The 72,089-nt window shown below is 43.7% G+C and overlaps 2 protein-coding genes across 5 annotated transcripts; one reads left to right on the top strand and one right to left on the bottom strand.

Moving 5' to 3' along the window:
* The first annotated feature begins 3,875 nt into the window (after positions 1-3,875).
* LOC147446848 (E3 ubiquitin-protein ligase At3g02290-like) lies at positions 3,876-45,122 on the top strand. 4 transcript variants are annotated; one of them, XM_086522802.1, is made up of 6 exons: positions 3,876-4,009; positions 4,111-4,220; positions 4,334-4,468; positions 44,005-44,392; positions 44,511-44,620; positions 44,694-45,122. In XM_086522802.1, the coding sequence occupies exons 3-6, from the start codon at positions 4,367-4,369 to the stop codon at positions 44,718-44,720; spliced, it is 627 nt and encodes a 208-aa protein (XP_086378928.1). In that variant the 5' UTR covers positions 3,876-4,009; positions 4,111-4,220; positions 4,334-4,366; the 3' UTR covers positions 44,721-45,122. The 4 variants fall into 4 exon arrangements, with proteins under 4 accessions (XP_086378928.1, XP_086378926.1, XP_086378927.1 ...); XM_086522800.1 differs by having other exon boundaries at positions 3,878-4,009; positions 4,292-4,468; XM_086522801.1 differs by lacking the exon at positions 3,876-4,009 and having other exon boundaries at positions 4,030-4,220.
* A 133-nt stretch (positions 45,123-45,255) lies between these two features.
* On the bottom strand, positions 45,256-48,975 carry LOC147446849 (germin-like protein subfamily 3 member 2). The gene is made up of 4 exons (XM_086522798.1): positions 47,882-48,975; positions 46,414-46,550; positions 46,102-46,238; positions 45,256-46,018 (listed from the first exon to the last, which is right to left on the bottom strand). The coding sequence occupies exons 1-4, from the start codon at positions 48,448-48,450 to the stop codon at positions 45,845-45,847; spliced, it is 1,017 nt and encodes a 338-aa protein (XP_086378924.1). The 5' UTR covers positions 48,451-48,975; the 3' UTR covers positions 45,256-45,844.
* Between the last annotated feature and the right edge of the window lie 23,114 nt (positions 48,976-72,089).

The following is a 72,089-nucleotide window of genomic DNA, read 5'->3' on the forward strand; positions in this document are numbered from 1 at the left end:
TACAAGTCGGTCGTTAAAGCCATCCTTTCACGTATATTCCTAGAGTTTCTAAGTTTCTACACTTCCTCCTCATGAAAGCAATCCCGAATGAATACGCAAAAAGGAGTTGTGAAGCCCGATGTCACACAGAGGAATGAGCACTTGATCAGATGACAGAGGGGACTCTTTGCTCGCCCATGCAGTCGACAAAGTGTAATGCCATATCACTTGCCTCTAGCGCCTACACGTTGCATGTGGAGATGAGGATGATGCTACAACAATTCCCGTGTAGGAGAAGATTCTATTGACGTGGACATGCAAGACTCCAGGAAAAGCTACCTATTGCCTTGCTGCGGCTTATCTAAAATGCTTGCTATGGCCTCCCAGTTTCATTACAAGAGGATCCGCCTCTCTTCCTCATTGAAGTAGCACAATTAGCTTTGCACGTAGTAGCATGGCGATACTTATAATGGACCTTTCTCTCTCTCAATCAATCGACACATTATCCATAACAAGCGAGCGTTCCCACCTAAACCAAAGTCAAAATCTTTCTCCCCACCTTGTAAGTTGAAGCTGCCAGTCAGCTCACTACCATCAACATCGCATCCCACTCTTTCTCTCTTTCTGTCTTCCCCTGTACGACTCCTTACAGTGGTGGGTAGTGAGGGTGATGCTAATGGTTTACTCCAACAATTTTAGACTTTTAGTCTTTCGTTTTATTTAATTTTATTTTGTACCCAAGCATTGTATTTTGAACCATAAGGATTGTATCAGTTTGGTCCCATATGCCTTTGGAAGACGAGTAATATAGCATTTTATGTCGCCCTCTCTCTTTCCCTTCCCAATATGACTACTTACAATGGTAGACATTGATGAAGCTCTTCCATGACTAATGCAATTCTTTTTGCGATGACGCCCAATGCCGGGCATCTACAGAACTTGACGACGACAACGACGATTTTAGTCTATTTTTGTACCCAGACATTGTATTAGATCCGCAAGGATTATCTCTCTTTGTTTTTGTACGTATTTTTTGTATTTTAAAGACGATTACTATAACATTTAATCTCATTTCTCTCTTTCTTTTCACAACCCCTCGCCATCCCCTATTGTTATGATTTGATAATTGACGTCAATCATGTTATATTTTTGACAATTACGCAATGTATAATAATCCTTAGCCTTTTTCACCTGTCAGCTGCACTAGACAATAAAATATCAATTCCATTACATCAATCCACAAAAAAATCGTGCGAGCACGTTTGCACTAGTGATCCTGTCATAAAATCTAATATCTAACCAACCCAAATGATTTTCTCATCTTAAACTGATCATTTAATGTGGGAGAATAAACGGAAACAATGGTTAAGATATAGACATGTGCTAATAGAACTATCTCAACATGGGGCCAATGGTAAAGGGGCCCAAATGAGAGATGGTCTATCAAAGAGCAAGGCTAACAAATGGAGCATAAGACCTTAGGGTTAGCTTCATTGAAGACCTCCAGTAGTTAGTGTAAAAGTCCTTTGACCTTAGGTAAGCTAGGGCTGAGCTTGAGGTGGGAACCCGCCGGCCGAAGCTTGAGCTGGGAACCCCGCCCAAACTTAAGGTGCTTGAGGTGCTTGATGACTGAGGTGCTTGAGATGCTCGATGATTGAGATGCTTGAGATGCTAGGGATGTACTTGAGGTGAGAACCCAGCCCGAGCTTGAAGTGCTTAAGGGCCAAGCTTGTGGTGGTAACTGGACCTAAGCTTGAGGGGCTTGAGGTGTTAAAAGTCAAGATTCAATCCCTACAAGGAGGGGGAGAGCCCTACAAGAGGGGGGATGAGAAGGAACACCCACACACTCACACAAGGCATACTTGGTACAAAGAAAGCATAAGGCACACTTGTCAAGTTCCTCCTCATGTTGCCCTCATGGTGTGCTTGAAGCCTATTGGTTGGCCACCCAAGGGGTCCAATGATAATTTAGGAGATCTAATTAATTGTCTTTGCATTTATCAAGTCCTCTCTCTCAAAGGGGAAAGGGGGACACTTGTCCCAAGGCTACCCTTGTTGCTTGTAATGCCTCCTGCTTGTGATTGGCTAGGCCTGGAGGGGTCCAATGAGCTTCACGCATGAGCTACAAGGGGGGGGGGAGGGGGGGGGGGGGGGGGTCGACCAAAGCAAGCTAGGGGGTTGCTTGAGGGGTATACTCTCCCACACATACACTCACACACACTCTCATTGTGCATTGTGCAAAGTGCAAGAGCTCCCTCTCCTTCTCCAAGCAAGTAGAGGTTGAGAGCCTACACCAACACTCCTGGCTATGGAGTGCAAATCCAACCAAGAGCCATGCTTCAATGATTAAGCTTGCCATCTTCTCCATCTTCATTACTATGCTATTATGTATGCTAGCAAGAAGAGTGATGATAAGTGAGGAACTAGTTCTTTCTCCTATGAAATGTTTCTTCTTCCTCTTCCCTACCCTCATTCCTTGCTAACTCTCTCCACCTTCGAAGGTGTTTGAGGTCTTGGGACTGAGGCTTGGGATAGTTAAAGCTTTCCACAAAGTTTATGTTATGCTTGTGATGCACGAAGCTTTCCATCTTCCCTACCCTCATTCCTTGCTAACTCTCTCCACCTTCGAAGGTGTTTGAGGTCTTGGGACTGAGGCTTGGGATAGTTAAAGCTTTCCACAAAGTTTATGTTATGCTTGTGATGCACGAAGCTTTCCTCTTCCCTACCCTCATTCCTTGCTAACTCTCTCCACCTTCGAAGGTGTTTGAGGTCTTGGGACTGAGGCTTGGGATAGTTAAAGCTTTCCACAAAGTTTATGTTATGCTTGTGATGCACGAAGCTTTCCATCTTCATTGCATCACCTAGGGCACAAGGAACACAAAGATTGTATTGTAACAAGTCTCTCTTAATGGGAGAAATCATAATACAAATGCCTATTTGAGGGGGGACCGACTCCACATAAATCCGGTCATCAACTGTTGTCATGCTCTCTAAATTTTGTCTCTTGCAAAAGTATTGTTCATGCCAAGCTAACTAATTGCTATGTTTATGCTGCTATCTTCAATTATGTTCACCCACTATGCTCACAAAGTAATTTCTCAAAAGTACTCTCATTAATTTTCGCTACTGTCAAGTTAATAGGCCAATTCCATTACATATCCCATGGGTCATGGGGATATTCATTTAGGGTAAAGGGGCCAATAAAAAAGATGGGCTCTTGTTTAGAGAGTGACAAACTCGTATAAAGGAGCTGTTTTTGTTATGCAAACCTGCATGAGTAGTGGTTAGCAAAACCACGATGCGCCAATCTCCTATTTGGCAAGATAGAGGTTCAAACCTTGTTGGCAACATTGGCTCTAAATTCCCCTTGGGATGGGTCACAACTCATATTTACTTTTGTTACACATAGCATGCAAAACGTGGGTCATCTTTGGTGTAGTAGCATACTTTCTCGACCAAATTTTTTGTTGTAGATAGAGCTTTGAGTCACTCCCACGCTAACCCTTGCCAAAAATTACACGAAAATGGTAAAGATTAGCATATCTAAGTTCATCGCCAAAGATTCAAACGCATCACCTCCAAGTTGGCAACCTAGTGACCTAACCAGGCAGGCGCGTGCAGCTCGTTGAGACCCAAGTGAATTCACAATGTTATAAAGCTGGTCACTGTTTACCCCTTGTTTAGTTTTCGTGTCCTCCTTTACTTTTTTTCGCATCTGACGTCTGCGCAAGTCTCTGGTTTCGTGTCTATACTTCTTCGCCGTTGATCCCACGGCCTTGGCTTCATCTAATGTCTCGTGTTAGATAGTGGTGAGGGGTGATGAGGGTGGATACAAGAGCCAAGCGACTAAGATTAGAAGACGAGACCTTCCTGCAGGTGTGCACAAACTTGAAAGAGTTGCGAGGAATGCAGAGGAGGGGACACACGTCACATACGCGATGTATTGGCAATCACTCTCCTCTCTCTAGAGTCTACGTCCAAAATTTTCGCAAACTTTCATGGAGCCGAAATGTAAGAGATTGACACAAAGGTTTGAAAGTTCGTCCCACGCTGGGCAATAGGATACACATCCCTTTACTATACTGACTATTGTCTCTGTGTCTATACACTCACACACTTACTTTCCTGCAGCTCTCTTTGTGTGTGACACATTCGCGCGCGCGTACATACACAGATCTAAGTTTGACGTGATGATGGACTGGTTACCCAGCATGCGCTTCTCTGCTTCTTTGAGAAGAAAGGTAATCTTGACCGAGTATGGTTGTGTGAGAGAGAGCGAGAGAGCGAGCCGATTTTTGATGTACTTCTGCAGGTTTCGTGACAAATGGATTGGTTTTCAATGGGACACTTCCAGCAAGTGAACACAATCTAACGTTTTCTTGAAGCTATGGGATGTGCATGTAGCTGCCGTAGACATGACACTCCTGAATTCTCTCTATCCTCTTGGAAATGGAAATGCTACAACCGCCGTTGCTGCTTCTGTGGCATGGTACGCCTGTTGTATTTTTCCATTCAATGTGTACATGTGCAAACATACCATTGCTTAGAGCGGGACCAGTCTTGTATAATAGGTTTACCTTAGTCTCGATCAAATTTAGCTGCCAAGGTTTGTGCTCACCATACGCACAGACCTCTCATATGATTGGAGACTCAGGTTTACTAGACAACCTGTGATTAGGAGATTTAAAATTGCGACATCAAGTTATAGGCCATTGCAGGGTTGTTATGTAGGTTCCTTACACACAATACCTAGGCCATGGCAGGATGATATTATTGGTTTTTTTTTAGTACTCAGAAGTCCTTTCTTTGCTGATTTGGTAAAGGTAAAGTAGGTTATCTGAGCTATAGCAGTAGTCTTTAGTCAAGTCGGAAAAGTGAGTCTGATTGTCAATTTTTACTGGGCACACAAGTGCGAAATAAATTTGTTTTGAAATATTTGTTGATCACGCAGGCTTTATCTTCTTCTTGTTTGTTTTGCACTATCATGATTTCCTGAGTAATGGCCACGGCCATACGGTGAATGTAGCAGTAAGATGAAGGTTGACTGCAGTCATATCTCCAATCAGAGGCCTGACAGCATGTTATTAACACAACAGTCATGTTTGGGTGTTTGTTGAGCATTTGTCAGTCATGCTTTCAACACAGTGAACAAATGATTACATGTTCCACGCAATAGTTGGTGTAGTGGGATGATTACATTGAGGACATCTTATGAATAATTGGCATTTTATGTCAACATCTTAACACATGCAGCCATTCCTGTATGCTAATAACTCTATTCTTTTTGGGTGGGAGGTACCTTCTTTCACGTTCCATTCCATCTTTTGTTTAATACCTGCCTTCACAAACTAGACACACTACTATCACCCTGTCTATAGTGGAATTTTTTCCCTTGTGTGCCCACTTATTTTCTTCTCATCTCATGATTGGCCTTTGTCATGAAATGTGTGTTGACTTATGACCTTAGATTCTTCTCTTAAAATGTTTATACAACAAAAACATTAAACCTTTGCAAAACCTTTAGGACCTTCTTGGAATCTTGGACCCCAAAAAGGGCAGAAAATTGACTGTAGATCCACCGTCTTTAAAGGTCTTAGCTGTCACGACCAAGTGGTGTTGGCTGTGGACGTGATCGCTGGCACCTAAGAATACAATCTACGGGGAGGTGTCACATGCTTGGCCACTCCAAGTCGGGAAATCGGGCACGACACAGGAGAGAATCCCTTAAAATACTTCACAACTTTAAAATTTGAGTCAACACGGCCTACGTAGTTCCGTGCTCAGAGATATTGGCCCTAAAACCTGGCGCCCCTTTCGGTATTTCTTTATTACATTAAATCTTGAGCAAAGTACAACTCCCAAAGGGGTCCTCTGCTCTCGAACTCTGCGTCCAGATGCTCTGAAGAGTGAGGCCCCTTGGGCTCCTTTTATTCTTTACAAGGGATGCCAAGAGCAGAGCCCCAAAAGCTTATAAACTCAAAAGCAAGCAGTTCCAAAAGCAATTGATCCCAAAAACGGTCAAAAAAATAGTCAACACACAAATTACGAAAATCCGTACAATCTACCACGTCAGCAGCACGTTTTGTGAAAGTTCGTATTGCCACTTAGCTGCATGTCAGCGCGTATTGTCCGCCACGTCATCATCTACCGTATTGACGTGTCCGTACAGTGTGTCCACGTCATCCTGCGGGCAGCAGTGCTACGTCATCATTTTGTGACATACCCCCCCTTGAAAGAATTGTAATCGCCCTCGATTATGCTTGCAAAATTAGACATAAGCCATAAAGCGGTTCAGTAGACATTGACTCTGAGTACCGAGGCACTAGACGACACAAATCCAGCACTTGTACAAAGACGACAGTCACATCACATCACATCACATTGAGATCACAATCAAATCACGTTCAGACCACATCACATAGAATCTAGGACTGGGATTCATGGCGACATATTTAGCAATCGCACCTAGATCCGCACCGGACCTCATTGATGTTGATTAACTAATTCCATACATAGCAGCTATAATACGCGTACTTTATTTAGAGTATGGGACGTCCCGTATTGAAACATACAGTATGTGTAAGGTGCAGCGGAATGAATGTTTGAACTTTGCTAAAGATGAGTGCTCCGAACTGTGCTCAAGGTTCCTTTTTGTTCTTATGGAAGGGAGAGCCTTCCGTTTTTAATGAGAGAATGCAATGGACACAAACAAAGTGAATGGACACTGTGCGTGAAAGTGTATGAGACTGAGAGATAGAGAAGAGAATAGGACACCAGAGACGACGTAAAACCCTCCTCCGAAGGCCCCACTCTCTATGGCAAGAGCGGTCTACTTATGATTGGATAAATCTCTACGATGCTTGGACTTGCCGACGATGTTGACGACGACGAGACGGGCTGAAATCTGAAAATGCTAAGGGCTGAAATCTGCAAATCTTTATCTGCTGAATTCTGACTCTATGTCGATGACGATATCGATGGCGACAATGTGACGACGACGCGCTGAAAACGTAGATGCTGAAATCTGCGTTTTCCGGGCTGAAACTGTAAACCTTGCGGAAACTGACCGTGCGGCGAGGAATTGTTGGGGGAAGGTGAGATTTGCGAGGTTCGGGACTTGATCTGTGGTGTCTAAGAGCTGAAAACTGAAAATGCTGATGGTTCTTGAGGTTCCGTCGCGGTAAATCTGCAAAACGTTGGTGCTGGTCTGCAAATAAAAAACGCTAGGGCTGAAAATCTGCTTTGCTGCATCCGGTTGTCCTGTAAATGCAAAACGCTAGGCTGATCTGATGTTCTGCTGTCGTCGGAATCTGCAAGTGTAAAAACGCTGGTTGATTTGGTCCAAAAATGCTAGGTGGTTGCTATGGAGAAAAAATGCTAGGGCTTGGGGTTCTGCTGAGAAGTTGCCTGTTGAGCGAGTGCTCTTGCTGCCTCTTCTGCCAATTAGTGCTAGTCTAGGTTTGTGTAACAGACTTGGACACGCCAAGTCAAGAATCGAACCACCACAGCACCAAGTAACCACTTCAAAACAATTCACAGATCACAATAGATTTGCATTGGTCCGGCGGAGTTCCGTGCCTAGAGATATTGGCCCCAAAGACTGGCGCCCCTTTCGGTATTTCGTTATGTATTAAATCAATGTCAAAGTACAAAGAGCGGTTAGGGTTTCAATCTCAGACTCTGCGTCCAGATGCTCTGCAGAGTGAGCCCTCACTGCCCTCACTGCTTATTTAAAGATTACGAGGGATGCCCAAAAAGTAGAGCCCCAAAAGCTTAAAAATCAAAAGCCACAAGTCTCTCTCTCTCTCTCTCCCTGTCTCTCTCTCTCTCTCTCTCTCTCTCTCTCTCTCTCTCTCTCTCTCTCTCTCTCTCGTAAATAAAGCAAATCAGCTCTCTCTCTCTCTCTCTCTCTCTCTCTCTCTCTCTCTCTCTCTCTCTCTCATTCAAATTTGCGTAGCTAAAAAGCTGAAATTGTGTCGCTTGCTGCTTTTTCCCAGCTCCGCAAATTCCGGCGTAATTCTTGGAAATACCGTACTGCTGCCACGTGGCACACCAGCCGCCAGATTAGAGTTTCCAGCCACTTTAGGGTTTCAGCCAGCAGTTAGGGTTAGGGTTTCCAGAAATTAGGGTTTCTGCAAATTAGGGTTTCTGGCAGAAATTAGGGTTTGCAGAAAATTAGGGTTTTTGGCAGAAATAAGGGTTTCTGCAAATTAGGGTTTTTGGCAGAAATTAGGGTTTTTGCTGTCAGTAGCCACGTCCTCACTTTGTGACATACTCCCCTCTTGAAAGCATTGTAATCGATCACGATTACGCCTGCAAAACCGACAGAAGCCATAAACCGTCTTAGCAGACACCGACTGTTAGTACCTACGTACTAGGAACATACATCTAGCACATGTACCAAATCGACAATCACATCACACGACATCACAGGACATCACATGACATTTAACATTCATTCGGATCTTAAACCATGATTTATCGGCAATGCAGCTAGCAATCGCATCTAGGTCCAATGAGGACCTCATCGATGTCCGATTGACTAACCCCTATTGCAACCATGTCTATTCGAGATCAATCAGACCAAAATGCTGCAATCATTTCGTCTATCAGTTCTTGCACTTAAAAGAAGTCAAGAACAAATCAATATCATAATCAGGAATTCCATTTCATTAAAGTCATACAGCAGAATACTGTCAGCTTTTAGTATCCGTGAAGCTCAAAGAGACATCAGTGACTAGTATCTAAATGAAGGCATCTGTTGACAAAGGAGCGGAGTAACTCCCCTCTTGTGCATCCCACTGCACTAGATCTCCGACCAAGTTGAATTTTGGGTTCCGTTTGGAGTAGACTATGCTAAACCAAAAGCATCGAGGTAAAGTTTCACAATCTGAGGATTATTTGCTAGGTCCTCCTCCTCCATCCACTTTGCATCCAATGCAGGATAGTTCTTGAACTTAACCAAGAACCGCCTTCGGACTTTACCTTTAGTCTTCGTATCCTTATGTGCCAAAAACTGTTCAGGAACAAGGATCTTCCCGTTTTCTTCCACTTTGGGTTGCTCATCAGGCTCCCCATCATCAGGCACATCACCCTTAAAAGGTATTAAGAGACACATGAAATGCATTGTGAATCCTCCAGGTATCTGGCAGTTTCAATTGGAAGGAGACATCATTTATCTTTTCAGTGATCTGGAAAGGTCCATAGTATCGCGTACTTAGCTTTGGAAAAAGCCTCAGCTTTCCCTTTTTCTTTCTTAGGCGTGCCTTCTCAAAACGTAAGAGCACCCAATCATCCTCCTTCAATTTCAAGTCGCGACGATGGCGATCCGCTGTCTTTCTCTGTCGTTCTTGAGACTTTTGCAAAGTCTCGCGAACCTTGGCAAAAGCCGTATCCAAATCTCGCATATATTCATCCGCTTCAAAGATCTTATCTTTCGTGCTTAGGAAGGGTGGATCCTTCGCAGCACCTTCAACAATCTCAAATGGCGCCTTCCCCGTCGAAGAGTGTATCGTGTTATTGTAGGCAAATTCCACCAAAGGTAAGTACTTTTCCCATTGAGTCTTCTGATCTGAGATATAAGACTTCAATAAATCTAGAACCACTGAATTTGCAACCTCAGATTCCCCATCAGTCTGCGGGTGGAACGACGACGAGAACTGCAACCGCGTGCCAATGTTCTCCCAAATTGCCTTCCAAAACAAACTCGTAAATCTGGGGTCTCTGTCGGAGACAATCATCTCAGGCATGCCATGTAATCTGAAGATCTGGGCCACAAACAGTCTTACTCAGAGATCCGGCTTGACTGTTTTCTTCACTGAAATGAAATGAGCCTGTTTGCTAAATCTGTCAATAACAGTCCAGATACCATCGTGATCACTCTATGTTCTCGGGAGATCAAAAATGAAATCCATTGCAATACTTTCTTAGGGGCGGGTGGGTATTGGTAAAGGCTGTAACAATCCCTGTGCCTTATGCCTGTCAAACTTGACCTTCTGGCATACTAAGCAACTGCGCACAAACTCTTCCACATCCTTTTTGAGTCTTGGCCAAAAGAAGTATCTCTCTACCCCCTTCATGGTGGTAGCAATGCCGCGGTGACCTGTAAAAGGTGGACAGTGGCAAATCATGTCCATCATCGTCTTGACCAAAGCCTCCATAGGATTTGGTACAATCCTTGGCTTAGATGGGGAAGGGGGAGAGTCGGAAAAACCTCCCGGTGGGGAAAATTCTTCTTCGCCACTTCCATGCTCATCACCTCCATGCGAAGTATCCATTCCGCTCGGGTGATGACCATACACTGAAGTCTTGGGTTCTTAAGTTCACGAGGAACTTGGGTTCTTGTGGTTCTTGGTTCGTGAGGTTCTTGAGGATCTTGAGTCTTGAGGTTCTTCTTTTGCTTGCAATCTGTGTTAGAGAAGGATCTTCTCTTACCCGAGCTTTTCTCTTTCCCGCGGACGCACCCCTTGGCCTTGCGCTCACACCAAGGTTGCTTTTCCCACCTCACGTCGATGGGCCGGCCGCTAAGTGCACGGTCCGCTCTCAATGAGTGAAAAGAGAAACAAGGGGAGGATGGACAAGCCCTTCTTTCTTGGGTTTCCTGTCACTCTTTAAAAACATGGTTAGGAATTGACACGCCCAAGAAAACTTGGGTTACGTGCGACTGCTACAAGCAAAAAAATTTCTTGTGGTTCTTTCCTTGAGTGATACAGAACACTGCCAAAGCTCTGATACCAATGTAAGGTGCATCGGAAGTGAATGTTGAACTTTACTCAAGATGAGTGCTTGGAACTATGCTCAAGGGTTCCTTTTAATTACGGAAGGGACTTGTGCATAGTGATGTTTGTGGGCCCATGCAAAGTCCGTCCTTGGGCAACTATCTTTACTTTGTGGCTTTCATTGATGAGTACTCCAAGCATGCATGGGTGTATCCGCTTAAAGCGAAGTCCGAAGTTGTTATGTGCTTCAAACAATTTCTGTCTATGGCTGAAAATGTCTCTAAATGTACAATGGACACCCTCCGTTCTGATCGGGGGGGGAGGGGGGGGTTATATGTCTCATGTATTTAATGCATTTCTGGCTAGTCGTGGGATAAAACACCAATGTACAATGCCTTACACGCCTCATCAAAATGGTGTTGTGAGAGGAAAAACAGGCTACTTACGGAAATGGCACGATGTATGGTCAAAAGTCAAGCTTTGCCACATTCGTTTTGGCTTGAGGCCATCATGTGTGCCACTTATGTACTTAACAGGTGTCCTACGAAAGATTTGCAGTCTATGACTCCATATGAAGCATGGCATGATAGAAAGCCTTCTATTGAGCACATGTGTATTTTTGGTTGTTTGGCATATGCTTTGGTGCCACAAACACAACGAAGAAAATTGGATGATAAGGTTGTCAAATGTATTTTTGTTGGTTATGGTGCTGAAAGTAAAGGTTACAGGTTGTATCATCCACAAACAGAGCGTATTCTGTATTTACAAGTTGAAATGCAAGCTGAATGGTGAGATTGATCGCTATAAGGCTCGACTTGTTGCAAAGGGTTATGCACAACAAAAAGGCATATATTATGACGAGACTTTTGCTCCCACTTGTTGTATGAGTCATGACTACTGTGCGTTTTCTATGTGCATTGGCAACTCATTTTGGTTCGGATGTACATCAGTCAGACATTGTTACTGCTTTTTTGAATGGTGACCTATTTTAGGACGTTTATGTAACGCAGCCTCGTGGTTTTGTCAAGAAAAGACAAGAGAATAAAGTGTGCAGATGTAAGAAAGCTTTGTATAGGTTGAAGCAATCTTCTCCTGCTTGGTATGAGAAGGCTGACACTCATTTGGCGAAACGAGTCTTTCGTAACGGTCCAACAGAAAGCACATTGTATATAAAGCGTGAGGGTGATGTACTTCTCATTGTGGTTCTCTATGTAGATGATTTGCTGATCACTGGACGAAATGAGAGATATATTGCTGAATTTAAGGCTGATTTGAATGCTACTTTGAAGATGAAAGATTTGGGGCTGTTGCATCATTACTTGGGTATACAGTTTAAACAGTGTGATGGTGGTATTGCCTTGTGTCAGAAAAGTTACATAGAGACATTGCTATGTAAATTTGGACTTGAGGATTGCAAACCTATTGCCATTCCATGGGAATGGCAATGGAAACAGGTTTGAAATTGAGTCTTCATGATGCTGGTGATCCTGCAGATGTCACTCTTTACCAAACTGTTGTTGAATGCCTCATTTATGTATGCAACACGAGGCCGGATATTCAGTTTGTAGTCTCACAGGTCAACAGATTTATGCATAGCCGAGGGTCTAAGCATCAACAGGCTGTCAAGAGGATTTTTCGCTACTTGAATGGCACTTTATATCTTGGCTTGTTTTATCCAAAGCAGGATCATTGTTGCCAGACTTACATGCTTTTTCGGACTCGGATTGGGTTGGTTGTTTTGACACACGAGTGTCCACAAGTGGTTTTTGTTTCATGCTTGGCAGCTCATACATATTATGGTTGAGCAAGAAGCAACCTACTGTGGCCACTTCCTTACTATAATAGTTTCTCTGCATAACACATAGAGAACTCTCAGGACTATACGGTTTTTGTTCCACTCATGTGTTTAAGCAAATCTTCTTAGAGTGTTGCTTTTAATGTAGTTCGTTGTGAGGGTGAGTACGTGGCAGTCTTCACAGCTACGGTTGAGTGTGTATGGCTTAGACGCCTTATGGTTGATTTGGGTGTTGGACAGTACATTGCCAACACTATCTACACTGACAGTCAAAGCGTATTGGCAGTTGTGAGAAACCCAGTTTTTCATGCTCGCACAAAGCACATTTCTCGTTCACCTCATCACTCTCAGGGGGGATTTGTTACCATATTCATGTGGTAGTGATGTGTGTGAACTCACTTAGGACCGCCGGGGCATTTTTTCCCTCGCTAGGAGGTTTTTCCCTGGTGCATTGTATATACGCCCATCACTCTAGGGCTATCTAATCTTTCCATTGCACACTAAGTAATACACTCTCTATTGTGTGCCTTGAGCTTCCTTCATCTTCTCCAAGTTCTGTTTGTTATCCTGCAACCCTAATTCCAACATGGGGGTTGTTACCTTACCTTTTTCTTTCTTGGCGATCTCGATCCATTTCTCGTCCTCGTCTGCTTGTTGTTGGGTCTTTGTAATAACATCCACCCACGAACTCCTCATTTCTTTGTGCTTCTCCTCGCCTTCTTTGATGGCCCGCACTTGTTCTTTAATCGTGTTGAGTTCTTCAACTACTGAGGGTTGAAGCTCCTCCTCTTCAAGTGCATTACGTGATCTCAACTCTGCAAGCTCCTTCTTGAGCAACGCGATCTCCTCATCCTGGGCCGTCACACGATTCTCAAGTGTGTTTATCTTGCTTTCTTGGGCCAACACGCGTTCTTCGAGTGTCTTTTTTGTGCCCAAGAGGTTCTATGGAAGGAGTTGTCCTCTGGTTCTTGCCTGAATCCATGTGTGTCGCGAGAAAAGGGATCGGATTTCTTGGTAGAAGAGGAATCGACTGAGCTCTGATACAACTGTAATAAACTTGGGCACCCCAAGTATAGAATCTATCGCGACACGAGAGAGAGATTCACTTAGAACACTTCTCACAATTCAATTGAGTTGACATGGCTCGACGTAGTTCCGTACCAAGAGAGATTGGCGCCCCTTTCGATATTTCTTTTTGTATTAATCTTTGAGCAAAGTACAACTCCCGCGGGTCTTTAGCTCTCAGACTCTGCATCCAGATGCCCTGCAGAATGAGGCCCTTGGGTTCCTTTTATTCTTACAAAGGGATGTCAAAAGCAGAGCCCAAAAAGCAGTAACTCAAAAGTTTCTAGTTCAAAAGCAGAAGGTCCAAAAGCAGCCAGCGTTGATCACGAAAACCCGTACAACTGTGCCACGTCAGCACTATCAGCGCAATTTGCGGAAATCCGTATGTTTTGCCACGTCAGCAGCCAACGCAATTTGAGGCGTTCGTACAGCCAGCCACGTCATCAGGTCGTTCGCAATTTTTATGCTAGTGTCTTTTTAGGCCTCTCGTCAATTATCCATAAGTTGGGACAATTTATTAAGTGTCCCCTCGGCATTTGTCCATTAGTTGGCATGCCACATCATTAGTTTGTGACACAAACTTGCAGTGAGCATAATGTGCACAGTCGATTTGACTCTTCTCCATTGCCCCAAGCCCTGTCTCACATCGAAGGGAGTGGGAGCTAAGCCGAATGGCTACGATAGTGCGTATCGCTGACAAGGGGATTGACTCAAGCATTTAAGTGTGAGTATGGTTTTCCCTTTCAACCAAGAACATGGTTTTGTAGTTGGGGGCAATATGGGTGGTGTAATGTATGAAGTGTGACCCACCAGATTCCTCCCAAGACGTAGTACATGGCGTTCTAGAAAAGCTTCATTCACTTGCGAGTCAATTGAGGCATCATGTAGCAAGTGTAATGCATCTCATCTCCAAAACCACTTCTTTATGTCTTGCATCCATCTTGTGCTCAAGATCTTGCTTTTATGCATCTTTTGAACTTTTTTGCTTGCTTCCCATGCAATTGTAGGAAGTCGATGTGAGGGGTTTTGACGCATCTTTATCATGTACTCCACAACCCTTTCCATGCCCATAACCTCATTTGAAAGAGATCCCGACTCAAGGAGTAGGAGCATATATGGTGTTTGTGTCTTAACTTGGAGAAAGCTTGTAAGAAAACGCTTTTTGGACATTCTCAAACTCTTCCAAATAGACTTTGAGATGCTCCCACCCTGCACTTCAACTCCATAAAGAAGAACCGGTGTCACCAATGTGTCAAAAAGGTACTTCTTGAGAACCAAACACTTGATGTTTCCCACATTACACATGTTCTCAAATGCATAGTATGCTCTTTTTCCCGCTTCCAAACGATGCATAGCATATTCATGCCACTTGTGATTGGCCGGAACTTTAAGGCTAAGGTACTTAAATCTCTCAACAACTTCAAGTGACTTATTGTTGTATACAATGCATGGCTTCTCCTTATGGGTGGCTTTCACAAGCATAACCTTTGTTTTGGATTCATTCACAATCAGCCCACTATGCAAGGAAAAGTTCTCAAGGACAACCATAAGCTTTTGTGCACATGCAAAAGTGTACGCTAGAAGCACTACATCATCCGCATACAACAAAAGCATGATTACTGCATTGCAAATAGTGACCTCTTCAATGCCTTCTTGCATAAAGTCAAGTACCATTTGTTCCAATTGATCGATGCATAGACCAAAGAGAGTTGGTGATAACGGATATCCTTGTTTAACCCCAATAGTGCTTGCAAATTCTTTTGAAATTCCTCTTTCCATACGCAATTGATACATCACCTTCTCATAGATCGAGAAACCGCAAGCATAAACTCGCTTGGCAGTTGGAGTTCTTCCATCCTTCTCCACAAATTGTTACGTGGAATCGTATCAAAGGCTTTCTTAAAGTCCATAAAACAACAATACAATTGCTTGCCTTTCAACCAACTTTTCTCTATGAGAACACGAAGAGTGACAAGATGATCAATGGTGCTATGGCATCGATGAAAACCCTCCTTTTGCACGTTTGTCATTCTCTTCAGCCCAATCACTCAATTTCATCTCCATTATGCACCCCAAACAACTTTGCCATAAGAGACCCAATCATTATAATCCGGTAGTTGTGTACATTCTTCACATCCACTCCTTTATGCAAAGGCTTGACCCAATTAGTACTCCAATCATAAGGCATACCATGTTGAAGTGCAACGTTGAACATATCACACATCCACTTATGTGTAAAATCTCCTGTCCATTTAATCATCTCCAGCTTGATACCTTGAAGATCTCCCCTTTGTGAGTGGCCAACTTTTCTGAGAGTAGCATATAGTCAATCACACTATCTCCATTATGTTTTCTACATGTAAATCCATTGGTTCTACTTCACAAAGATACACCATTGGCAATGAGTATACCCGTGCTATTACACGTGTAAAAGTAACTTTCCATAGTGATCCAGCTCTTTCTCATCGATTGAATTACGATCATACAAGTGAACTTCCTCCAACTCCCTTGCAATGTATGGCATATCAAATTGTTGAGTATCATGTTGCAATGTTGTGCGAGCATTCATATCCCCAAAGCCAATAACATCACCTTCGCTTTTGAAATAGGTAATATTCTCTTTCAAATAAGAAAATGGTTGATCTCTTTCCATGTAAGCATAAAAGGGGGAATCGTGATGAGAAATGTAGCAACCGGTTACAAAAATGGGTGCTCTTTTTGGTGTCATAATTTTCAGCCATACATAACGTTTGTAGTTGTTATCTTTCACAATTGATACAAAATCTTTCAATTTTTTCTTAATCATACATGCTACCCCTCCTTGCCCTCTTCGTTGCTTGAGATTCTTTGACCACATCAATGAATGTACATTGTAGTCCTCCAAGCCGTTAATCCTTTGTGTATCATGCTACCAAGTTTCAACAAGAAGTACAACATCGGCTTTGCTTGTTAGTTCATCAATGCCAACCCCCACATTTCATCGGTATTCATTGCAATTCCAAAAACAGATTTTGAATTGTAACTCAGTCTCATAGGTCGCGCATTCCTATTTGCTCGAGGGACTTATCTCCTCCATGGGCACATTTTCTTCGCGAGAGATCTCCTTGTTTTTTATTCCTCTCCTCATATGCCTTGCAATGTATATTTTGTTGCTTAATAGTGCAATCTTCACATAAAAAACATTTTGTATCACTCAAAAAGATCCATCTATTATCAAGGATAATCTTTCGTTTGGTCTCATAATTCAACTGGCATGGTGCATACAATTGGCCGTTCTTCCGAGCGAGGAGCTATAACTCCGAACATGCCAAAGTGGGTTTTGAAGAAATCTTCGATAACAATGGCAAGAGAAGGAGGCGTCTCTTAACTTCTCTTTGGGAATTCCACGAATAACAATGTTCTTGGAACGTCGCTCCCGTTCCTTCAACTCCTCCACATCCACATTCTCAACATTCTTTGTTTCAGCCATAGCTTGCATGAGGGAGGAATTAGGATCGACATTGCTACCACATACATCAGCCCAAGACTTGTTTGTGTATACATTTTTTATGTCACATACATCCCGGCTCATGGTGTCAAATTTATCATCTTTCAATACATGGTCATGCTCTACTTTGCTCATGCGCTCCTTCAAAGCATTCAAGTCCACAAGAGAGCGTTTACATTCCTTGACTTCCTCTTCAAGTTGCATCAAACGTGTTGTTTGCATCTCTAGTGTCTTCTTGAGATTCTCATTCTTAACCACAAGAATCCTTAGCGTGCCATTCTCCATTGCAAGTGCTCGTAAGTCTTTACCTTGTTTGTTTACGGTTTCTTGCAACGATACCAAGTATGCCATGATCATGATTTCCGATGTCGTTGGTTGAGTGGTTGTGTTGCTATCTCCATACTTTGGAGATTTTGGATCATTTTCTACAATGGTTGTGGACCTTGTTGTAGACGAAGAACCATTGCGAGTGCCGGAAGACATTGTATCTAAAATAAGAGATGAGAGTCAACTTTCTTGAACCTTTTCACTTCAGAAATGCTACTACAGAAGCGCCTTTCATAACTCTGAAAATTTTTGTCCTTACATCAATGTGTAGAGGGCGTCGTGCTCTTCAATTGAGGCTATAGATCACCCAAATCGGAGTTCGGATAAAGAAGTTACAATCAAAAGAGTGAACTGTTGTCTACTTGGTCAAAATAGGCTGCACTAGAGAGAGAGAAATGAAACGAAATGAAATGTAATATTAACGTCTTCAAAAGGCCAAAATCATAAATGACCTATGAGACCAAAAGGTTACATGTGGTTAATCTAATACCAGGTATGGGTGCAAAAAGTACAAAGAACTGAAAAGAAAATAGTGGGTAGGGGTGGGGTGAAAGCTGGGAATACAAAGGCTGAGGTGATACAATGGAGCTCTCTGACAGTCGAGGCATCATATATATATACATCAGTATCCAAAAGGCTATATAGATTCAATGTCTTCCAAGGTAGGCACTCTGTCAGGACGGCTCCTATGTCGCGCCAGTATAGTATGGATCCTTTGTCGCAGTCTGCGTCGATGTCGAGAGGGTCCCCTCATCCGTGGGCTATAGGACCGTCCCAACTCTATCGCCCGATCAAGTAGTATGCCTCTGGTGTTGTTATGTTGTTGGGGGTGCTCGGACTCCTCTATTTGTGACTGAAAGAAATCTGTAATCTTCCGCTGTTGCTGTGTCTCTCTCATTGTGCTCCTCTTCAAGAGGTCCTATCACGTGACACATCCAACCCTATGTGTCCGTGGACAAGCTACAGTATAACAGGGTTCAGTCAGTCCAGTCAATTTAGATTAGAAGTGATCTGGCGTCCAAATGACGTTGCATCCCCTTTGGAAAATTTGAGATCAGCACAATATCATCAGCATATAATAGCAACGGAATCCATGTCCTTGCAAGCTGAGCACCTCTATCACCCTCTGCCTGTACATAATCTGAAAGCTCATCTACATATATCCCAAAGAGAGTCGGAAATAGGGGACAACCCTGCTTCACCCAATGGTGGAGTGAACCATGTCGGACGTGCCCTGAGTAGTGCGTACCTGTCTTGCTACTGTCCTGTATAAAGATAAGATCCCCCAGATCAGCTTTGTGGGCACCCCCATGTCTTACAATCTGTGTATGAGTCTGGCTCGTGGCGCTGTATCAAAGGCTTTGCGGAAATCCACAAAGCTACAATATATCCTCCTGCCATGGTGTCTACCCTCCTCAATGATGGCTCTGAGAGAGAGAGAGAATTGAAATGAATTGAAATGATATATTAACGTCTACAGAAGGCCAAAATGACCTATGAGACCAAACTGATTACAATGGTGAGTCTAGTATCAAGTCTGGGTACAAACAAAGAAAACGACAAACTAAAAACTGAGATAGGAGTGCTACCGACTCCTGGGGTGGCTGGTAAGGTGAGCAATGGTATAATGCCACAAAGGTACAAAGTGGGGATAAGTGTCACCATGATACAATATAGCAGTAGCATGAAGCCTTATCATGATTGACACTCTGGGTATCGTACTAGAATCCTGTGGATCCTTTGCCGCAATCTCCGTCGGTGCTACGTGGCTCCCCTCCTCATTCGTGGTCGTCTCGATCTCCCCAACTCTGTAGCTCGATCAATGAGAGTACCACTGGTGTGTGTATGGGTGGGAACCGAGCTTTGTGGTGGTGGTGGCTCCTCTGCCTCTGTTGTACTCGGACTGAAGAAATCTGAGATGCGTCTCTGGGACTGTCTCTGTCTGTGCCCTCTCAATAGAGAGTCTATATGTCTCTGTATCTCAAGTAGAAATAATCCAAGACATCTCTGATCCTGATATGTCATGACTCTATCTAACGAGTCAAAACCATCTCTGAATAAACAGTGAAAGCGTCCCCGAATCTCATAGTAGACTGTGCAGTGACATGAAGCGAACTCTGTATCTGGCTCTGCATGGCATAACTGATATATCCTCCTGTCTGCTGGTATGCCTCTGAATCTACCTGTCTCAATCCCAAGCTGGTGGGAAGATGTGCGTATCTGGCCTATGGCACATCGTAACCCATGAGAAAGATGTGTGTCCATGTAGCTAGGCCGTGTTACAAATCCGTCTGTCGTGAGCTGGAGAAGATGCTCTCTATAGAAAGCTCTCTTCTTACCCAACTCCTGTGATGGCTCTATCCATGCCCTCTCGGTATCCTGCCGAATGAGTCTAGTAATCTCCATCTGTGTAAGAGCCAAAGATGGTGCATTAAGAGAATACTGGAAAGGGGGCAGCCTGTCCATGCTGAAACCATGCCTTTGAAACCATGAGCTCATTTGTACATACCAACATGATGTATCTCCCTGTAATGCCAGCTGTCTGGATGACTCAAGAGCAAGCCTAGCATATCTGTCCTTGGTGGTGTCCCATAAGCTGTGTACAAATGATACTGATCTGGTAAGTGCCTCAATCTCCATAGGTGGGGCAGCCAGCTCTGCTCGTATGATGTCATGTGGAACTGAGGTCTTGGCTCTAATCAGCCTAGAAATCATAGACCCCATAGTGCATAATTGAAGCGACCAAAGTGTCGAAGAGCTAGAGCTTTGTTCGAGGTTCCTGGAATTGAACCTGCGAACAAATCCTCTCTAAACCGCCTAGGGCTGCATAGGCACGAGTCAATCTAGTGTTTGCTGCCACTTTCAGTGTGAACCTTGGTCCACTAAAGACCACCCCAAGATATATGTATGCATCAGTGTACTCCATACTGTCGTGACCATATGTGAATGTAGGTGCTGATCTTCTGACCCACTGTGGCGTGGTATTAAATACAATGACCTTGGTTTTACCAAGGTTGACAAACAATCCACTATCCCTTGCAAAACTATGCAATGCGTCCAAATGTCTGTGCATACCCTCTGGTGAGTCTGATATCAACACGATATCGTCAGCATACAATAAAAGAGGGATCCATGTCCTTGCAAATTGAGCACCTCTATTTCCTCCTCTGTCAATATAATCAGAGACCTCACCAACATACATACCAAATAAAGTAGTGGACAATGGGCATCCCTGTTTCACTCCGATAGTGGAGTGAACTTATGGTAATTCCCCGGCACTGTGGGGTCTCCTGTCTTGAAGATAGGTACAATAGTAGACAATCTCCAAGATTCGGGAAAGCCCTCGCACATGACACGGTTGAACAACCGTGCAAGCATCTTTGCCAACAAGTCCCCAACATGTATAATGTGCTCTGCTACCAAACCCTCATGATCCTGTGCCCGTCTGGTCTTCATCCTGTCAATGGCATCCTTTACCATCTCAGTGGTAAAGAAGGTGCTCGTAGCCGGACATGGCTGTGGTGGATCTGGTAGTGGTAATTGTCCAGGTACAGTGTATAATGATGTTGCATACTGCCCCCATATCTTCGTAGAAGTAATTACTGGTGGGGGAGACTGCTCATGGAATAGATGCCAAGCTTCTCCTGAATCTCTTCTAAAGAAGAGCTGATAAAAATCCGGCTCCATCTCGACCAAGAAAGCTCGCTTCTTCCGTTGTACTAGTTGTCGTGTAGCAATACGAGACTGTCTATAGGTGATCACTCCCAATGCAAGCTCTCGTTGGATCTGAGCTCTCCTCTATCGACACTCCTCATCATACCAGCTGTTTTGAGGCATGTGCCCAGAACGACGTCTCTGACCAGGCTGAGTGTCTGGGTATGCCTCTGTCGTTGCCCCATGTAATGTCACTATCAACATAGATGTGGTCTCCTCCACTGTGTATACTGGCTCTGATGTGCATAAAAGTCTACGTATCTCCTCTGCATAGACTGAGTCAGTCTTTGGTGTAAAAGTATAGCGTGGATGTCTACCACCCCGTGAGGCGTGAGATGTATTGTACTCGAAGGAGACTGATAATGTCAAAAGTGCATGATCTACTGCTATCCCAAAAGGCCTGGGCTCCACTGTAAAATCCTGAATGTGAGAGATAAAGCTCGGATGTGTCAAAACATAGTCTACAGTACTGGCCCCATGTCTGTGTGGAAAACAAGTAAAACCTTTAGATGATGGGAATGTCGGTAAGCCATTCAGTATGGCTAAACTGAGTAGTCGTCATCTCCTTGAGGTATCTCCCATACTCTGTATGCTCTCTATCGTGTGAGCATCTCTCAAGCCCCATCTCCTCTCGCTCTAGTTCTCTGAGCATCTCCTCTGAGGTGTCATAGAAAACTGTCTGTGAACTGCTTGTACGGGCATTGAAATCCCCCAATAGTATGATGTCTCCCTCCCTGGAGAACTCCAAATATCATCATCAAGTACAAAGTAAGGAGATTGTCCTCTGGGTGAAGCATATACTGAAGTGCTAGGAGGAAAATAGCATATGGCGATGTACAGGAAATGTCCAATCTCTGCCCTCAGCCTCACCCACATGTATTTGGCCTGATCATCTCTCCGAACTATGTGCAGTAGTGGCTGGAGCTTCTCTCTGAAAAGAACTGCTACACCTCCTGACCCTCTAGTCCCATGCTCAGATCTGGTGCATGTTTGGCAAGCTGTCTCCATTTGTATCCTCATATATGTGGCATCAACTGTCCTGGAGCCTAATGAGTCTCTGAGTAGAAGACAATGTCTCTGTTTCTGAAGCTGTCCTCAAAGGCCCCCACATCAAGTCTATATTAACCATTACAGTTCCAAACCGCCATCCTGAGTGTGGTCCCATAGGTCTCGCATCGTCATGTAGGGCGTCTCTCCATAATGACCTGTTGCTAATTGGACTATTTCTTATGATTAATTTCTTTTTTTGAAATTAGGATATTTTAATGTGTACACTAAGAACTGTTAAAAAGATTGTAGCTACAGGAACTGCCATCAGGAACGAACAACTCTGATGTGTCATTTGATGGGTGATGGTAAACATCGCGAAGGAGTTTCCGTAAGTTCGGTGGAAAGGGCCGGGTTACGAGTGCCCCTGATGCATCACATGATGGGTGACGGGTGCATCAGTAAGGGGGCATTCCGTAGGCTAAGGAGGAAATCCGAACTGAGTAAGAAAATACGTGTAAGAACGCAAGCACAAGAATAAAGATGGGTTCAATGAAGCTTTTTTTTACGAAAAGCAAGAATGCTCGCGGGAGGGCAGATGCTTCCCCGTGAGAAGTCTGTGTCTGCATTGCATCTGTGCCCGTGAACTGCACCTGGGGACGCCTGGAATGTGTTCGTATCGCATTGGTTTTTATCTAACTGAGTGGTTTTTAATGTTTGAACAGGTTCACACTTTATTTAATAAAGTGGCCGGTCACTTTTAAGTGACCGGCCCTTTTAATAATTAAATAAAGCAGTGCACTCCAAAAACTTACGTAGAAATAACTCTACGCAAAAAGCACTGTACGGGCTGGCTGAGGGTAGCGATCTCTCTCTCTCTGCGCCCCAAAAGCTTTTGCTTTAAGCTGCTATTGTTGCCGGATCTGGGGGCCTATAAAAGAAGTTCCAGCGTTCCAGTTTTCTACACAGTGCAAGGAGCAGAGAAGAGGCAGCGCTGAGAAATTTGAAGCCAAGTTTGACGGGAGAAATCTGCAAGTGTTCGTGCCGACGGAGTACGAGGTCGCTTTTCCGAGCGAGGAGCGGCATGTATAATTTGTTGATTACGCATTGCGAGTTGTTTCTTTGTGTGGTTTGTTTTGCAGGAATTCTCCCTTTACGGGAGGTCCCTCACGGGAAGTACGGCTTCGTGCCTAAGTCCCTTTACGGGAAAGTACGGCCTCGTGCCTAAGTCCCTTACGGGAAGGAACGACCTTAGGGTCTAGGATTATAGAACAGAGGGGTTTCCTCTTGTTCTCGTGCTTGTATAAGAATTCTCCCTGAATAAAAGAATACTCCTTATGGGGGGGGGGGACCAGCCCATCTTTTGGTCCCCAATACTATGTCGATCTTCTCCCTTCTCCCATGTTTGCAAAGTATTATAATTTTCAGATTTTCTAATTGCTCGTGTACGCTCCCGTCTTGTGACATGACCACTCTTCCTTCTCTGTAAAAAGCTGTCTTCCCCTTTACTCTTGTGGCCCTAATCTCTAGCATGACTTCCTGCATGTGGGCAAGCTGTGAGAGGGTGAGATCGTCACCAAGGAAGATACCAGTCTTTTTGATAGTGGGCCTCCTTCTCAAAAAGTCCTTCTCCTCAATAGAGGGGAAGCGCAGTATGAGAGCTCTTCCTCTCGATGTTTCCCCCGTGCCTCCACTTTTCTTACCAACTCTCCATGCTCTTGTGTGTGTCGCTTTTTGCATCCCCATTAGTACCATGAGCTCTTGTACTTCCTCATCAATTTTGTCCCGATCGTTGAAGCTGGTAACCCTCACATGCAAGGCCCTCATACGTCTTCGTTGCTCCTCCTCAAGTGTCATGTTGATGATGGTGGGAGTTGTAACCGGCCCGTAGGGCGGTAGGCGTTGGCTTTCACCCGAAATTCTTTACTTTATGCACACACACAGAGCACTTTGCAAAGAGAACCTGCGACGGGAGTTAACACTTAAACACACACACGGCTCGGAAGCTAGAATGCTCCGAGCAGACGCCGACAACCTGTAGGCCCCAAATTGGCGCCCCTTTCGGTATTTCTTTATTCTTTAGGAGGGTAAATTACAAGGTAAGGTCTTGGGAATCCTTCACGTGTATCCACCTAGATACCATTTGATTTGGCCAAATTTCGGCATCATAACAGCCCCAAAACTTGCGCGAAACCCATTCCCCTGCTGGAACTCGCTTGCACTGACGAATACCCTCTGATTCCTGTCCAAAAACAGTAAATTCAGCACGCTGTATTTACTGGTTTTTGTCCTGTTTTCAGCCCCAAACAGTCCCCTAACTGTCCTTTGCCAGTGGGGCACGATTCCCAATGATCCTGGCGTCCGTATGGCTGAAAAACAGTCAAATTACAGCGCATACACAGCGCTGATTTTGCACCTGTACGGTGAGGTTATGACCCTCACCAATGCCTGCTTTGGAGCAGCAGTTAGCTACCCCTGTTCCTGCTCAAGGAGGCTCTTGCCTCAGCACAAAAGCATGAACCCACACAACTGTACATCAGTCAAATGAGTAGCCCTCTTGTGGGGCATCACATAACTGCACGTAGGGGAGAGAGAGAGCAGTGTGTAGTGTGCAGGGCATCACTCCTAGCACCACACTGTACATGAGAGGGAAAGAAAGCACTCCATAGCTCTTAACCTGTGACAGTTTTGCAAATGAAGCCTCTCCCAGCATAAAAATCAGCGCCCATTTTTCTGCAAGAGGAAAGTTCACCAAAAAGTGACACTTGGCGCATTTTCAAGCATTTTCCCGTTTCGGGTTCGCCGCTTAAAAATATCCCAACTGACGCGTAAGTTGACTTCGCGGCAGAGTTATAAAGTGTTCCCCTAGTCATACCGGAGGTAATGACGCGAACACATTTCACGGCCCAAAATAGCAGTTCCCTAAATTTTAGGAGATGCTTCCGTTGGGCTCCCAGTGGTCTTCTGACCATCTATCCTCATTGGGACCGCATCCAAAAGTGCAATGTGGCCCAACTGTCGGATACTTTTTGTTGGAAGTCCCACCTTGACTTTACGCCTTAATTGAGTTCACTTCCTAGTATCCACCAACTTGCTAAGTGCGACGGGGGGACCTATATGATCTTGCTCTGAGCCTAGACATCCTCTTACCATACGAATTCCAGTGCCGACCACTTCCCGTCTGCGGGTGAATCTACCGTTCACATTGGCCATACAATGTCCGACCGTTTGCTACTTCAAAAAGAGGGTCTTAAACAAATAAAATAAACCCCATTGGAAAGAAACCAACAACCAAGGTTAGCAGTTGCCACATCTCTGTGACATGGTTAATAACTGCCACGTCCTCGTGACATACCCCCCTCTTGAAATCGCAAACGTCCTCGATTGCATACCATAAATACACGCCATTGATGATCTTGTGCTATTAACACTCTTTTATCATCGCATGTATCCGCAAGAAAGGTTGTAACATACATAGATACAAATGACTTAATGAGGCCTTCATACTTTTGCCATTTCCATCTATGGCACTGAATTCATATGTACATTTGATGTACTAGCTCTATCATTACCCCTCCTTTGCACACGTTGGGTTGGGGCATAAGTAGGCTGTAACCCAAAGGCTTCAAGGTAAAGCTGCAATACATTTGGTGACTCTGACAGTTCATGCTCTTCCATCCCCTTTGCATCCATAGGTGGATAGTTCTTGAACTTCACCAAATAGCGTCTTGTAACTTGTCCTTTAACTTTTCTGTCCTTATGTGCCAAAACTTGCTCAGGTACGAGGATCTCATCAAGTTCCTCAACTTCTGGTTGATCCTCAACTGGCATATCTTCTGGCACATCACCCACGAAGGGTCTTAGAAGACTCACGTGAAACGCATTATGAATCTTCCACGCATCAGGCAATTTCAGCCTGTAAGCCACATCGCTGATCTTGTCAAGCACTTGAAAAGGCCCATAGTAACGCATGCTGAGCTTAGGAAACAGCCGTTCCTTGCCCTTCATCTTCTTTAACCTTGCCTTTTCGAACCTTAAGAAAACCCAATCACCAGGTGATAGTAGTAATTCACGACGGTGACGATCAGCAGCCTTTTTCTGTTTTGCCTGAGTCTTCTCCAAGGCAACTTTAATCTTCTTATACATCTCATCCATGTTCTCAACATATCGATCTGCCTCAAAGATCTTGTCCTTTGTGTGCAAAATGGGAGGAAGCCTTTTGTGCGCAAGTCGCTCGAGGAAAAGAAGGTCCTAATGGCTGAGAACAAATGCTTTATATGCGAGCAGCCTGGTCACTTTTCTATCAATTGTCCACAAAGGAAAAGGCCAGCTGACTCAGAGGATAAAGAAGACCAGAAAGGCAAGAAGCCTAAACCCACGGCAGGTTTAGTGCCAGACATGGTGGGTGACAGGCCCAGCACAGATGCCAGTGAGTTATGCAGGGCATGGGGTAAAGTTAGGGATCAGACGGCACTCATCTTCTTTGATCCAGGTGCCAAAGCCAACTTTATCTCACCAGAGTTAGCTATGAAGCTCGGCATCAAAGCTGAAGAGATGGGGTACACAGCAGAGGCAGGGTTGGCATGTCGTGGCCACTCAGAGTGTGTTACTCCCATCATTGGAAAACTGCGTCTGCATATTCAGTCGTATGTGGACACTGAAGAGTTTTACATCATGCCGCTGGAAGGTTGTGACGCCTTGTTGGGGATCCCGTGGATGTTCCGAGTGCATGGAGTCTTGGATGCCTACAACAAAAAGATCACTGTACAGCATAGGGGCAAAACTCACATCTTGGATGTAAAGCTTAAAGGACAGTCAGTCCCTATTGTATCTGCTTCTGCTATCACTTCTGTAATAAAGAATCATCTTTCTGTGTACTTGATTTTTGCACGTGATGTCTCAGATAGGGATCAGTCAAATTTATCTGTGTTAGATAAAGAAAGGTCAGCATTTTTGCAAAAGTTTAGTGACTGTTTTTCTGATTCATTACCGTCGCAATTGCCGCCAGAGAGACCTGAGGACCATCGGATAGATTTGGTGCCAGGGTGTAGCCCACCAAATAGACCTCCCTACAGGGTTAGTGCGGCGCAGCAGAAAGAGATTATGGGCCAGGTTGAGGAGTTATTAGAGAAGGGGCTGATTCAGCCTAGTTCTTCACCCTTTTGCTCCCCAGTGCTCCTAGTGCAGAAGAAGGATGGCTCATGGCGCATGTGTATTGATTACCGTGCGTTGAATAAGAATACCATCAAGAATAGGTTTCCTATTCCTCGCATTGATGATATTCTCGATCGTTTAGAGGGTGCTACAATTTTCAGCAGGATAGACCTGAAGAGTGGGTACCATCAGATTCGTATAAGCCTAGAGGATGTGCACAAGACTGCGTTTAGAACGACATTTGGTCTTTATGAGTTTCTAGTGATGCCGTTTGGGCTAACAAATGCTCCTGCCACGTTCCACAGAATGATGGACCGGATTTTCCGCTCGCATCAACAGTTTGTTGGAACATTCTTCGATGACATGATTGTGTATTCGAAGAATGAAGAGGAGCATAGGCGTCACTTGACCATTGTGTTCGAAGAGCTGCGCAGTCACAGGTTACTTGTCAATCCTAAGAAAAGTGAATTCTTCCTTGAAGAGATCCACTTTCTGGGCCACATAGTCTCAAAGGATGGTGTTAGAATGGATCCCGCAATGGTCGAAGCTATCAAGACATGGCCAGACTTGAAGACTGTGCACGATGTCAGAAGCTTCTTGGGATTGTGTTCCTACTATAGAAGGTTTATCAGAAATTTTGCAGAGATAGCATCGCCTCTTCACGCATTGCAAAAGAAAGAGGTCACTTTCAGATGGACCCAAAAAGAGATTTCAGCTTTTAGTCTCTTAAAGGAAAAGTTGACTTCAGATCCAGTTATTGTTTTGCCAGATCTTAGGAAGTCATTTGTGGTCCAGTGTGACGCGTGTGGCAGTAGCATCGGAGCAGTGCTAATGCAAGATGGACGGGTAGTAGCATATGAAAGCCGAATTTTGCAAGGGCCAGAGAGGACTATGCAAGTCTATGAGAAAGAGCTCTTGGCCGTGATTTCATGCGCTTTCTAGTTGGAAGCACTACCTCTTAGGTGCTGATTTTGTTGTCCAAACAGATCATCAGACCTTGCGATACTTCTTGACACAGTCAAAGTTATCCGAAAAGCATATGCGATGGGCAAACATTCTTTCCATGTTCCACTTCCAGATTATGCATGTGGAAGGCAAGAAGAATGTTGTGGCTGATGCGTTATCAAGAAAGCCACAAATTTCAGCTGTGTCAATTCCTTATCATCATGAGTTAGATGACATGAAGGAACAGTATACTGCTGATGAAGATTTTGCAAGGATCTTTGAACAGTTACAAGAGGGGCAACATCACGAGCACTACCTCCTCAGAGATGGTTTTATGATGATGCATGGCAGACTTTGTGTCGCTAGGCCACTGCGACATAAGGTCATGGAAGAGAGTCATGTCCCACCGTATGCAGGGCATCGTGGCATTGATGCAACAGTTAAAGCGGTAGAGACGTTCTTCTATTGGCCTACCTTGAGGAGAGATGTGGATGCCTTTGTGCGAGCATGCATAGTTTGCCAAAAGGTCAAGTTTGACAGGCAAAAGGCACCAGGGTTGTTACAACCACTGCCGATTCCGGATAAGCCATGGGAAAGCATTGCTATGGACTTTATCTTTGATCTTCCAAGGACACCAACAGGGAATGATGGTATATGGACCATTATCTGCAGGTTCAGCAAGCAAGCCCATTTTATCCCTGTCAGGAAGAAGATAAAATCTGATCAGATGGCACGCTTGTTCATGTACAATGTGTTTAAGTACCATGGTATGCCACAATCGATTATCAGTGATCGTGATCCTCGCATGACCAGTTTGTTCTGGAGAGGATTGTTTGAGAACATGGGTACTACGCTCAAGTTCTCGTCTTCGTTTCATCCACAAACTGATGGACAGTCAGAAGAGGTCAATTCTACTGTCTTAGATCTGCTGAAATGCTATGGAACCATGTAACCGGCCCGTAGGGCGGTAGGCGTTGGCTTTCACCCGAAATTCTTTACTTTATGCACACACACAGAGCACTTTGCAAAGAGAACCTGCGACGGGAGTTAACACTTAAACACACACACGGCTCGGAAGCTAGAATGCTCCGAGCAGACGCCGACAACCTGTAGGCCCCAAAATTGGCGCCCCTTTCGGTATTTCTTTATTCTTTAGGAGGGTAAATTACAAGGTAAGGTCCTGGGAATCCTTCACGTGTATCCACCTAGATACCATTTGATTTGGCCAAATTTCGGCATCATAACAGCCCCAAAACTTGCGCGAAACCCATTCCCTTGCTGGAACTCGCTTGCACTGACGAATACCCTCTGATTCCTGTCCAAAAACAGTAAATTCAGCACGCTGTATTTACTGGTTTTTGTCCTGTTTTCAGCCCCAAACAGTCCCCTAACTGTCCTTTGCCAGTGGGGCACGATTCCCAATGATCCTGGCGTCCGTATGGCTGAAAAACAGTCAAATTACAGCGCATACACAGCGCTGATTTTGCACCTGTACGGTGAGGTTATGACCCTCACCAGTGCCTGCTTTGGAGCAGCAGTTAGCTACCCCTGTTCCTGCTCAAGGAGGCTCTTGCCTCAGCACAAAAGCATGAACCCACACAACTGTACATCAGTCAAATGAGTAGCCCTCTTGCGGACATCACATAACTGCACGTAGGGGAGAGAGAGAGCAGTGTGTAGTGTGCAGGGCATCACTCCTAGCACCACACTGTACATGAGAGGGAAAGAAAGCACTCCATAGCTCTTAACCTGTGACAGTTTTGCAAATGAAGCCTCTCCCAGCATAAAAATCAGCGCCCATTTTTCTGCAAGAGGAAAGTTCACCAAAAAGTGACACTTGGCGCATTTTCAAGCATTTTCCCGTTTCGGGTTCGCCGCTTAAAAATATCCCAACTGACGCGTCAGTTGACTTCGCGGTAGAGTTATAAAGTGTTCCCCTAGTCATACCGGAGGTAATGACGCGAACACATTTCACGGCCCAAAATAGCAGTTCCCTAAATTTTAGGAGATGCTTCCGTTGGGCTCCCAGTGGTCTTCTGACCATCTATCCTCATTGGGACCGCATCCAAAAGTGCAATGTGGCCCAACTGTCGGATACTTTTTGTTGGAAGTCCCACCTTGACTTTACGCCTTAATTGAGTTCACTTCCTAGTATCCACCAACTTGATAAGTGCGACGGGGGGACCTATATGATCTTGCTCTGAGCCTAGACATCCTCTTACCATACGAATTCCAGTGCCGACCACTTCCCGTCTGCGGGTGAATCTACCGTTCACATTGGCCATACAATGTCCGACCGTTTGCTACTTCAAAAAGAGGGTCTTAAACAAATAAAATAAACCCCATTGGAAAGAAACCAACAACCAAGGTTAGCAGTTGCCACATCTCTGTGACATGGTTAATAACTGCCACGTCCTCGTGACAGGAGTGGAGAGTGATACCTCCTTGCCTTTGCCCTTCTTTGCGACCGAAATCCACTTCTCCGCTTCCTCCACTTTCTTATGGGTTTTGTGTGTGTGTGTGTGTGTGTGTGTGTGAGAGAGAGAGAGAGAGAGAGAGAGAGAGAGAGAGAGAGAGAGAGAGAGAGAGAGAGAGAGAGAGACGAAATGTTATATTAACATCTCTAAAAGGCCAAAATGACCTATGAGACCAATCTGTTACAAAATGGTGAATCTAATACAATGTCTGGTTACAAAAGAATTAGAACAAAGATACTACTACTAGAATCCATCCTCGTATGCACTCTGGATGTCGAGAAAGTATGGCTCGAATCCTCTGCCATAGTCTCTGTCGATGCTGTGTAGCCCCTCTCCTTGTAAAATTTGCCCGAGAATCCTTGGCTACTCTTGGCCTTCATGAGAACACCTCCTTAAACTAGAATGTAGCTTTGCTGGCTGTGTGGGAACTCTCTCCTATGCAGAGATTTGGCAATGAGTGCCTGTCACAAAACGGGAGCGTACACGAGTACTTATAAATCTGAAAAATATAATACTTTGCAAAAGGGAGAGAAGGGAGAAGATCGACACAGTATTGGGGACCAGAAGATGGGCTGGTCCCCCCCCCCCCGTTAAGAGTATTCTTTTATTCAGGGAGAATTCTTATACAAGCACGAGAACCCGAGGAAACCCCTCCGTTCTGTAATCTTAGACCCGAAGGTCGTACTTTCCCGTAAAGGGCTTGGGCACAAGGCCGTTCCTTCCCGTAAGGGACTTAGGCGCGAAGCCGTACTTCCCCGTAAAGGGCCTTCCCGTAAGACGGGAGATTCCTGCAAAACAAACCACACAAAGCAACAATTCTCAATGCGTATCAACACCTTATACCTGTCGCTTTCTTGCTCGGAGAATCGACCTCCGTACGCAGTCGTCACGCGAACACTTGCAATTTCCGTCGCCAGTCTCTACTCCAGAATCCCAGCGCTAGTACTTTCTGTTGCTCCTGGCTTGTTGGAAACTGAACGCTTGCTACCCTTTTATAGGGTCTAGCACCCGGCGGGAATAGGAGTCCAAAAAGCAGAGACTGGCGCTCCTAGAGAGAGGAGAGAGAGAGATCGCAAATTCAGCCCCCCCCCCCCCCCCCTTGCGTAGCTTTTTAGCGCTGCCTTTTTTTGAGGGACTTGCTTTATTTTATTAATAAAGGCCTTGTCACTTAAAAGTGACTGGCCACTTTAATAAAATAAAGTGTGAACCTGTTCAAACTTTAAAAACTCACTTAGTTAATGAAAACAATGCTACACGGACACATTCCAGGCGTCCCCGGGTGCAGGACACGACACAGATGCAATGCAGACACAGACTCCTCGCGGGAAAACATCTGTCCTCCCGCAACTGTTCCTGCTTTTCGTAAAAAGCTTCATTGAACCCATCTTTATTCTTGTGCTTGCGTTCTTACGCGTATTTTCTTACTCAGTTCGGATTTCCTCCTCAGCCTACGGAATGCCCCCTTACTGATGCACCCGTCACCCATCATGTGACGCATCAGGGGCACTCGTAACCCGGCCCTTTCCACCGTACTTACGGAAACTCCTTCGCGATGTTTACCGTCACCCATCAAATGACACATCAGAGTTGTCCTTGATGGCAGTTCCTGTAGCTACAATCTTTTAACAGTTCTTAGTGCACACAATAAAATATCCTAAAAAAGAGATTAATCATTAAAAATAAGAAAATAGTTTCAATTAGCAACATCCCTCTGACTTCTAAACAGTTGACCTCAACTGTAGTGCTTGGACATATACCTCCAGTATCTCGGGATAAGCTGCTAATTCCTCCTGCGTCATCCACTGAGCATCTAGTTTCGAATAGTTCTTAAACTTAACCAAATACTTCCGTGTTATCTTTCCGGATTTGAGAGGCCGCTCCTGATGATTTACTATCTGCTCCGGTTGGAGTATTTCTTCCGTTTCCTCAACCTCAGGAGGTTCCTCAGCACTAGGCTGGCTTGGAGGCGGTCCCACATACGGGCGGAGTAAACTGACATGGAAAGCATTATGGATCTTCCAATTAGGCGGTAGCTCTAATCGGAAAGTGACATCATTCACTTGCTCAGTGATCTTAAACGGCCCATAATAACGGGTAGAAAGTTTTACCACCTTTCCCTTATGAGACGCTTGTTTCTTAAGTCTTACCTTCTCAAACTTGAGTAAGACTAACTGTCCGACTGTCAAGTCGGAGATTCCTCCTGTGCTTGTCTGCAGCTTTCTTATGCTTTTCCTGAGAGCGTACAATAGCTCTCCTAACTTGCCCGTAGGCTGTGTCCAAATCCCGGACAAATTCATCTGCTGCAAAGATTTTTTCCTTAGTTAAAAGGATGGGTGGAAGCAAAGGCTTACCATAGAGAATCTCAAAAGGTGCTTTAGCCGTCGATGAGTATATGGTATTGTTATACGCATACTTGACAAGAGGCAAATATTTCTCCCAGTCAGATTGCCGGTCTGACACATAAGCTTTTAACATATCCAATACTGTGGAATTGGCTATCTCACTTTGCCCGTCCGTTTGAGGATGGTAGGCAGACGAAAAATTCAGCTTTGTACTAAGATTATCCATCAAGGCATGCCAAAAATTTCCTGTCATGCGAGGATCTCGATCACTCACAATAGACTTAGGCGTTCCATGATGCTTAAAGATCTGTGCTAGAAAGACCCTAGCCATATGATCTGCTTTGATCGTTTTCTTGACTGGTATAAAGTGTGCTTGCTTGCTAAACGTGTCCACAATGGTCCAGATCGCGTCATTGCCAATCTGAGTTCTAGGGAGGTCCATGATGAAGTCCATGGCAATACTTTCCCAAGGTTCATTGGGCACATGCAAAGGTTGTAGCAACCTAGGCGTCTTATGCCGATTATACTTCACTTTTTGGCAAACCAAGCATTCCCTAACATACTTATCAATGTCTGCTTTAAGGCTAGGCCAAAAGAAATATCTTTCCATTGCTAAGGTCGTAGGGAGAATACCTCGATGACCCGCATAAGGCGAAGCGTGTGCTTTATCCATGATCTTCTTTATTAATGGTTTTGCAACACAAATGGCCTGATGGTGGTAGAGATAACTATCCGAATGGAATAGGTGTTGGGGTATAGGCGCCTGTGCCTTGCTCGGCCGCCCAGAGTCTGGGCGCCCACTGATCTTGTATACCTTATACATAGCATAAGTGTATAGGGGGCTGCTCACTCTTTGAGTCTCCCCACCCATATCTGTGTGTCGTGTGTCTCCTTCTCTCTCTCACTCTCCGTCTGTGGTGCTCCCCGATCCCCTTCAATTGGTATCAGAGCGACAGGTGTGAGAGCGTAGATGGACGGCTTCGCGATGAACTCGTCAGCTATGGCGGAGAGGTCACAGATCTGAGCAAAGAAATAGAGGAGGTTTGTGGACAGCCATACAGAGGCTTGCAGCAGAGCTCTCAGGAGCTTCCTAGTGCTCACAGATCAGAGTTCCTCTACAGATCAGCCCACAGTGTACATCATTTTCCCTCTTCGGGCAAGCTTTGCAACGGCTACATCGGCGACAGGTTGGAGCTTGGAGCTTCCATAGACATGGAAGCATTGTGAGATTGATGCATTCAGCTCACGCATCGAGGTGGGAAGTGAGTTTGAGCCTTTCTATGAGCTCAAAGAAGCACAGAAGAAAGTCGTTCAGTTTTTGGCAGTTTGACAGCAGTCTACTGTTTTGCTCATAACTTGAGCTACAGAGCTCCGATTCCAAAACTTTTTGGTTCAAAACGGAGCTGGCTTTGAGCTCTACGACTTTGTAGAAGGAATCGTTTTCTGATTCGGAGTGCAGGTGGGTCTGAAATTAAAAACACAGAGACTGTTTTTCATGACAGTTTTGGGCTCTGTTGTTTTCTTTGCTGCAGACAGCTTACCCGTGTACATTGCAGGTAGCAGACACATATGAGGTGTTACAAGATCGGGTTTGACTCCCAGGTACAGGTTGAGTCTAGTACTCCCACAGGTGTTGCCAGTTGCAGTTGAGTGGTTCTTCTGCAGTGTTGTGGCTTGCATACATGGTGTTTGAGCGGGTAATGCTCTATGTATGCTTATGTGGTGAGCAGTAGATCTTGTGAGCAAGTGCAGAGGTTGGTTATGGATGACATGTATGATCACCTGTGGTACTCTTTGTGAGCATTTGTTGGACACATGTTTGCAGAGCTTATGCATGTATATTGAGTGTAGTTTGATGCGCATTGATTGCTCATTGTATTAAGCTTGCAGGACAATGGTTATTTTGTGTTGATAGCCATTGTGCGTCGAAACTCTGGCGAAATTTTCCCAGGAGTTTTATGCGTATCATTTATGTGATCTAGGTAGAGATTGCGGGTTGCACTCAGCATTTGCGTGCGGTGTTCTCTGCAGGTGGGAGATTTGTGCGTGTGTATGCATCGATACCGCACATTGTGGGCTTGTTGATTAGCTCACGGGTTTGACAGGCGTACAATTATCTTGGCACACTCACAGGAGTGGTATTGTGATGTATGCTTGTGTGGCTACGAGCTAGGTAGCCGGATTCGAGCACTAATGGCTTGAGTTTTTTCAGCAGGTTTCAGCTACAGGTTTACAAGTTTACAGGCAGGTTTGAGGTCTTATTTGGGCGTTGAATTTTCAGCCATTGTTTCCTCTTTGCAGGTGTCCATGTATGGCTCAGTTGTAGGCTGATTTGGGACACATTTGTGACTTGTTTATGCAGCTGTTTAAGAGCTGAATTTTGGGGCTGTTTTGGGACTGATTTGCAGCCATATCTTACAGCCATATTTGCAGACTTTTGTTGATGCGATTCGAGCCAGTTTAGGGCTGATTTGGTTGACATTTGCTACTCATTGTTGGTTGCTCTTTTGCGAGCATTATGGCTGATTTTTCATTTGACTTCCAGCGTTATGGTCTGACACAGTTTGATGGTGTAGATTTTGTTGCTTGGAAGGAACATATGCTTGTTGCACTGGCGGATTTGGGGCAGGATAAACCCTTGCGTGGTTTATCGGCGAAGCCCAATTCTATGCGTGATGATGATTGGCAGGATCTTGATGAGTTAGCCATGTCTACGATTCGTTTGCATCTGGTTGAGTCTGTTGATTGGCAGGTCTCGAGGGAGACTACAACTCATGCTTTATGGCAGAGTTTACACGCTATGTACGCGACATCCATGTCTACAGGGGAGTCTAGTCCCACTTCTATGTCCATGGGAGAGATTGGTCCCACACGCAAGTCTCGACGGCATAGAGACTTGACATGTTGGCATTGTGGACATAGAGGGCACATTAGGCGTCGATGTTTCAGGCGTTTGAGACAACAGAGGCGACATATGCGTGATGCAGATTTGGGCATGACAGATGCTAGTGAGATCAGTACGGTGGTTACTGAGTATGCTTGTGACGGCGATGTCACATTTACATCTAGCTTGTCTTCAGACGATCTTATGTCTATGGATTGCATATCGGATTGCACATTGTCTTCACATTGGTTACTAGATTCAGATGCTACTTTCCACGTCACGTCGCATCGTGAGTGGTTTAGCACGTTTTCTAGTGGGAGACTTGGTTGTGTGCACATGGCTGATGTGGCTGTGTATGACATTGAGGGTACAGGAGATGTATGTTTGTCCTTGCCCAGTGGTATGAGATTTACCCTGCGTCATGTGCGTTATGTGCCAGATCTGAGACGGGATTTGATCTCAGTCAGACAGTTACGGGATAGTGGATGTCGGGTATCGCTGCTTGAGCGATCTTTTGTGTTGCATTTGGGTTCGCTGGTGATTGCGAGAGGTGCTAGAGTTGGCACATGGTACCCATTGCACGTAGTATTGGTGCGAGATGGTCGAGTCTCAATCTTGTTACAGCCATGCAGAGAGCGAGAGACCCAGACAGTCTCTTTTGCTCATGGGTTGCAGGGTACTTTGCATGGAGTGCAGAGTAGTGAGCTCGTTGTGCACACAGTTGGGGCACGACTTGAGCAGTCACACAGAGAGGTGACAGAGTCAGACATGCATGCTTTGCTAGTGACTGAGCGAAGCAGAGAGTCAGTTGTGCGAGATACTTCTATGCAAGATAGACAGGTAGAGCGGTCTTGCTCTAGTGAGTCACGACAGGAGGACGTTGTGCAAGAGTCTATGCAGACGGAGTTAGAGCATGAGAGCTCTAGTGAGTCACAGCAGATTGAGTGGTCATGTTTGCAGTGGATGATTGCAGAGGAGACTGAGATGTCATCGATTATGCAGTCATTCCTTTCTATGCTCGACAGTGAGCATGGGGATATAGTTGTGCAGGATATGTCTTCCAGCAGACACCTAGAGCAGCTGGTTTGCTCTGAGGTTGCACGACAGGTTGATGCGTCTTTTGTGGACAGTCAGGAGATGCATGTGGCTGACACGCCTTGTCAGTCAGAGATGCCTATTGCCAGAGATATATATGTTGATGCATGCTCCGTAGAGCTAGCAGGGCCCGCTAGCATTGCATCGGCATTCGGTGGTCTCATGTATGAGATGCTGATCTTGAGACCGGATATCGCAGCTGCAGTGGGAGCATTTGCAGTTGGGATTGTCAGTCATTTGTTGACTGATGATGGCATAGTGCACGAGGGAGATATGCAGGTATTGCATACATACTTGCAGTACGTGTGTGGTACGTCTGGTGGTGTATGGACTTACACGGGAGCAGGACAGCCGGATGCACACGATCACTGCCAGCCAGTGGGCATCGGTTGAGAGCGGTTTTCTCTCACCTTTTGTAGTCTTTAGACTAGGTTCTCTTGCTTAAAGGCACAGTCGCCTTTAAGTGGGAGGTTGTTGGGGTATAGGCGCCTATGTCTTGCTCGGCCGCCCAGAGTCTGGGCGCCCACTGATCTTGTATACCTTATACATAGCATAAGTGTATAGGGGGCTGCTCACTCTTTGAGTCTCCCCACCCATATCTGTGTGTCGTGTCTCCTTCTCTCTCTCACTCTCCGTCTGTGGTGCTCCCCGATCCCCTTCAATAGGGAAACTCATTCTCTCCACGATGTAGCTTTCCCCAAATGGTGGAGAAGTCTGGATCATTCGGATATAAATCCGGTAGTGCTTCTAATTCTTGGTGATACACCGAAGTGATAGCGTTCACCCTTGGCCGCCTAGACAATGCGTTCGCAACCACATTCTTACTCCCAGCCGTGTGAAGGATCTGAAAGTGAAACATAGACAAAAAGTTGGCCCATCTCATCTGCTTCTCAGATAGTTTTCTTTGCGTAAGAAAATACCGCAAACTCTGGTGATCAATCTTGATCACAAAATCTGCTCCTAGAAGATAGTGCTTCCAGTTGGATAAGGCGTGAATCACAGCCGTGAGTTCCTTTTCGTAGATTGATGCATGCAACTCTGCATCCTTAAGCCGTCTGCTTTCGTAGGCCACTGCATGGCCTTCTTGGTTTAACACTGCTCCGATGCAATCGCCTGAAGCATCGCAGTGAACCTCAAATGGTTTCCTTAAGTCAGGCACTATCAAAATAGGTCCATGGCTTAGCAAGTACTTGAGCCGATCAAAAGCTCCTTGTTGTCTCGATCCCCATCTGAAAGGAATCTTCTTCTTTGTCAAATCATGAAGTGGTCCTGCTACATGAGCAAATCCTCGTACAAACCTTCGATAATACGAACATAATCCCAGGAAGCTACGTACATCATGTACCGTAGTGGGAATAGGCCAATCTTCTACCACTTGGACCTTGGCAGGATCCATACTCACTTGATTGTGAGAGACTATATGGCCGAGATAGTGTATCTCAGAGAGAAAGAACTCGCTCTTCTTTGCATTCACATGCAACTCATGCTTTCGCAATTCTTGAAACACTAAGTCCAAGTGCTTCCGATGTTCCTCTTTTGACTTAAAGAAGATGAGTATGTCGTCAAAGAATACTCCCGTAAAAGCTCGATACGGGCTGAAAATGCGGTCCATCATGCGATTGAATGTCTCAGGAGCATTGGTCAAGCTGAAAGGCATTACCAAAAATTCATATAGTCCAAAGGTTGTTTGGAAAGAAGTCTTATGGACATCCTCAGGGGCGATCCGTATCTGATGATACCCACTCTTTAAGTCTATGCGACTAAAGACACTTGCACCCTGCAACTTATGAAGTATATCATCAATCCGAGGGATCGGAAAGCGATTCTTGATCGCGATCTTGTTTAAAGACCTATAGTCTATGCACATTCGAAACGTGCCATCTTTCTTCTGCACCAGTAGAACTGGAGAGCAGTAGGGTGAGGCACTTGGCCGTACTAATCCTTTCTCTAGAAGCTCGTTGACTTGCTTCAAAATTTCCTCTTGCTGAGCAAGACTTACCCGATAAGGGGGTTGATTGGGAGGCGAGCTACCCGGTATGAGATCTATGCGGTGATCTTTCGGGCGTACCGGAGGTAGTTCATCAGGAAGTGTTTCCGTGAAACAATCTTTGTACTTTTCAATAAATTGAAGACGCTTAATTTCCAGACTAGAGAGAGAGTCCCTACTAGTTTTATCCTTCTCACGTGCAAAAATCAAGTAAGCAGAAACACACTTCTTCATTTCTTTCTTAATGGAGATATGGCTTACAATTGGGAATTGCCAATCTCCTGCATCAGCATGAATCTTTATTTTCTTATCCCCATGATCAAAAGTGAGGGTCTTTTCCACATAATCGGGAATATGTGTCATGTGGAAGTGCCATGGCATACCCAAGATGATATCACATCCCTCGATGGGTGCCATCAAAAATGATTCGCGGTCCTTGTACTCGCCGATCCGAAGATTGAGCTGTCCTTGCACGGGAGTTGCATTGGTTGTCAACCCCTCGAATGCCGATCCGGATGTAACCGGTGTGCCAAGCTGAGCCGGTGTGAGGCACAAACGTTCTGCAGTATCGAGGGAGATGAAGTTATCTGTGGATCTTGGATCATAAAGAATCAGTACTCGTTGGTTGTTCAAAGACCCCCAGCCCTTTAGAAGTTGACGCTTCCCTTTCTCCATTTCTGTGTTTCCTTGAACATTTGGGATTGAGTTCGAGCTTGGCGGTGCGGGTTCCTTCCTTGCTTTCTCTTGCCTCGTAGAGGCTTGTTCTTGCCGTTGCTGCTTTAGCGAGCAATCCGGTTTCATATGTCCCTTCTCGCCACAGTAGAAGCATCTTCCTTCCTCTCTGAAAGTTTGAAGTTGAGTAGGAGAAAGATACTTAGTTCGCTTGCCAGTGCCCTCTGGCTTCTTAGAATGATCATCGTCCCTAGATGGAGGACGTTTTCTTCCTTGGCCCCCTTGGTCATCGTAGACCCCTCTTTGTCTTGCACGGTAAGTGCTATGCTCCATCTTTCTGGGCGTCCCAGTTGAGTGCAAATCCTCAGCAATCATTGCTGACTCCATCATCCTCTGAAGAGTATCATGCGGATACACCTTCATACTCTTTCGAAGCTGTGGTTGGAGACCCGCTTCGAACTTTCGTTTCTCTTCCTCGTGGGCAATCTTCATGAAGGGAGTGACCTTTAGAAGAACCGACTAATACTTGTCCACATAGGTCGTTACTCTTTCATGTTCCTTCTGGGCAAGCCAGTCCCATTCCTTCCGTATGTCCTACTCGAAGTCAGGTGGCAGAAATTGTTCATAAAATTCAGATTTGAAGCTCTCCCAAGTTCTGGCCTGTGAACCTTCCAGAATCTTGGCTAACCACCAATTACTTGCCGTTTCCTTGAGGTGCATCCCCACATGGCGTAATTTGGATCTTTTTGTGAAGTGCCCATTGGTAAAGGCGACTTCAAACTGCCTGATGAAGGACAGTGCTTTGGAGATGTCTCTCCGTCCGTTGTAGGTTTCGAACTTGATGTCCTTGTCGCCCGATTTGAAGACTCTCATGCGATGTTGAGATTTGCGACCATGCTTCTTGAATCAAGGCTTATCTTTAGGTTGATGTAGGGTAGTGGCAGTAGTAGCGGCTTCCTTCTTCTGACGAGATGATCGAGAAGTAGAAGTATAATCAGGAGAGTAAGATGGAGATGAGATAGAGATGTCCTTGCTCTCGTCTAGCAAAGAGAGCGCTTCTTCCTGACCTTTTCTTGAAGTAGGCCGTTCATTCCGATCCGAAGATCCTTTGTGCACCTCGGCACGTTCTTCTTCTCTTGCCTCCTGTGGTCTCACACCAACAGTGTTGTCTGGATGCTTGGCGGCATCAGTTCCATTCGTTTTCTTCATTCCGCCCAAGAGCTTTTGGACGTCTGGCAACAGTAAGATTTGTTGCAAATCCGCAAGCTGAGCTTGCACTTGTTGAAGCTCCTCTTCAACGCTTCTCCCTTGGCCCGACATGGGTCTTCCCGTTCTTCCCGGAATCGTCCTTCTTTGCAGAGAAAGAGAGGAGTCCGAGCTCTGATACCACTGTCACAAAACGGGAGCGTACACGAGCACTTAGAAATCTGAAAAATAATATACTTTGCAAAAGGGAGAGAAGGGAGAAGATCGACACAGTATTGGGGACCAGAAGATGGGCTGGTCCCCCCCCCCGTTAAGAGAATTCTTTTATTCAGGGAGAATTCTTATACAAGCACGAGAACCCGAGGAAACCCCTCCGTTCTGGAATCTTAGACCCGAAGGTCGTACTTTCCCGTAAAGGGCTTGGGCACAAGGCCGTTCCTTCCCGTAAGGGACTTAGGCGCGAAGCCGTACTTTCCCGTAAAGGGCCTTCCCGTAAGACGGGAGATTCTTGCAAAACAAACCACACAAAGCAACAATTCTCAATGCGTATCAACACCTTATACCTGTCGCTTCCTTGCTCGGAGAATCGACTTCCGTACGCAGTCGTCACGCGAACACTTGCAATTTCCGTTGCCAGTCTCTACTCCAGAATCCCAGCGCTAGTACTTTCTGTTGCTCCCGGCTTGTTGGAAACTGAACGCTTGCTACCCTTTTATAGGGTCTGGCACCCGGCGGGAATAGGGGTCCAAAAAGCAGAGCCTGGCGCTCCTAGAGAGAGGAGAGAGAGAGATCGCAAATTCAGCCCCCCCCCCCCCCCCTCCCCCCTCTGCGTAGCTTTTTAGCGTTGCCTTTTTTTGAGGGACTTGCTTTATTTTATTAATAAAGGCATGGTCACTTAAAAGTGACCGGCCACTTTAATAAAATAAAGTGTGAACCTGTTCAAACTTTAAAAACTCACTTAGTTAATGAAAACAATGCTACATGGACACATTCCAGGCGTCCCCGGGTGCAGGACACGACACAGATGCAATGCAGACACAGACTCCTCGCGGGAAAACATCTGTCCTCCGGCGACTGTTCCTGCTTTTCGTAAAAAGCTTCATTGAACCCATCTTTATTCTTGTGCTTGCGTTCTTACGCGTATTTTCTTACTCAGTTCGGATTTCCTCCTTAGCCTACGGAATGCCCGCTTATTGATGCACCCGTCACCCATCATGTGACGCATCAGGGGCACTCGTAACCCGGCCCTTTCCACCGAACTTACGGAAACTCTTCGCGATGTTTACCATCACCCATCAAATGACAATCAGAGTTGTCCGTTCTTGATGGCAGTTCCTGTAGCTACAATCTTTTAATAGTTCTTAGTGCACACAATAAAATATCCTAAAAAAGAGATTAATCATTAAAAATAAGAAAATAGTTCCAATTAGCAACAGTGCCCGGTGGAAAGAGTCTTTTGATAGGTGAGGCATTGGTGCTTTAGTCGCAATGGGGAAGGAATCTGCAGGAATGGGTGCCTGGCAGACCTGAAATTCAAAGATTATGCCAATCGAACTGAAAGGAGGGTGTTATGTAAAAAATGTTGCTTCAGTGGGAATCCGCCCCAATGGACTTGCCCAACCCATTAAGTGAGATTCACTAAGGCTTCCCCCACACACCTCGAATTAGGATGTTCCCTCTATCCTCTTGGCCAAGCCTCTTTGCTTGCTCTTGAAGCACAACACAGAGATTTATAATCTCTGTTTTGCAGAGAATTGAGTAGCCTTGTTGGAGGCACAGATGAAGGTCAAATGAGATGGTTTAAGAGTGCATTTGAAAGCTTACACCAAGGCCTTTACACACACATGCCTATCAAGAGCTTTTTGAGATGAAGACTAGTGATGCTTAAAATTTAAATGCTCCTCTAATCAACCCTAATCATCCAGTGAAGGTTATTGGCTCTTAGGTCTTGCCCAAGCAATGGTAATTAGAGATTGATTAGTAACTTGATAACTAAGAGGCCATAACCTCTTCAAGGCATGATACCACTTGAAGGATATGGCTGATAAAGCAAAGGGGCACTTATTAACAACTAATTACACACTAGATCTAAGCATGCACCAAGAGAGAGAATGGAGGGAAAGCGAACTTGATTATTGAAGTAACAAATGAGTACATTATTACACCTTTAAAGGGAGCTAGAGTACATAGTACAAGAGTGTAATACAAGTGCATGTGAATCCAAAGTGGCCTCCAAAATCAGCCCCAAGATTATGGGTCGACCTTAGAAGTGTGGGGGCTGAATATGGCTCCATGATATCACATGATAGTCACTCCGAACATCAGCACTATCCGTACAGTCCAGTGAATTGCGGTGCAATTTCCGGGCTGCTGTGGTCTGACTTGGATCAGCCTACATATCTCAATGGCAGCCCCTTAATCTTCCTTTTGTATGGTTAAGTTTCTTGGAGTCTCTGACTCCCAAAGAGATTTTCAACATTGATCATAGCGAAGACGACCTGTGAAAGGATTAGTTTTAGGTGCACATTAGTGCACATCGCATGCGTGATACATGAAACCTACATGCTCTTTGCTACATGCAGCCAGCGTTGGATGCCCATCAAAGTGTAACAATATCCATCTATGCCCTGTTCATTTATTTGTTTGGCAAAGAAGGTTATACAGGGTTGGTTTCTTGGTTCAGTCATGCATTTTTGTGAATTGGTTTGCAAGGATGCTAGACCAAGACCCCATAAGAACCTCGCTTTGAAGTAGGAACAAAATGTTTGCATGCAAATAGGGCCAGTTAGTGTATGGGATATGCTTTCTCTTTTAAACGTTTCTCTCGAGTCTTTCCAAGTAGACTTGTATTTGAGTTGATCCACAGCCACTTGCTACATGTGATCCCTTGTAGATCTTTCAAGGATCACTTTTTTAGGTTGTTTTTGCATCATCGTTTGTGTATGGGATATGCTTTCTCTTTTAAACGTTTATCTCTTGAGTCTTTCCAAGGAAACGTGCATTTGAGTTGATTCATAGCCTTTTGTTACATGTAATCCCTTCTAGATCTTTCCAAGGAATAAAACAGTGGTTGGCCTTTTTTCCCCCCTAAGAAACTAGACTTGTTCCGTAAATCAGTTTAGATTGTCGATTTAGACAAATGACAGCACATAATTTGTGTGTGGTTGCAGTGCTCTGTTGTGCACCCGTTTTCTGGGAAGCGTGATACTACCTCACTGCCCCGTAGTACATCAGTTCCTCAATCAACAGGACTCTTGGATATTACGACTGCAGGTGTCTTGTTTCCAGAAATTTCAGGTGTGCCTGCAGATATTCAACATGAGGACACAAGCCCTTGCAGAAACATAGCCAGTGTTGAGGTAGAGTCTCAAAGCTTTGGCTCCCTTAGAGAGCCAGGGGAAGCTGGCTTAAGTGGTCCGGAGCAGATTAAAGAGCAAGATTTGCAGAAGCAAAAGGAACTCTTCCCTGTCTCTAAACCAAAATGCAGAGGGTTTGGGAGCATAGAGTCCATAATGGTTTTACTGGAAGATGAAGACAGCTGCCCCATTTGTCTTGAAGGTGATAGTTCTTGCTACTATTTGATATGTACTTTTGTATACCATGCAATGAGCGGGCATCAAGATAGTAGCTGCGATGAGTTTCTTAGCAAAGCGCGTCTTTTTTTTCTGTGTGGCAGAGTATGACAAAGAGAATCCAAGAATAGATACAATTTGCGAACATCATTATCACCTTGGTTGTATACTGGAGTGGATGGAAAGGAGTGATAATTGTCCGATGTGCGACCAGGTATGGGCCATAAATGCGAATTCTTTTGTGAAAGCCGCATGCAGTGCCCTAATTGCATTCTTTTGTTGAACAGGAAGTTTCGTTTAATGAAAGTCTGTAGGAGATGCAGCACCGACAGAAGAGTTTCGCTCATTCAGATTACAGAATAATGTTGCCATAGTTGGGTGGTTGACTCCAGTTTTCAACCGCTTATTTGTTGTGTAATGCTAGCCCACAAGATCATAATAATACTGGTTTTACTGGCATATTTACATTTTTTCCCAAGTGAAATGTTGATAGTGTTTAGAAGCTTGCATGTACATACATCAGAGATTAGAAAAGTGCCTTGCAGCCACAGCTCTAGGATGTACATATCGACCATTCTTGAATTGCGATCTTGTATCTGTCAGTGGAGACCATTTTAATCTCTGGGTTGGGTCTTTTGTGGAAACCAACACAATTATTGCATCAACTCGCATATTTTTTAATCGCTGAGCTATATGATGTCTCTGTTGCTAAAGTTTATTTGGAGTGTAGTGTCTCTGTTGTGGGAACGTGGATCATGAGTAATGTACATTTCGCTCTAATAGCAGTAAGATCATAGTTGTTTTCAAGAGGAGCGAGCAGAAAAAATGTGAACACAAACAAGATACTTCAACGAAGCAGTTCAAGGCTAGGCAGTATTTCACTGAGCTTAAAGCAACTTGTCATGTTGTTCTTGTCCTTGAGATGGATCATTTTAGGATTTGTCAATGCATAATTCTCTCTTGGACAGAGGTATTTGAATTAACAAGACCTTGATTATGCAACAATTTAAGCCATAGCAAATAATGCAACTGAAATTTGGTTTCCAGATTGATAGCCAACTCATTTTTGGCAGTGAAAGATGGAGGTCATCATTACCCACAGCAAATGGCACCGCCTGAATCATGCAATGGTTCGTTCTTTTAATATCTCATGTGGGGAATGTCACAACAGCTATGTTCCGTGCCATCAGTGCAGACTTTACAGATTCGTGCTACTCTCTGTAAGGTCGTCATCAACCATTCTGCTTTGTTCCCTTCCTTAGGGTGGGCTAACAGAGTGGCTCTCAAGTTAAACAAAGGGTTTGAGGGAAAATTTCTCACATATGATAATCAGTTTTGTATGATAATTGTGAGACTCAGCAAATTGGCAAAACTTAGATGACAAAACTCTTTTTTGGGTGCCAGGATTTGGACATGAAGTGAATCATTTTCCAACAAGTTAGAAATTGTTGACAATGTTTTTGCCAGGTACACATCCAGCAATGGTGCTCATCTCCAAAGCATGCCTATAGTCGTACATTGTGGACTTTATTGCCAACATGTCAACCACGTGTTGATTCATACTCGCTGCAAGTGCACGGATAGGTAGTTGAAACAAAGCTCCTGCCCCCATCTGCATAATGTCAAGGATAAGACACAAATAAATAAGGTCAATAAGAACATGCCCTGCTGGCCGTGTGTGCATCGTGCACTTACCAATGTCCCTGGGTTTTCACTATCCAGAGCTGATACAAAGTGGGCAGTCTCCTCTCCAATGTTGAGCTCAAAATGCAGAAGTCCTCGTGGGAAGATGGTGACATCGCCCTCATGCATGACATCAACATGTGCATTTCCTACACAGAAGACAGATTTGTAAGCTAGCTAGCTGATACTCTTCAATAACCAACATGTCAACTACACAAGCATCAGTTCGTCAAACACGCACAAAAGAAAAGGAAAGGAGTTGGTGCATGAAAGTGGATGACATTGTGGGCGATTGCGGCCATAGGTTTTGGTGAAAGTGTGTACCATTGCTATCCACAAAGCCAACTTGAAGAGGGCCCCCTTGAATGAGAGTAAGCATTTCAGAAGCTCGAGGGTGAGTGTGTGGAAGATTGATTCCACAAGGTTTGGCTTGGAACATCACGTATGTCAAGCCTTGAGACCTAGCAAAGCATGACATTTGTTAGAGTCATTCCTTCCAAAACCTTGGAACTTTTTTTTGAGAGAGAACAGGAACTTTGAAATTGCAATGCACACCAACTCCCCGTAAGGTTGGCCAAACCACATAGGAACTGTCCCTAAGGCTAGATCGTGTCTTCGAGCATTCAGGGGGTGTTGAACCCACCACGTTTGAACTCATAGGCTATGACTCTTCCAACTGAGCTAGCTTTCTTTGACAACTCTGGAACATTTTGTATGCATAAATTTGTTGTAGCTTTTTGTTTGAATAGAGCATATGAAAACTATTTTTTTAATGTTTACGACAAGGTCGGGGGACTGACCCTCCATCTACTGGTGTTTCCTTAGCGGAATGAAGGCATGGACTCGTCAAATTGCTGACACCTCATCATCCGTGATGTGTACAGCCTAACAGCCAATGATACCATTATAGGTCAGCGAGAACGGAATGCAATGAGGTGTAGAAACCTCAGGATCTAGCATGTCAACCTGCAAGCCAATGATTCTATTCCAAGTCGGTGCATGGAATGCATGGAGGTGTCGCCACCTCAACAATCAGAATGCAAGGAGTTGCCAACGACTCAATTGTGATAATGGCGCTGCAACACCAATTTGCACTGAGTCCCATTGCACATACAACATTAGCTCCTAACTTCCGGTTGCTCACCACCTACGAAGCCAACACATGGAATAATGTCCAGCCTGTGTACCACTATCAATGCCAAGTTCTGATTCACTCTTGGCCCCCCTCCCTTCGACACTTACGGCCGAGAATGGTCCGTCAATGACCTTCCCCCATAATCACTGCTCCTGCCATGGCTCCCGGCGCCCCTTCGGTTGCCATGTGGTCGCAAGGATTATGGGGAATGGTCACTGACGAAATTACAACTAACACACCTGACTCCGTGAGGTGGAGCATCCCAATTGGATGAGGTTGGTCAACCCATCATACAGACTTGACGAACAGACCGTAAGGGCTACATGTTACACAAGTTGTCGTCAATGGGGTTTTGAACCCCAGACATTGGTCTCAAGAGGCTCTTGCTCTATCAAGTGAGCTACCTTATTCCTTTTTTGCATTTTTCAGTTTCTCTAAGTTTTTTTCAAACACTTTATTAATTTCTCCCGAGATGTAACCTTTTGGGTCTCATATGTCATTTTGGCCTGTTGAAGACGTTTAATATAACATTTCATGTTTCTCTCTCATAACATTTCATGTCTCTCTCTCTCTCTCTCTCTCTCTCTCACACACACACACACACACACACACACACACACACACACATGCACGCACGCACGCACACACACAACTTACTCCATAGCAGGAAACAGAGAGATGTTAAGACCAACGCGCGTGCCACCGGCGCCATGTGTCACATCCCCATTGGTGAACATGTCTCTGAAGGTAAAGGTCATTGCATTCTCCGAGAAGTCAGAGACTGGATCTGGATCTGATGCGCCCACATGCCATACAATTCCAACCAGCAGCATACACACACACACACACATCCACATGCTCCCCCTCTTGGGTATTCTAAGTGAAGTACCCATTGTCTCCCTCTTTCTCTGCAACAGAATGGGAATGGGCAGGCCAAGTAACCTTATCTCATACAGTGAGGCTATTCTCCAGCTCGCATTCTCTGGATTCACCTTACTGAGAAACAACAGTGTGCTAGACTTTGGAAATTCTGGGTTTTTCAACAACGAGACACCATTATTAACACGAGATTTGCCGACTACCAAGACGGCTTTCTCCATCTCATGGCATAAGAAGACATCCACAAGACTCCAAGGTGATCGCTCGCCACATAAAAGAAAGCCAATTGTACGCATGCCGCCTATTTTTGTTACAACATCCCCCCTCGGCCCGGCCAGAATCATCATTTTTTGAGTTCGAAATCGTTGCTAACTATGTTATTTGGTGAGCTAATTAGTATCTTTTGATCTTATGAGAAGTTAGTGTAAACAGTGTAATGTTTGGTTTTCGTGGGCACTACCATTTTTACTATTACTACTTTGGCTCCTACTGGCTCTCTTCTTATTTCAATTTCTTCACCAGATTCCCTCGAATCCATTACTTTCCTCCTAAGGAGAACCTCACCTAAAATGGGGGTGTTCAAGTTTTGAGCCAGGATGCCTTTGCGCTCGACGCTGCAGTGGATGGGGATTCGTTAATTCTATAAAAAAAGGCATGGGTTCCTTGCTTTGCGTCGTCCTCGCCTCCGCTCTTTCTTCGTCCCTACTTCATCGCTGCCTCCTGCTTCGTCGCAGCCTCCCCCCCTCTTTCCTGCATAGCATCGTGCCTGCGAGCCCGCCCTGCGGCACCCCTTCTCTTTCAGTTATGTTTACCAGCGGGGATCTTTGATGATTCTTCTTAATAAAATCTTTAACGTGATTGGGTACCCCATATTGTAGTTCTCTTAAAAAGAAAACCCATTTCTATGGATAACCCCCCCCCCCCCCCCCCCCCCCCCCCCCCCCCCCCCTCCCTTCTCGCCTGCTACCTATGACGTTCCCTTGCATGCCTCCCTCCCCACCTGGCTAGCACACAACAACCTCCCTGCCTTGCTAGCACATGACAACGTGCAGCCCACAACCTCAGCTTGTAGCCCACAACCCGCCAAGACATGGAAAGTGTAGCCCAACCACAACACCTAGCATTCAAAGTGTCGAAGTGCATAGCGCTAGCACAAGATAAAGGACAAGGAGCCTCATGCAAACTGGCGTCGTGGCTCATCTAAACTGCAAGAATCAACCCACCCACCCCCCCCCCCCACCCCCCCCCCAACACACACACACACACACACACACACACACACACACACACACACACACACACACACACAATCCTTGTAGATTCTACACGAATTGATTATTTGCAATTTGGCTCCTAATGGAAGGACTACCTTTGAACTAGGAAAGCCTTTGAAGGACTTTCATAATGGGATCTTCATATTTTTGGATGGAAGTTCAAAAGAACATTCTAGCACCAATAGTACCACAAACATATATCGTACATCCCCCATGCCATGAGGACACAAATGACCTTGCAAATACAATCCCAATTTACAAGTTTAGATTGTGGTTTTGGACAACAAAGCAGCCTACAAATGTTCTCTCCGATTGATCCACACCAATTTCTTTTCCGGTCTAAAAGAAAAAAATCCTCCAATCATTTTGAAAATCTCGTAACTCCAACTAAAAAGGAACGTTGTGCAAGGCATCAACCTTGTTGTTATTTTATCACTTCTACAACCTATGTAGCGAGGACCAAGATGTGAGGCAATGCTCTCTCTCTCTCTCTCTCTCTCTCTCTCTCTCTCTCTCTCTCTCTCTCTAAACCCTATTCAAAATCACCCTTAAGCTCGCAAAAAACTTCCAAAAAAAGTGATGGAAAACATGGGGAAAACCTCTCTCCTTCATATGCATAACATAGGGTTTTAACTGTGACACCCTAGAAGCAAATAAGGGCATCAAAGAGAGCTCTATTCCATGCATCATTCATCACCAAATCAAACATGAATAAGGGTGAAGTAATAATGTTAATACGAGATTTACTGACTACCAACACAGCTTCTCATGGCACATGAAGACATTCACAAGACTCCAAGATGATCGTCACATAAGAGAAAGTTAATATACTTATGTAAGAGCACACTTGTCCTCCCCCTCATGCATGGCATCCTTTCACATCTCTTTGTAATGTATTGTACCTCTAAGGTAGAGTTTGAGCTCCACAACCAAGACCAAGATCCTAGGTAAGTATGATGGTTTCTTATATGCACAAAGGTATGTCGCAAATGAATGGTGTGGCCATGATGGCCCTTTGGTGTAGTTGATGGCTCAAGTTTGGTCATCTTTCCAACAATGGAAATGTTGATGCAAAAAAATTAGCTAAGAGTTTATGACAACACATCAATCACAATTTATTGAATGCGTATATTATTTAGATATGTTATGGTCTCCACTCCATTATGGGTGACTCAATAAGTGGCATGTGCATGGGTGGAACCTTGTTGGAAGTTTAGAAGCCAAAACACGAGATAGGTGAGCTTCCGATGACATCTTTGGGTGTTTAATGGCATGTTTTCTTGTAACCCCTGATATTTTCCGTGGTAGATCACTCTAGATGCTATAGCATTAGGGGACCTTCAAAGTATCATACCACCAAATTACAAGACATAGGAAAGATATTGTTGTAGTACAAGCATGATTACCATGTGCAATTTAAATGAGTTGACATTGTTGTTATAGCTACAAAGTGCTAATGACCTCGATCAATGGTATCAGGTAATCCTACAATGCAATTACCGCTTGTTTCTCAATCAATTGCAAGGAATTTGGAAAATCTTTCGAAAGCACTTCACCAATTCTTCTATTTTCAGACAAGAAAAGTGTAAGTGAAGCAAGTGAGCATCGCATGCAAGATTATAATCCCAAAAACAAGATATCAATTGATGAAATTTGAAGGTGCTATGGACAATATTCAGATGTTAGTTAGAGGAGAGTGATGATTTCCAAATTTGCCGATAATAAAGTTAGAATCTCATGCTCTAATTTCAATGCCCTTTTGCCTTTTTCAATAAGGCAAGCTCCTCAAGGCAATGAGCAGGCTCTACTCATAACATATGTGAGAATTTGCAATATACCAACCAATTTTGAAGGTGAAATTGTAACTTGTAGCTACAAGACTTACCAGAGGAAGAGCAACACTTCACTTACCTCAAGATTATGGTGATGAGCTACAGAATGGGTTGGGAATGGAGGCTAGCTCTTTACAAATGAATAGATTCATGTTTGATGTACTCTCATGTAAGCACCTTGTTTCCATTTTGAACTCTGGAAGCTTTTTAAATTGTATGTTAATAGTATATTGTTCTCTAAGAGAGAAATTTATCCTTCTCTTCTTTTGGCATCTTAGTTAGATGGGGGTTAGATGCTTTTTGAGATTTTTTTTTGGATTTCATGAATTATTTTCCATCAATTGCATCTCTATGACATCCTTTGTAGAGTAAAAGTATACTCTTGCTTACGATATTGTTTGGCAAGCGCACTTGTGTGGTTTCCACATACTATCATGGTCACAAGCTAGTTAGTATGGGCATGCGTTCCTTCCCGAGTTCTCTTACTCAATTCACAATTTTTTTTATTGCATGCCATTTCTATGCTTGTTGTTGCATTTGTACAAACTATGGGATGCATGGATGAGGATAGTGTTTTCTTGCATATATTGGATGATATAGTTGTACACACATTGCTTAGTATATTCCTTTCTAAACATAAACTGTGTCCATTTTTGCAATGGTGTATCCAAGAGGTCACTTAAAAATGTTCTTACCCTCAAACATTGGATATAGACCACCTGGTCGTGTTATATATACCTAATCTATCTTTTTAAATTTTTGGCAATGCTTCCAATTTGTGCCCTTTGGGAATGGGCTTTAACCTATGATCCTAACCTTCTTTGTGAACCTCTAACTGATGGGAGATTTATGAGTCCTACATGATGAATGCTCATAAGTAGCCACGAATCTATATGAGTCTATCACCCTCCAAATGAGGTGCCTAACAGGTTGTTCGGCTATGATGTTTCGATCTTGGAGAGTATACTTTTTGTAATGGGATGGAACACTCATTACATCCTTGCCATCCTCTTCCGTGGTTTCCATTTCGGTCGTATATATCTCCTTTAGAGCTTTTTTCAATTCTTGTTTAACCAGGATGAAAGCTTAGTTTCAATCGAAGAGGCTGAATCAAACTCTTGTATGGGTGTTTTCAAGACATCTCTATAAGTGTGATCCTTTAGATTTACCCTTGTTATAGATCCCACTTGCTTCAAGTACAAATAATTATTTCCCCAATCTTTGGATAAGCTGTACATGTCGCATAAAAGGTCTTCCCAATATGATTTCATAATTGAGTTTTTTCCCAACATCTACTATGACAAAAGTGTGTTGATATTCAATTCCACAGGAATTTACTATCACCTTTTCAAGCAACCCTAATGGTCTCTCAATGTGTCCGTCAGCCAATTGCAATTTTATCCGAGTTTGTATAATGGCTGGTTGTCCTCTCCAGGATTCCCGTACTACTTTCGTGGCTATGGCTATGCCTGCTCCACTATCCAGTATTGCCATGGTTTCAATGTCATTATATTTCAATGGGAGGGTGGTATTTCCTTCTTCCCCTTCGTAATATTCTCCGACTTTGTTCATGGGAACAGACCAAATCTCTTTGTTGTCCATTTCGTTTTCAATTTTTTCATTTTTTAAAAGATTAGCCCCATTATTCCCACCTTCTCTAGGGTTTTTTGTAGATCATTCCATAAGTATGGTCTGAGTTTTAATAGTTCTCCCAAGGTAAGAGTGCATCGGATGGTTATAGACATGATTGAATGAATGTTGTCTACTTCTAGGGTCTGTTCAGCTCTTTTTACTTGAGTGGTCTTACACAATATGGATTCATCCTCGTTATCTTCCAAGTAAGATGGTAATGTTTTCAAAGTCAATGGTTTTGACATTCCTGAAGCTTTAGATCCGCAATCCCCATACAAGGATTGTACATCCATATTCACATCAATTGATAGGTTATCCAACCAAACTTCCTCTATAGGAGCTGACTTTAGAGTTAGGCTCCCATCATTGATCTCTCTGACTTTTTCCCATAAGTGTCCTAGCCAGTCTTCCTCTATGAATGGAATTCCGTCAAAGGCAACTTCGCTATCCGACACTATAAGTTCTGGTTCTTTTGTTTCAAGGTGGGATTCGGCCACCACATCGGGTTTTTCTTTAGTGTCTCTTACCACAAGCTCTTTCGGTTTTGTGATACTTTCAAGCTTCGGTTTTTGTTTTTCCACTATTTCTTCCATGATTTTTACCAAATTATGATAAGCTTTTAGCTTAGCTGCTTCCATGTCTGGAGAAGGATAGTTTTTCCATTTGTTTTCCATGTTTTGGCCTGCTTTAAGTCTTGCTTGGTAGGCTTCCAAGGCTGCATTAATAGGCTCAAAAATTTTATCAACCAGAATGGATCCTCCAGATTTCACGATTGTTTCCTTGATTTCGCTTCCAGTTTCTTTCACCTTTTCCTAGAACAACTTTTTTACTTTCTCCTCGATTTCAATCCGTTTCTTTTGTTTTCTCATCTCATATCTTTTGCTTCTGCTTCTTTTGATCCTTTGAGAGGAAACTTTCATATTTGACAAATCATTCGAGGAGTTGCGTTTCTTTTTCTTGGCTTGAGCTCTAGTGATTACCTTGATTGGAACAATCGGTTCACTCTCTGACGAGCTGCTAGGTATCCGTTTACTACCGTTTTACCCTTGTTTAAAGGATTTTTAGAAAAATATTTGGAAAAATGTCCTCCCTTTTTGCAACACTGTAAGCAACAGTGTTAACCCTCGTGGCTCACGGACACCCTATCGCCTACGACGGACGCCGTATTATTTATTTAGTAGAGTCAGGCACCGGGCTTGTCGCTCCAATAGGAAAAGGGTAGAGTGATCGCTGATGAGAGGCGCACTCTAACTGGAACACGCAAGGATTAGTTGGCTAAGCATAGGCGCCCAAATGTAAATGGGGCGAGCTCATATAAAAGTCACCTAAACCTAAAATTGACCTATTCTCTCAGTGTGCAATAGGAGACGTGCTCTTGCCCTATCTCCATCCCCATCTCCATTGTGTGCTCACAGGTGTGTGTGTGTGTGTGTGCTTGAGGGAGAGAGGGAGAGAGTGTGTGTGTGATCGAGCATTGCGACGGCACCTGCGGCGGCGAGGCGATTGAGCGTAGTACAGCGGCGGCTCCCTCTTCTTTGTGGCGAGGAACCCTTCAGCGACAAGCGTAGGGAGGTGAGTGACACACCCCTGCTCTCTGTGAGCTTGCTAGGCCTGCTAGTTATATGCTTGCAACCTTCGTGGCTCGCACACGGTGCTCGGCAAGTCCCTAGCTCCGACACGTGCGGCAGACGCACACATTTTTGGCGCCGCTACCGAGGAGTTGCCCTGCACCAAGCTTCGGGAAGCACTGTGTGCTGCCCCGTGGAGACACCAAGCTTAAGTAGGAAGGTTGTGCTGTGTCGTGGGTTAGCTCATTTCGTTTTCTGCACAGTTAGCTCATTTCGGTTTCTACACAAAAATAAAGAATATTTGTTCATTTCGTTTTCTGCACAACTAGTTCATTTCGTTCTCTGCACAGCTAGTCCATTTCGTTTTCTGCACAAAAAACAGAGAATATTTCGTTTTCTACATAGAAAAATAGAAAATAGAAAATAGAAAAAAAAAATGACAAAAAACGTAAAAAATGCAATGGCTAAAAAATAAATTTGATTTATTGGCGGGGGGAATATTTTAAGTTTGTCCAAAAAGGTAGATCGGGATCATTTGAGCTTGAGCTTGAGCTTGAGCTTGGGCTTGGTCAAGTGTCTTATGATATAAGGTAAATGCTATTCACTATATATAGGCTAGCGCTCAAGTGAAAGGAGAAAACATGTGGGGCAAAGCCTTTACCTTTCCCTCCACAAGTCACCCTTCAACTTTCTATTTTAAGCCATGTGCCCAAGTAGAAACTATGAGAAATTGACTGTTTTAGGGACTTTGCGAGCTTCCGATAGTCAAACAGTGTTCTGTAAAGTTTGCCTAGATCTCTTAAGCGATACGCTCGTTTCGAGCTATCACACGTCTCAATCCATTTTTCGAACCTCAAAAAACATCAAAACAAGAAAAAATCAAGTAGAAAACGGGGTGCAAAACACCCACAAAACAAAGCAAGTAACCTTTGAGGGTACTTGCCGACACTTGTAGGGCGCCCAAAGCACATGTATTTACGCTCTGGTCGTGTGCTAGAGTCCGAACAACTAGCTAGTGCTTCGATTTACGGGGGTGCTCACTATCCTTCCATGCTACGGTCTACGCCCTCGGCGGGGACCCAAGGTATTGCAACCCAAGACCCAAATATAGCGGCTAGCGACTCTTCCTCTGACTACGATATTATGGAAGAGCATCTTACACAAAGCCACGGGGGAGCAAATGAAACCGTACCTAGCTGGGCCCAACAACCTGGAACTAGTGTTTTTAGCCGTTTGATGGAAACTTTTAGTAGAGCTACACGCTCTGAATCTACTGCTAGTGAAGTAAACGAAGGGGGTGGGGAAGTAGAATCACCATTCACATCTCCTGTAGACCCCACACTCCCTCAGAGTTTCCACGTGGACATTCTACCTACCTCATTTAATGAGGGCCCTACCGAGCTACCACCTTCCAAAGTCGCCTCTAAGGTAGCGGTGACTAAAAGTCAAAACATGGGAAGCAACATTGCATCCACCTCACGGCAACCCTCTAGTACACCAAGTTTGGACGGGGTATTTCTCAATGAAAATTGGGAATATGACCTACACACGGAGACTTTGACCGACCTATACATGGGCTTCACATGCCATGTGGGTTGGTTAGAAGTTGTACAATCCACATCTAGTGCCACTAGTCTAGAGGAACAACAACACATGATCTGCAATGTCATCCATAGGATTATCCAGTCCGAGAGGCAAAATCGAGGAATGAATATACCTTCGACGAGTCCTATGCGATTTTTAGACACGGGCAAAGAGAAACAACCCACTCTATCACAAATGGAGACTCCCCCAGTGAGTCCCATCGATCCCCCATATGTTGTTTCGCCAGGGGTCTCAATGCAACCTGAGCCCACAAGTGATAGCTTTACTTTTCCAAGTCTAGCTCATCTTTCCCTGGATGACACCACGGATACCATGCCTACCCCAATGATGGGCATGCCAAGAAACACACCATGGACCTCGTTTGTTAGTAAAGCACCGGTACATGGAAGCTCAATGCCTGCAATAGTACCTACAAGTGCGTACCAATTGTATGCACCTATGGGTCCACGTACTCATGTAGTCCCTACCCCTCCCATTGTTTCAACTACCTATGCTCCACAACCACAATACGCAAGTTCTTATTTCCATGGGACTATACCGGCTAGCATTAGCATGTCACATCCGACGTCTGATATGCCTAGGGCCACTCATATGAACTATGGACCACCACATGGCACAACATCGTACCCAACGTGGAACCCAAGGGCTTCCTATGCGCCAAGCTCAATGCCAATACCTACTCCACATGTAGTCTCTGGCGCGCCTTCACCCACGGTGCCTGCTCACTTAGGTGACTTGGCAACATTTGCTCAAGCTATTGGTCGATCTATTGCTGAGAATATGCGTAACACGCCTGATAGAGAGCTTAGAAGTAAGGCAGTACAAATAGCCAAGCTCACACAAAAATTTAGTGGAGACGGGGATGTGAGAAAGCATATCGAAGTGTTTGAACAAATATGCGATTCTCTAGGAGAACAGAATGACCTACATAAGAGCAATACTTTAAGCCTAACCTTAAGTGGAAAGGCTGGGGATTGGTATAGAACCCTAAGGGTGGAAGAAAAAACGGTTTACCCTACTCTTAGGAGACTGTTCTTAAAAGAATACATACGAGAGGGAGTGCTTTGGGGTGTAGCCTCTCAGTTCCAGAAAGCCCAACGAGAGGAAGGAGAGTCGGTGAGAGACTTTATAAGTCGCTTGAAACATTTGAATTCTCGTTGTAATCCAAATGAGCACTTCAACAATAACCAATTGCTTGATAGATTCATTAGGGGATTACGACATGAGGATATCTACAATGGTCTAGTCATTAGAGGTATCACCACTTGGGAAGCAGTCACCACCAATGCGATCCAATTGGAGGATAATTTAATGATTCAAGGAGAAAGAGTGTCTGTTGAGACTAAATCTATTAGCTCGCAAGCATCAGGGCATCAACCAATGACCCTAAAGCCTATTGCTAAGGAGCCAAAGATACATGAGATGACTTTAGCAGATCTCACCAAGGCTATTCAAGAGAGTCTTAGAGACAATCGTGCTCCGCAAAACACTCATATGTATCCAAGAAGGGAGCAACAATGGTGCTCAGTATGCTATGGACCGCATAGTACCAGTGAATGCCCTACTTTTAGAGTAAAATTCAATGGGAACTGCAATGCATGTGGGAGGTATGGTCATCAAGCTAAGAATTGCATAGTATTTAAACGTGCGATGGCCAATAGACCAACCTTAGCATGGACAGACACACCTCGAGTGTCTGCATTGATGCCGGCCCCACCTCCTGAACAAACATCACAACATATGGTCCCTAGGGCCCAAATTGTTGTTCAAACAACACCCTTACCACCTCCAGTGCTAGGACCGCAACCACCACATCCGAGAATCACTTCTGTGAATCAAGTGGATTGTGAGTCATCTATTTCTTGTTTGGAAGGCTATGAGGAAGTTATAGATCCTAATATCGCCTATGGGATGGATGTGCTTGAAGAAAGTCCACAATACTACATGGAGGACTATTGGGGACAAGTCAACCCTGTATATCAAGTAGCTGCTCTTGCGGCAAGAGGCCAAAATATCAACTACACTGCTAAGAGACCACCTCTTCAATGCTATGAGTGTGGAGGTCCACATCGTGTAGCTGAGTGTCCTATTAGGCTACAAAAGAACGCCACACTAATGCAAACCAATCAAGCGAGCACGTCTACAATGCCGATACTCATGTGTAATCGATGTGGCATAGATCATTTGATTGCCCAATGTCCAATTAATCCAAATGCACCGAAGATCACGCCATTAAACTTGATTGAAGTTACCGAGGAGCCATCACCAAGTACACTCGTGGTACGAGTAAACGTACTCACATGATCGATGCTCCAAAAACAAAATTATATTCTTGAGGAAAGAGACATGACATCAATTGCCCAAACTCAGAAAAAGAAGAAAACACGAAGAAAGAGATTGCAAAAAGCAGCGAAGTCAACCCCAATTCAAAGACCAACATAGGGACTGGTGATGACCCCGTATATATGAACGACGCTGAAGAAGATTCTGATTCAGGTGAAACCATGGAGACCAAAACGACCACCAACATAGAAACCAACAAGGAAGATCTTCATGAGCCACAATGGCTAGGATCCAAAAGGAAGATAGGAACTTAGCCAAAAACTTAGCCAAACCCTACAGAGGAGATTGAGCGAGTCAAGCAATTAAGGAGTTTGGTAGAAGATACCCAAAGGGATCTAGAACCAGCACCTAGGAAGATCCAGATTACAGACACCGTGTTTCCTACACAACAACAACCTCACCAAGTCCATAGACCCTTGGACATACCTAGTGTCATTCAAGAAGAAAGTGACTTAAAGTCATGGGAAAGTGGGAGTACTCACTTCTTGATGGAAAGAATGTTTACAGAGGGACTACCTGATCCTATTGAAGAAAGGGAGATCCCATCTTCCCCACGTCAAGGGACTCAAGGCCAAAAGGTGCCGTTAAACATTGCCAAATTGATGGATTTTATGTCTTCAGAAGTTAGAACCACAATCATGTCCAAACTATATAAAGACCCCGAGCTAGTCTCAGCTCTTCGAGCCTTCCTCAATGGAGAACTAAAGTTTGGGCTACCACAATTTTCACAGATGGATGGAGCTGGGGAGATGCCAATAGAGGAGGAACACTTAGATCCACAACCCAACCTAGATGAGAACCTTGTTATAGAAATACCTGTTAACAAGTCGGGACAATACTTTGAGGGTGATGAATCCAATGCGACCATACCAATCACTACTAAGGGATTAACTGTGAAGGGAATCCTTGATGGTGGCGTTGGGGTTAGCATTGTGACTAAAAATTGATGGGAAACTATGGGAAGACCTCACCTTGCGACCACAACCATAGTAGTGAAGATGGCCAATGGGTCTATTGTTAAACCTATTGGGATGCTAGAAGATCTCAAGATCAAGGTCTTTGGACATAAAATAAGGATTACCTTTATTGTTATGGATTTCTCCAAACACACTATGGCATCGGAGATGATCTTAGGACGTCCTTTCATGAGGGAAGCAAAAATGGTGCATGACTGGTCTAAAAACCATGTCTACTTGCAGTTCCAAGATTCTGTCATTCGAGTGGATCTTGTGACAGGTCGAGCACATCCTCTAGGAAACAGGTTTATAATTGATCATAGATCTGACACCACAGTTCACTCAACCCCATTGCAGTATTGTTACACGTGTAAAGCGAACACTGATGTTGGGGAAGATTCTCCTTTTATGGATGTACTACCTGGGATGACTGAGTCGGACAATGTGGATTGGGTCCACCTAGCAGCAACCATAGACACTTGGGGAAATAGGGGGACGACCTGGGTAACACCTGAGGGGGATGAAATACCACCACTTGTACCCTTAAAAATGCTAGAAGCAAGGCATATAGCTTCTGATGATCTACAAGATGAAATTTTGATTGGCATTGAAACCAGTAGCGCCTCACAAGACTATAGCCCACACGATTTGGGGTTAGAATCATCAGTTGAAATTGACTCTGAGGATGAAGAATCTGAGTTAAATCTTAGTGCAAATGTGGGGACAAACCATTCAGGGCCCAGTGGTAACCTAGATGATAATCTATCCAAGGGAGCGGAAGACACAAGTAGTGATTCATCTAGTGAGTCTTCACTAGAAATCGACCGTAATCGAGAATTAAACAAGAAGAGTAAGAGATATAAGAGGCGACGATATCGAGCAAATGTGCGTGCTAGAATAAATGAAAAGAAATCTATCGCAGAATGGCTTAATTATATAGGGGCATGTGATGCTCATCGAAAGTTGGTAGATAACTGGGGTGAATACCTTCAAAGCGTTATGTGGTGTAGTCCACAACCCATTGACATCGCACAATTAGAGGCTACAGAGAAGCCAAGGTTGAGCCGTGCCGTAAGGAGACGACAAAATCAAGATTTAGCTCAACAACAAAAGGAATCAGAAGTTAAATCACAGTCCACAGAACAACAGGACCCCACAGACTTACACCCTGCACTTAAACATTTCAAATCCTATACCACAGAGGAACGTAAGGTTCTGTATACAAAGGCCCAAAGAAAACTTGTCGATGGGAGCAATGGAGTCTATGATGGTCCAACGATAGTTAAGGAAATAGAGTTAGCAGACCTAGGAGAAGAGTCTAAACCTGTCTTCATTGCCCAAGATCTGACAGCGACTGAGGAGTGTGTACTTAAAGAACTTCTCAAGGAATTCAGGTATATATTTTCTTGGACATATCATGATATGAAAGGTGTTCCACCTTCCGTGGTGCAGCACACAATCCCCATGAATAGCATGGCTAAACCAGTTCAGCAACGACCCTACCCAATGAATCCTAAATATGCAAAGATCGTTGAAGAAGAGATTGAAAAGCTTGTGGAATGCGGATTCATATACCCTATTGAGCACTCAAAATGGGTGTCTCCAATAGTGATTGTGCCAAAAAAGAATGGGAAACTCAGAGTGTGCGTAGATCTCAAGAAGGTCAATGCCGCCACTAGGAGGGACCATTACCCCTTGCCATATTCGGAACATGTGCTTGAAAGAGTTGCAGGGAAGGAAGCTTATAGCTTTTTAGATGGGTAATCTGGCTACAATCAAATCACAATTGCGCTAGAGGACCAAGCTAAAACAATCTTTATAACCGAATTTGGAGTGTTTGCATTCCGTGTTATGGCCTTTGGCTTAACCAATGCCCCTGCTATCTTTCAAAGATTAATAAACACTGCCTTTAGAGAATATTTGAGGGAGTTTTGAGAAGCTTACTTAGATGACCTTTGCGTTTATTCCTCTTGGAAAGAACATCTATCATGCTTACGAAAAGTGTTTGAGAAGTGCAGATTGTATCACATCTCCTTAAATCCTTTCAAATGCCAATTTTGGGTTAAACATGGAGTCATTTTAGGGCATATAGTGTCCAAAAATGCGATTTCCACAGATGAGAGGAAAATTAAAGCCATTGATGAATTGCCACCACCTACAAACTATAAGGGAGTTCAAAGATTCATGGGCCATGTTGGTTATTACCGACGGTTTATTTTAAACTTTGCCGAGATAGCTCGTCCGTTGTACAAGCTTCTTATTGAGTTCCACTGGACTGCGGAGTGTGACTATGCTTATGAGTCATTGAAAAAGACCTTGACTAGCGCTCCTATTCTACGAGTGCCCGATTGGAATGTAATTTTCCATGTGCATATTGATGCATCAAACTTTGCTATTGGGTGTGTTCTAGCTCAACCAGGAGAACATAAATTGGACTACCCCATCAGCTTTGCAAGTCGTCAATTGCATGATGCCGAGAGAAACTACACCACTACAAAGCGAGAAGGTTTGGGTATGATTTATGCAGTGAAGAAATTTCGCTACTACCTTCTGGCTAACAAGTTTGTTTTCTATGTTGATCATCAAGCCTTGTTGTATCTCGTAAATAAACCTTGTTCCACGGGAAGAATTACACGATGGTTGCTAATTCTCCTTGAGTCTGATTTTACCATTGTGGTGAGACCTGGTAAAAGACATGTCATGGCGGATCATTTGCCTCTCATATCCAATGGTGAAGCCCCTACTGGAGTCGATGATGAATTACCCGATACTTATCTATTCCTAGTCGAAAGCATACCTGAATGGAGTGAGAAGATTGTGAAATTTCTAGTTAATGGTTTTCCACCCAAAGAGCTTCGTAAGGACATAGCTCGAAAACTGTTAAAAGAGTGTGAACCTTACTCTCTCATTGCAGGAACTCTCTACATGCTAGGGAAGGACGATATTCTGAGACGTTGTGCCCGTGAAGATGAGTATTTGTACATACTGCAAGAAGCCCACATGGGTATAGCCGGAGGACATTTCTTGGGGGGACTAACAGCTAGGAAGGTGTTGCAATCAGGCTATTGGTGGCCAACCTTATTTAAGGATGCATCACTTTTTGCAAAAGGATGTGATGAATGTCAACGTTACAAGATCACTCAACGAAAGGATAGGATGTCCTTACATCCTGTTAAAGTGACTCAACCATTTGAAAAATGGGGTTTGGACTTTGTAGGCCCAATTAGTTGGGTAGCTTGTAGCACTCAATCTCGATATATTATCATCGCCACTGACTATGTAACAAAGTGGGCGGAAGCTAGGGCGACACGAAAGGCTGATGCGAGCTTAACTGCCAAGTTTCTCTTTGAGAACATTATCACAAGATTTGGTTGTCCCTTTGAGATTGTGAGTGACAATGGTACTCATTTTATAAATGGAGTAATCAAAGAACTCACTACTAACTTCATGATAGCTCACCATAAGTCCACACCTTATTATCCGCAAGCAAATGGCCAAGCTGAGAGCACCAATAAAACCTTAATCTCTATCTTGACCAAAACGGTGGAAGCTTATCGCACAGATTGGGATTTAAAGTTAACTTCAGCTTTATGGGCTTATTGTACTGCGTACAAAGTTGCCATTAATTGCACACCGTTTAAGATGGTGTATGGCTAAGAAGCGGTTATGCCATGGGAGTTTGTCGTTCCTAGTCTTCGAGTAGCTTCTCAAGAAGGTTGGGATGGTAACCCTTTAGTTGAGCGATTATATATCCTTGAAAGGCTAGATGAAGAGAGGCAATTAGCTGTGCAAAATGCACTTGTGGAGAAAGATAGGAGGAAGATTTGGTTTGACCATCATCTAAAGAACAAAGATATCAATGTTGGTGATAAAGTCCTTATGTATGGAGTGCGTAACAAAAAGAAAAAGTTGAAATATGCGAGAAAAGGACCATATAGAGTATGTGAGATCACCCCACAAGGAACCATTTGTGTGGAGAGTCTTGATGGAGTTGAAACCATTGGATTCCTCAATGGGAGAAAATTTAAAAGATACTATGATCCTTTAAGCAAAGAGGAGCTACGTGCCATCCATACGAAAAAGACAGCCAAGGCTCAAACAGAATTGAAAAAGATACAAGCTCAAGTTGAGGCGAAAGAGCGCCAACAACGCATAAGACGCCAGCGAGAGGCTAACCTTGGAGTTACACATGCATTCCACGTTGAAACAGAGGATGATTGGTTGAACTCTGACATGCCTCTACGATACCCTATTGAGTTAAATAGTGCCTATGGAAAAGTGCTATATAACGCCTTATTGGACACGGGTGCTAAATATAATCTGCTATCATATGGGGTGTGGTGTCAGTTAGGGAAGCCACCTCTATCTAAGAGTATTATCCAAGTCAAGGGTGTCACCAAGAAAAAAACTACGGTTTTTGGAATCTGGCACACTTATGTCAGTTGTGAAAATGGATTTGTAGCTCAAGACTTTTTGGTCATGCCTACCGGAACTATGGAGAGTAATATAAATCTAGGATGCACGTGGATGATAGCCACCAAATGCACTATTGATTGGGGGACTGGGGGTGTCACAACGCAAAAACCAACTCTTATCCCTACCACTCAAGCCATAGTCCCTGAGATATTGCCTAAGGAAATAAAACCCAAGACATTGCATGTCCAGGAGGTTGAACCATACGTCCCCATAGCCCAACTCTCTAGAGCTTCAACTGATGTAGTTGAAAGAAAGCTTGAGACACACAAGAACCATCCTAATATAACAAAGAAAACATACAAGTGGGTCCCTAAAGCTTCTTTAGTGACCATGGCTGATGCTAAAAAACGGAAGCCTCGTAAGAAACGTCCCACTCACTCCAAGAAATGTAAAGAAACATTACGTTGGATTCCTAAACGACTATTGGAAGCCCAAGGATACTATGAAGGAAATGATCAAATCTGGGTGCCCAAACGTAAATTGTACTCTTACCTATCACCTGGCCCATGTAAACCCAATCCTGTGGCTCCAAAACAAATTGAAAATCGTGGAAAGGAAAAAATCACGGAATGTTACACACCCGCTCTAGAGCTAGTTTGGGTACCAAAGAAAGAACGATTTGTTCCACCTAGCTCAGGAACAGGGAAATCAAATGAAGCTTCTTGCTCTTCATGTAGTTCCTATACGCAAATAGAAGCTTCGACATAACCTCCACCTACCATTGTACATATCCATACAAGAAAGAAAGAGTTTGCACCTCCAGTTGTAGGTTCATCACCTACAACAATGTTGCAAATAAAATCATGGGAGAGTACCTTACCACCCTTACAACTAAATGAAACACATAGGGCGATTGAAAACTATTGGTTAAAGCCTTCACCCATAACAACTTGGAACAATTGGTTTCAAAAGGTGACGACATCATTCCAAAAGGTATGATCTACCCAAAGAAGGGGGAGTGTTTGCTGACATCCATCATTCACTTGCTTCCCTCTCAACCTTCCTCCCTGACCTCTCAATCTCCAATCCTAGGGAATGTATATATAAAGCCTTATACTAGTTCTAGAAAACAAACAAAAAAAGATTAAAAAAAGAAGAAGTAAAAGAGCAAGAGCGACTAGCAACGAGAGAGCACCCTATCAGATCCTACACATAAGTCTAAATTCACCATGTCACATCAAGCCGCACACAAAAACAATTCATGTTTTAAAGACCTAACCAAATCTATTTGTATTCTCAGAGATGGCTAGTTCACCAGAGGCATGCGCTTCTATTTTTTATGAAAGGTACCCTTTTTCTTTTTCTCAAGTGTTTCACATCTGATACCCTGTACTTTCTTGCAAATGGGATTTGGTAGAGAGACTTGCGCGTGAGTGAAATTTTGAGGAGTTAGAATGGCTGATACGTCTATGGATAACTAGTGATCCCTACCCAGTAGCGAATGTTTTTCCGGTGGCACATGCTTATTCTTTTGCACAAGATGAGTATTCACGCATCGCGAGGTTCTTGATTAACATGCTTGCGCAAGAGGATGATGAAGAAGAAATAATAGAGACCGAGGAAGACTATGGACTCACAGAAAATGATTTCGTTTATCTAAATGATGAGGATAGAGGCCTAGCCTTAGGGTGGCCACCCGGTTTATATAATATCTTCTTTTCTTGATTCTAAAAGGGATGACAAATAGGTAGGTTAGGGGTCTGGATTGTGTTTTGAGTTTGTTTTCTAGGAGTTTTAATTTTTTCACACTGACATGCCTCCTAGAGGTATAGTGCTTTTTTTTTGATGTGTTAGATAGGACTTATATGGATTTCCATCCACATGGCTGAGGACATCTGCTTCGACGAAATGAGCAACTCCATACCTCCAGGTGTACTACTTTCCATGATTCATGTTGGTGGATATGTATAATTGCTAATAATGATTTTTCATGGTTTGTTTGAGTGCAATAGTTATGTTTGTTATCTGCCATTATAGATGTATAAATTTGTCTTTGCTTAAGTTGATAGAACTAGAGTTTAATCTTATGGATGAGCCTTGAGATTAGGAGACCGTGACTTTAGGTTAACTCATTTACTTGACCACTAGGCCTAGCTGATAAAATTATCTGAGTATTTGAGACCTTAGGAATGTTTAAGGCATAGAGAAGCTCGCTCACTTAAACAACAAAAACACTAGTGAGAATACAAAGGAAATGGAATCAAAAAACATAAGTGCCACAAATGAAAAATCTAATGCTGGAAGAGAAATCCTGGCTTGATTTGGTACTTCACTCACGTGTATTGTCTATGTTACTAGAGCCCTAGAGGTTCCCAGTGTGGGCGCTTTTCTTTGAGATGCAAAAAGCCCCGGACATACAAAATAAGCACACACGTCAAATGATTGTGAACTAAAGTAAAAAAGAAAAAAAGAAAAAAATGAATGACATTTAAAGACTTCCATCGAGCTTACAGTTAACATTTCAAGCTTTTGTTTGCAATTGTGAGAGCTAGTTGGCTAATCAAAGCTGAAAAGCACAATTAGGGAATCTTGCATTTAAATAATATTCTTAGCTTAGCTAGTACTAGAGTAGTTGTTTTAACCATAGTCATAGCTAACTAATTGATATACTCACCCATAAGCCTAAAACTCTTGATTAATTAATTTACTCAAAGTGCGATTTATTTGCCCTTAATGGCAGTCTAACATTTCATAAATCTTACATTTACTCATTTCCACATGTACTTTATATTCCCTTCATGATTTATGGCCATATTATTCCGCTTGCTGAAACAGTGACTTTGCCTTGCAGATTCAAATCCAGATGCTCTACAACATGGACATAACAAGCTTCAACTCAATAGCTTCCGAGGACGGAATCTACATCAGGAAAGGGAGCATGTTAACCCTCGTGGCTCACGGACACCCTATCGCCTACGACGGATGCCGTATTATTTATTTAATAGAGTCAGGCACCGGGCTTATCGGTCCAATAGGAAAAGGGTAGAGTGATCGCCAATGAGAGGCGCACTCTAACTGGAACATGCAAGGGTTAGTTCGCTAAGCATGGGCGCCCAAATGTGAATGGGGCGAGCTCATATAAAAGTCACCTAAACCTAAAATTGACCTATTCTCTCAGTGTGCAATAGAAGAAGTGCTCTTGCCCTATCTCCATCCCCATCTCCATTGTGTGCTCACAGGTGTGTGTGTGTGTGTGTGTGTGTGTGTGCGCGCTTGAGGGAGAGAGTGTGTGTGTGTGTGTGTGTGCGCTTGAGGGAGAGAGTGTGTGTGTGATCGAGCATTGCGACGGCACCTGCGGCGGTGAGGCGGTTGAGCGCAGTACAGCGGCGGCTCCCTCTTCTTCACGGCGAGGAATCCTTCACGGCGACAAGCGCAGGGAGGTGAGTGACACACGCCTGCTCTCTGTGAGCTTGCTAGGCTTGCTAGTTGTGTGCTTGCAGCCTTCGTGGCTCGCACACGGTGCTCGGCAAGTCCCTAGCTCCGACACGTGCGGCAGATGCACACAAATAGACTTCAACTGGTTTGAGCTTTTTGTCAGGCTTTGGACATTCATTTTTCCAATGATCATCTGCACCATAGTTGTGACAGTTTCTTGTTCTTGGCTTAATCATGGGTCTTACCATAGGAGGTATGACACCTTGATTAAAGACATAATACATTGGTGTGAGCTCTGGTGGAGAATAATTCACGGTTTCTTCCATTGGTGATGGATGTGAATTGTACCAATCTCCTTCTACCATTACTGTAGATGAACTAGGCTCCCCATGAGGTGTAACAGGCACTAATGCTTGTTCATCTATGACTCCTTCTGAGTGCATGTACTTTATAGGCACTGCATTACGTCATGGATAAGGAGGTTGTTGACCCAACACTAGTTGAGGTCTTTCCATACCCATTGATGGTCTTTGAGCTTGGGCCATATTAGGCTGATATCTCTACATGGGTTGTCCTTGTGGCTTCATGGGCACGTACTGAACATTCCCATCATACTTTGGTATGAAAGAGCACTTGTTGGTTTCGTGGTTGATCCATTTACCATCAATTTCACACCATTTTTGTGGCATAATTGCTTGTCACGGTTGAGGTATCCCTTGTCCTGGTCCCCTCATAGGTGCTTTTTGCATGTTGTTCATCATGTCATTCATCCTTTTAAGCATGTCTTCTATGGATGAAAGTGGTGTTGCCGCAACCGTTCCCACTTGTGCTAATTTCGTGGATTCCATTTTCTCACTTTGATTATTCTTAGAGACATCTTCTTCGTTAAAAATATCACAATTTTCTCATAAGTCAATAGCATTTGACACACACGCTTCTAGGGTTGTATGCTTCTTGCTATAGAGTATAGCATGGAGTTCTTTGTTTAGCAGTCCCTCTAGAAACAATGATACTAGTCGTTCTTTGACAGATATCTCTAGCTCTGGGCATCTGGCAATGTATTGCTTCATTCGAGTTGCACAATCCCTAACAGACTCCACCATGTTTCTGTTTAAAGCTGTAGATTTGAGCGACCGTATTATGTTTGATCCCCATTTTGGAACAAGCAGCTACAAATCCTTGAGCTAAAGTGTTCAAGTCCATGATTGACCTTGGTGGAATGTTTTGGAACCATGTCAATGCTTTTCCTTCTAATGTCATTTCAAACCCCTCGAATCGAGTATGGAAATCAAATATAAGTTTTGCTCTTAGCACTTGCTTAAAGCTTGGTAAGTGGTCATATGGATCCCCTTATCCACTGTATTTTCTAACCCATTTCTAAAAATCAACTGGTCTGACACGTCTGTTTGGTTCAACTCCGGGTCTCCTGGCAGTTGGTCCTGTTCCGAGTCCTTCAAACTAGTATGTTGGAAATAGTGTCTCATGTAGCCCTGGCGTGGCCTTAGTGCCACCCATTTTTCTGCGTGATGAGGTGGTTTCTGGTTTCTTAACACTACTCTCAGATGATCTCTAACGGTGTTCATCTCTTGGAATTGTTTTCAATCCTTGTCTTAATATTCAATGCCTTATGGAATACCCTTGGTATTTGGTTCGTTCTACCTCCTTAGGAGTCATCATAACAAAGTTGTTGTTATAACAATCCTTAAACAGGTAGGTTGGTAGGTCTGCTAATCCCTTATCTTTGATCTTGAAGATTTAGGTGACCTTCATGGCCGTTAATTGTCCCAATTTGGCATGCAAAGTCCATATGAGATCTTTTACATTTCTATCCTCCCAACAATAGACTCCAATCCTAGGATTACCCGTACTAAGCCGTTTCAAAGGCTTCAAATCTACTTGGTCGTATCTCTCGAACTCTAAAGTTGGTGGTCCTTCTTTTGCAGACATATCTGGGATTATGGTGTCTACTTCTAACCCCCATTTGTTTATCACGTCAGGGTTTTCAACTTGTAAATACTGAGTTCCATTACGATCTATGTACTTGTTCGTTTGCCCTAATCTCTTCTTCAAACTCAATACCATGATCATCAATGCGAATAGCATACTTCTCGTTAGGGTCCAGGTAAACCTGAGTTCCATGGCGGTTAGTCTTATAAATAGAGAGTATATGCTTATAGCGCATTGTCGTTCCGGTTTTTGAGTGAGTCGAGTAAGAAGACATTTCAGATGTTGAACCTGAAAAAGTGTTCAAGAATTGTGTGCAAGGAATTGCCTTGATTCATGCTTTCTTCGATGGATACTCTATTGGAGGTTTCCTCGAGTATGCCTTGATTTCCTAGTACACGACCAGATCTAAGATTCATATAGACTTATGAAGCCCTAGGTAGAGTAATTACCTTGGATTGACTTGCCGTCAATTTCCACTTGATTATTGGAACTTCTATCACGCTACTGATTCCTCGTTTGCAACCTGATTCCTATACAAATTTGATCAAGTTAGCTATTCTTCTATAAAGACAGTAGAGCTTTTGCTAACTCTCGTGATTGGTCTTTGTGTATCACTTCAACTCGAGCTATGTGAGTCAAAAATTGACTTTTAGATTCGACTTTAGCAAAAATTTAAAGGATTGATCTGCAGCTTGGAAACTACATGAACATGTACAATTTGATCCGACTGAACCCAAAATTGCCCGGTGGCTTTGTATTATGCTAGTCTAACACTGTATAAGTTCAAAAGTCAACACTGAGATCCCTGGGTAGCAGTAGTAAATAATCACCATTATTTACTTTTGCTAGATTTTTACACTTTTTGGATTGGTTTGGTAAGTATACAACCTGCTAAAATCCCTGGACAAGTTTCAACAAGTTTGGACAAAATTTGATCAAGTTTATCAACTGTTTTGTGTCCGTAGACTCTGACTTCCTGAATCTGGCTTAAATCTCAGTTTTGTGGTCCAAATTTGACCAAAATTGATTTGTGGGGATCTATTTGATATGCTTGACCTTGTGGTATACTCAAACATGCAAAATTATCAAGTTTTGAAGCTGATGTAAACAATTGCGATTATTTATTTCAACTAAATTTTTGTAAATTTTTATCCCAACTTTGACACAGATCTGTTAAGCACCTCAAGTTAGTGTCCCTAGCCAAGTTTCAACAAGTTTGGACAAATTTTGGTCAAATGGTCATCAATTTTCTGTCCGCAGACTAACTTTGCAAATTTGGTCACAAATTTCAATCCAGTGATCCAAATCTTATCAAATTTGGTTTGTGAGCTTATTACAACATGGTAAAACTAGTGGTATGATAACTTGGTCAAAAAAGTTAAAAAATATAGCAGATGTAAATAATCGCGATTATTTACAACAACTGGCAACCTTTTGCATCTTTTTGATCAACTGAGTATGTACACATGTTTATCATATCAATATAAGAGCCTATGAAGCAAATTTCATCAAGTTTGGACATTTTTTTTTCCAATTTACACTCAAGATTCAAAAAGTCAGTGCAAACTTTAGTTTTTACCCAGGTTTTGGCCAGTTTAGTGATCCAAATATTTTGGGCCTTTACAAAAGTTGTTTGTACACTTGCAATGAGTCAATGGTATGAACCTTGGTCAAATCTGAGCTAAAAGTTAATAATCACGATTATTAACTTCATGCTTGAAATGAACATTTTTTTGCAATTTTTTCAAAGACAGTCTTTACATGAGCTATTTTAAGCCTATGAATCAACTCAAAACTTAATTTGACCTAAAATATCAAGAAAAAGTAAATAATCTGAGTTTTGGAAAACTCTTGAAATTTTTACCTCGAAGTGTCCCAACTGGTTCATACGACTTTTAAGCTTACCCTTCAGTCGGATTGAGTGGTTTCAAATCTTTTTGTGCTATTTCTAGCCGTAGACCTAAAATTCTACAACTTCCAATAACACTCACACTTGATTCTTTGAGAGATAGCAATGTTCTGAAATCCACATCGGATCCTACTTACCCTACTCCTAGATTCTTATGCAATGGGGTTGTGGAAAGTGTCCACAAACAATCGTTTTCTTGTTTTTTATGGTTTTCAGAGCTTTGATCTTAAGACTTATTTCGTCTGCCAATCATTCTCCAAATCCTAATGTAAATCTACAATCCTACAATCCTAAAGGCACTCAGCAAGTACGACTACTTATAAGCTACCTCTACACAGCAAAAGACGACAAATCTTAAGCTGTGCGGTTTCTAAAAGAAATTTTTGAACTCTAGGCGATCCTAGAGGAAGATCCGACTTCACAAAATGCTCGTATTTTTCTTTAGTTTAGGTCTCTTTGTTCCCCGGTAGCGGCGCCAAATGTGAGTTGCATGTCTAACCTCACCATCCTATCTTATTGCAGTATTAGCGAGAACCACGATTAATTTGTCAATCCATGGGACAAAGCTGACTTGACTAGTGCAAAGAAGCTACAAGAGGGTGTCAATCTGTTAGAAAACAACTAACAACTCGCATCTAACTCAAGCTACACTCCAGTGAATGAAATCACCAAAAGCGAATCGCTCATCGACAAACAAATCACATCCGTTACAGCATCAAATGACATCCAAACGTAATGAAACTTTTAGGACATGTTTATAAGACCTAAGCACACATGCCTATGGTCTCATGCCCCACTTTAGGTCAAGTTTCAAATTCGCGATTATTAAGAGCAGTGGATTTTTGACCTAGTCGTTTTTGACCCAGAATGCATCTAAATGCTTAGCAATGATGCCCCAATACCCGATATGCTTAATTTTTTATTTGAAAGTGTAAATTCCTAGTTATGATGAAATTAGGCCACGGGTCGGCGACGCCAAAAGCTACGAATTACTGTCAACTGCTTATGTCAATGTGTAGAGCTCTTACCTGCGGTTGCAATGCAACAAACATGACTGCAACGTGACAAC

Source organism: Adiantum capillus-veneris, chromosome 11 (assembly GCF_014529385.1).
Source record: "Adiantum capillus-veneris isolate H3 chromosome 11, ASM1452938v2, whole genome shotgun sequence".
In the NCBI taxonomy this organism is placed as follows: Eukaryota; Viridiplantae; Streptophyta; class Polypodiopsida; order Polypodiales; family Pteridaceae; genus Adiantum; species Adiantum capillus-veneris.

Bases quoted from the DNA above. Each gene is read 5' to 3' on its own strand.
- LOC147446848 (XM_086522802.1), top strand. From the start codon at position 4,367: ATGGGATGTGCATGTAGCTGCCGTAGACATGACACTCCTGAATTCTCT. The intron at 44,393-44,510 runs GTGATAGTTCTT...TCTGTGTGGCAG, and splicing joins CTGCCCCATTTGTCTTGAAG to AGTATGACAAAGAGAATCCA. The intron at 44,621-44,693 runs GTATGGGCCATA...TTTGTTGAACAG, and splicing joins ATTGTCCGATGTGCGACCAG to GAAGTTTCGTTTAATGAAAG.
- LOC147446849 (XM_086522798.1), bottom strand. From the start codon at position 48,450: ATGATGATTCTGGCCGGGCCGAGGGGGGATGTTGTAACAAAAATAGGC. The intron at 46,239-46,413 runs GTACACACTTTC...TCTTCTGTGTAG, and splicing joins TGGCTTTGTGGATAGCAATG to GAAATGCACATGTTGATGTC. The intron at 46,019-46,101 runs GTAAGTGCACGA...GACATTATGCAG, and splicing joins GTGAAAACCCAGGGACATTG to ATGGGGGCAGGAGCTTTGTT.